Source organism: Capricornis sumatraensis, chromosome 7, assembly GCF_032405125.1.
Source record: "Capricornis sumatraensis isolate serow.1 chromosome 7, serow.2, whole genome shotgun sequence".
Lineage (NCBI taxonomy): Eukaryota > Metazoa > Chordata > Mammalia > Artiodactyla > Bovidae > Capricornis > Capricornis sumatraensis.
The window spans coordinates 104,956,067-105,027,720 of record NC_091075.1 but is presented as its reverse complement, the minus strand read 5'-3'; the positions used below and the strand labels follow the sequence as shown (position 1 = coordinate 105,027,720).

At 51.4% G+C, this 71,654-nt stretch overlaps 1 protein-coding gene across 1 annotated transcript; it reads left to right on the top strand.

Annotated features, from left to right (window-relative positions):
- The first annotated feature begins 25,403 nt into the window (after nt 1-25,403).
- On the top strand, nt 25,404-64,446 carry LOC138081875 (epididymis-specific alpha-mannosidase-like). The gene is given in 25 exon segments (XM_068974981.1): nt 25,404-25,541; nt 28,801-28,950; nt 30,949-31,092; nt 33,492-33,597; nt 38,942-38,956; nt 38,959-39,113; nt 40,781-40,869; nt 40,919-41,012; nt 43,739-43,828; nt 45,959-46,082; nt 46,085-46,159; nt 49,089-49,273; nt 50,367-50,505; nt 51,827-51,960; nt 53,758-53,950; nt 53,953-54,025; nt 55,337-55,340; nt 56,789-56,976; nt 57,320-57,572; nt 58,694-58,804; nt 58,876-59,068; nt 60,556-60,693; nt 62,297-62,409; nt 62,889-62,925; nt 64,349-64,446. Coding segments are annotated over 25 exon segments (3,039 nt in total).
- Nucleotides 64,447-71,654: the final 7,208 nt, after the last annotated feature.

The following is a 71,654-nucleotide window of genomic DNA, read 5'->3' as shown; positions in this document are numbered from 1 at the left end:
GGCTGACTGCCTTTCAGCACTCCACCCCACCTCCAATTTCCTGTCCCTCCCTTTCCAACTTTAAGCCAGATTCAAGATGCCACCTCCCTTTCAGATTCTCTCTTTCTGGCCATACTTCGCCTCTCTCCAATGTGTAAGCCTCTGCCTTGGACCTCTGGCAGCCTTTCCCACGAGGCATCCCAGCCCCTCTCTACCCCAACCCCTCTTAATTCAGACTCTGTCCTGCAAAACTCAACACTCAGTAAGGGCTGCCACCAGAATCCCGCCGATAGTTGTTGCCATTGGGGGCCTTGCAAAAGGGATTGTTACCTCCATTTTAAGGAGGAAAGCTGGGTTTCCCAAACTGTATCTGACTTACCTAAGATAGTAAATAGAGGAGGAACAAGACTGCTTAAAACTTTCAGAATTAGATCTGGATCGCCAACTGTGCCCTTGGCAGGATGCCTCATCTCTCAGGGTCTCAGCATCACACCCATAAAATGGGATGGCCATAGAGGAGCTGGGGGTCAGTGACAGAAAGCACAGGAGGTGACCACCTCAGGGACTCCTTCCTGGAGGATGGCTGATCACAATGGTGCAAACTGGAGGGGCCAGAGTGTTGCTTAGAACTGTCTCTGTACCCCTGACCCTGGGGCCGGGGACCCATGGAGTGGGCTCTTCTGCCTGAGATCCAAATGCCCGACTGACATTTTCTGTTGTGGCCAGAGATGAGACTCATTCTCCCTTCAGGCCACCTTGTCCACTCATTTAGCAAATACCACTGGTGAACGTGGTCTCCAAGCAAGTCTTCATCCTCTCTGACCCATCTCCCTTCCTTGGCCCACATCTGACATGATTTGACCTTGACTTTCCTCCTGTTGAGAACAGGGTCTAGTTTCTTTTCCCTTTGTAGCTGGTGAGCATGTGACTCACTAGTAACCAACAGAATGTGGATAAGATGTCCTGTGTGACTTGGAGGCTGTCAGAAGTGGCAAGGTGGACTTTGCCTTGGTCCCCTGTGGTCCGTTGGTTACATGTGGACCTGGGGCTGCCATGCTGTGAGGAAGCCCAAACCAGGCCACGTGGGAAGGAGACGTGGTGAAGCCCTGAGAGCCCTTCGAGAGGGAGAGGCAGGCCAGCCCCTCTGCTCCAGCCGCACGTGGCCTCACCCACATGGAGACCTCATGCTGTGTCACCCACGTGTCCGTTCTTGTCCTTTCCTCCAGGCCTGTGCATTAGCTGTTCTTGCTGCAGCTCACTCAAGGTTGGATCTGATACTCATCCCCCCGCTACCACCCATCCCTGCCTCTTACCTCCAGCGAGCACCTGGGCTGGAAATGATGGCTGACCTGGTGGGGGATACCCAGAGCCTCGTTCCCGAGGGGCCTGACCCTTGGTCAGCATGTCTTCCTGAGTCACAGCACTCACCTGTCCGGTCACCTTCCCCATCAGGAAAAGTCCCAGAGACACACACATCTGTTACCATCCGAGCCTTCTCTGCCTCCTTGTGTTCAGCCCGCCTGACCCACCTTCTGTGTTCTCCATCAGTGATCCCCGCTAGACTGCTGGCCCTTCCCCTCACCTGCTGGTCTCTTGGCACAAGCAGTCCAAAAGGACCAGGGCCACCAGTAGGTTATCACCTGGTGGATACATGCCTCCTTTGGATGCCAAACCTCTGAAACTTCAGAGTCCAGAGTCGTGCATGTGAGACTCCAATTCCCAGGTAGGTCGCTGGGAGTGATGATACATGAGGCCCCTCCTGTTTCCATCTCACATATTCTACCCACTGGGGACCCCGTGCACTGGCCACGGATTTGGGGCGTACATGCCTCCTAGAGGATGGCGCCCCAGAGTCACAGGTGCCGTCTCCAGGCTCCAGCTCACCTGAGCCTTCACCTGGCCACTCCATTCCTCACTCAAGCCTGCAGCTTCTGGAAACTGGGCTCACAGAGGGAGCAGAGACCCCGTGGTCATGAGTCCCTGTCACATCTCCTCACTAAAATGCACGCGTTGCCTGGTGTCACTATGTCCTCTCTTAGGGCCCTCACTCTGGACAAATCCAGCAGCAAAGTCACAGCACATTCAAGCAGCCTGTGGCATGGCCATGTAGGGATCCGCTGAGGTGTCCTGCCCACACACAGAACTGTGTCCCCAGCCAGGAGGGTCAGCTGCCGATCCTCCAGGACAGCTCCAGCTCCAAGATTCCCAACCAACATCTTGACCTCAACCACATGAAAGACCAGGAGCCAGAAATTCCCAGCTAAGCTGCTCCTGAATTTTTCACTCCTGAGACTCGCATGATGATAGCACTTTACTGTAGTTAAGCCACAGTCCTCTAAATATAAATCAGTATTGCCCTCTCCCAGGTGTCCAGTCCTGTGTGTGAATAAGCACCTAGGGAAAGGCTGGGAAGTCATCACCATACGCCCTTCTCAGGGTCTTACAGAGTTCTTCCTCCCAGGGACACACACAGTCTCTCTTCCAGTCAATGGATTTCGGATTTGAAAACTGGCTCTGGTCTGGTGGGCTTCCCTGTTGGCTCAGACCACCAATAGGTAAAGAATCCGCCTGCAATTCAGGAGACCTAGGTTCAATCCCTGGGTCAGGGAGATCCCCTGGAGAAGGGAATGGCAACCCACTCCAGTATTTTTGCCTGGAGAATCCCAAGAACAGAGGAACCTGGTGCACTATAGTCTATGGGGTCAGAGCTGGACACGACTAAATGACTAAGCATGCACATACATCTGCTCTGGAACCTAGAAAGCGGTTGGGATTTTCAGTAGGAGTGTGCCTTTGGCCTTCTAAACTATTGATCCTCAATTGCTCCTCAGAGGACATGCTGCCAGTCACCCATGTCATCTGTCCATCTATTTTGCCCTTAGGTATCCCTTTTCCTAGTAACCATCCCCATGGTCAGAAGTGGGTCTTGCTGTCATTTTGACCTTGAAGTTTGTCACAATAATTGCACTGACCTTGCTTCTGACAACTACATGCAGGCACCTGGCCTCTCCTTTTCGCATCATGTTACTGGGAGTGCCACCAGGAAGACCTTTCTGCAAAGGCTTGTCTGCCATTAGCCCCAGCCTACAGGGGCAGCCCCCACTCTGAGCTTGTTGATGATGTTGGTGCCTGGTAAACCGAGGGTCCCTGGGGCCTCCTGGGGAACATTGTCTGAGCTCACCTACCGCCTTCACTGCAGCCCCTTCCTATGTCTCTGCCTCTTTAATCCCTTCCCCCTCCGTCCGCCATGTAGAGCTGGCATCTCTTCTTCACTCATGTGGACCAACACTGACCAGCTTCAGAGCATCTCTGCAGCCTGTTAGCCTGCCTCCTGCTGCTAAGTCCTCTCTGGCTGGCATTTATTCTACTTTGGCTGTCACAACAGGTAACAGAGGGGCTTAAACAGCAGACATTTATTTTCTCACAGTTCTGGAGGCTGCAAGATCCTTGGGGAGGGTTAGGGTAGGGGAAGCTTTTACAACGGCCTCAGAGGCTCACTGTACTTCGCTAAGGGGGTGACATCTCCCTTTGGGAAATGTCCCCTTTGGGGACAGACTATGGCACAGGAATAGCTCTTTCTAAAACAGGCTCTGGCATGCCCAGCCCAGAAGAGACTACTTGAGGTTGCATTTTTTTTTTTTTTAGTTTTTCAAAATTAATTTATTTTTTAACTGAAGGATAATTGCTTTATAAAATTTTATTGTTTTCTGTCAAACCTCAACATTAATCAACCATAGGTATACATATATCCCCTCCCCTCCCTCCCATCCGCTTACAGGTAGTGACTGTTGTCAAGCAAAAGAGTTGATGTCACATGTTTTGGAGCATCCAATGAAATGCACCACAAAATCCACGTTGAACCCGAGGACCATGAGAAAAGCACGGGGTACTAGCATCCTCCCCACAGCAAGGCCAGCTTGTTCCCAGTGTGGCGCGTGGGTGCTGGCCTGTGACCCAGTCTTGCCCTGGGCCGTAGCTGCACATGAGTGTGTGAAGCGTGACTTGCTCTGGATGATCTAGAGAAAGAGCAGCCCGACTCGTCTTTGTGCTGCGTGGGAGTTCGTGAGATGAACACACAGGCACCATTTCCATTTCATCCTTGAGACATCAGTGTTCTCTGTTCTCTAGGGCAAGTGACCAGCCTGGGGACTCCCAGTTCCCTTGATGGGCAGACTTGCCCTGGCTGCCCCCAGTGCCAAGAATGTCCCCACAGCAGGGTGGACCCAGCATCCTCTTGCTCCCAACCCTCCATCACTCCCAGTGTCTGCCCTCCAGGTGGCTGGCCCTCAGCGTGCATCTCAGAGTCTCCAGGACTTGTCCTACTGCCCTTTTCGTCTCACTTCCCACACCCTCTTCTGCTCCATGTCACCCAGAAGCTGCTGGAAGGCCCACTGCCCACCATCATTATGAACCTTTCCCGCTGTTTTCTGTCTGTTGTGTCTGCCCCACCTGGAAGGTGATACCTGGAAGGTGACTTCTACCTTCACCTGGAAGGTGACTTCTACCTGACAGTGTGGTTGCATGGCCAATCCTCTTTACAAGGTCAAGCCCTTTGCAGCCTCTGGCCCTTTGCATGTGCTGTTCTCTATACTGGGAAGCATCTTCCTCCACTTTCTGTTGGGCAGGTTGCTATTCTTCTCTTCTCCCTGTTCTGAGGTCCCCACCTGCCATGGGCCTTCCACCACCTCCTCCATAGCGTTTACTGATGAACACAATTGTGTATTGATTTTTTGTTTAGTTAACTCTCGTCACCCACTAGACTACAGGCTCCAACAGGCTCCAACAGGCTCCAGTCTGCTCTCTTCTGTATCAGCCCCTGGGACAAAGCAGGAGCCCTTTACCTTTCGTGTGGAAAGGACGCATGGATGTCACTGTCATGGACACGGCTGTCCCCTTCTCCCCTGGATGACACGTGTGATACTCACGGTGCAGCGTATAAAGCTCGGCTCAGCTCAGCAGCTCACCCCAACTCCACTTCTCCCTGCTGTGTGAACAGGACACCGAACCCTGGAGCAGGGAGACACACAGCTCCTGGCAGTCTGACTAAGAGCCCCGGGCTTCTGATCTGTACAATGGGGATATGTAGGGTGGTTTAGGTATTAAGCTGCTGGGGCTATAAAGTGGCTTCCCAATGCCTGACCACAGAGAGCACTCCACTCACACATCGCAGATCCCTCCCCGCACCCTAGGCTGCAAGGCTGCCCTGGGTCATCTTCTCAACTTTTCATCAGTGAACAACCGCTGAACCCTGACTCTGTGCTGGAGGTGAGAGAACAGATGTGTTGCTTCCAGGATGTCCTTGCTAGGGAGTGAGGCCTTGGCCCCGATGGACTCTGCCCAGAAAAGAAGATGCTCCGATAATTTGGGGGCTCCTGGAAAATCCTGGAAGCCTTCCTGGAAGAGGGGACAGCATGCTGAGGAGTTGGCTGTCAGCCACTAGTCCCGGGCCAAGTTGTGGGTGGAGAGTCAGGGGGAGGTGGGAGCTTGCAGGCTCTTTCTCTCTCTGTGCTCCTTCTTCGCCTTTCAAAGCTCAAGCTGGCCCCTCTCCCTGGCCCTCTCGCCTCCCTCCTTTGCTGGGGCTGGGGGTGGTTCAGGGAAGGCACAGTATTCAAGTCCATCGACCCTTGCACCTTGGGAACATTAGCACCCCGAGGGGTATTTTTTGGCCCGTGTTGGGGGAGGTAGCTGGGAACAGATCACCACCAGTCCTTCAGGATCTGGTCTGGGGCACCTCTGTTCTCCTCCTTGGAACTGGCTTCAGAGCACCCCCCGCCAGCCACTGTATAGGGCATTCTTGGGGAGCAGGAGACAGCAGTCCTCCCCGCTCCCAGCAGAGCAGGGGTTAGAAAATGGGGAGACAGAAAAGGGTCTCGGGACACAGTGGAACAGTCCAGAGTTTGAGATCCCCGCCCCCAGCCTCAGTTTCTCCTCTGTAAGATGGGCTTCACAGAACAGACGAGGCTGCTGCCCAGGGTCCGCACCCTGCGTCCTGAGAGCGTAGTCCCCACTCTGAACCTGTACGCCTCACCCAAACCTGGGAGACACAGGCTGGGAGAGAGAGGGGAGGAGGAGAGAGGGGAGGACGGAGAGGCAGGAGGGAGGAGCTGGTGCCAGGCTTGACCCTTCCCCTCTGGGAACACCAGAAAGGGTCACAGCCTCCAGGAGCTGCATGTCCAGCACCTGATTAGACTTCATCCTGGCCAAGGGCCCTACCTTCAGGCCTGGATTCTTGAAGTTTTTCCTGGCTCCTGGTTCCCAGCCATGCCTGCCCCCTGTTGTCCAGGAAGCAAAGAAGCCTCTTGAAACCTACGTGCACTCCATCAGGACCTCCGACCTCAGTTTCCCAAATTCATCTTGATTCAAGGGCACTCAGAGTCTGCTGCTCCTGGCAGCAGCCTGGTGGCCCTCCTCTGTCCCCAGGCCCTGCACCCATCCAGACTCCCTGGTTGTCTGGTCCACTCCCCTATCAGAGGCCGTGTGGAGCCCAGCACTGGACCAGGTGTGGGTAAAACGGAGTTCAGTTCAGTTGCTCAGTCGTGTTTCACTCTTTGCAACCCCATGGACTGTAGCACGCCAGGCTTCCCTGTTCATCACCAACTCCCGGAGCTTGCTCAAACTCATGTCCCTCGAGTGGATGTTGCCATCCAGCCATCTCATCCTCTGTTGTCCACTTCTCCTCCTGCATTCAAACTTTCCCAGCATCAGGGTCTTTCTAATGAATCAGTTCTTTGTATCAGGTAGCCAAAGTATTGGAGCTTCAGCATCAGTCCTTCCAGTGAATTTTCAGGACTGATTTCCTTTAGGATTGACTAGTTGGATCTCCTTGCAGTCCAAGGGTCTCTTAAGAGTGTTCTTCACCACCACAGTTCAAAAGCATCAATTCTTTGGCACTCAGCTTTCTTTATGGTCCAACTCTCACATCTATACATGATTACTGGAAAAACCATGCTTTGACTAGACAGACCTTTGTGGCAAAGTAATGTCTCTGCTCTTTAGTATGCTGTCTAGGTTGGTCATAGCTTTTCTTCCAAGGAGCAAGCGTCTTTTAATTTCATGGCTACAGTAACCATCTGCAGGGATTTTGGAGCCCAAGAAAATAAAATCTCTCACTGCTTCCATTGTTTACCCATCTATTTGCCATGAAATGATGGGACCAGATGCCATGATCTTCATTTTCTGAATGTTGAGTTTTAAGCCAACTTTTTCATTCTCCTCTTTCACTTTCATCAAGAGGCTCTGTAGTTCCTCTTCGCTTTCTGCCATAAGGGTCGTGTCATCTGCATATCTGAGGTGATTGATATAAAGGATAAACAGCATCCAGTCCCATCACTTCATGGGAAATAGATGGGGGAAACAGTGGAAACTGTGGCTAACTTTATTTTTCTGGGCTCCAAAATCACTGCAGATGGTGATTGCAACCAGGAAATTAAAAGACACTTATTCCTTGGAAGGAAAGTTATGACCAACCTAGACAGCATATTAAAAAGCAGAGACATTACTTTGCCAACAAAGGTCTGTCTAGTCAAGGCTATGTTTTTTCCAGTAGTCATGTATGGATGTGAGAGTTGGACTATAAAGAAAACTGAGCGCTGAAGAATTGATGCTTTTGAACTCTGGTGTTGGAGAAGACTCTTGAGAGTCCCTTGGATTGCAAGGAGATCCAATCAGTCCATCCTAAAGGAGATCAGTCCTGGGTGTTCATTGGTAGGACTGATGTTGAAGCTGAAACTCCAGTACTTTGGCCACCTGATGCAGAGAGCTGACTCATTTGAAAAGACCCTGATGCTGGGAAAGATTGAGGGCAGGAGGAGAAGGGGATGACAGAGGATGAGATGGTTGGATGGCGTCACTGACTCAATGGATATGGGTTTGGGTAGACTCTGGGAGTTGGTGATGGACAGGGAGGCCTGCCGTGCTGCAGTCCATGGGGTTGCAGAGTCAGACACGACTGAGCAACTGAACTGAACTGAACCTCAAGTCAGTTTAGAAATACTTCCAGGCCACTTTAGAGCCCCTGTCCTCCAGATCAGGATGGGACCCTGCCAGCTGTGGAACCTGGGCACACCCTCCACCTCTCTGAGCCCCAGTGTCACTTCCTGAGAGCAGGCAGGGGAGCCCAGGTCTCAGAATGACCTCAGGTGCTGCCTAATGAGCTTAGTGAGCACAGCTGAATTCCCCATCCAGCTTATCTCCAGGGCTCACGCAGAAGCCAGCACCGTGGGGGCAGAGTCCACCCCACTGCTGATCCTGGTGGGGGAAACTTTCACTGGCAATGACAGCCTCATGGCAATGCCAGGGCCAGAGGGGCCTGGATGAGTATCCAAGGGATGTGCCCTCAGAGGCCAACAGAGCCATAATCATAGATGCTGGCCTTTCTACTCAGGATCCCCAGAGCCACAGGCCTCTGCGTGGCTGGAGCCACTGATGGATGTCTTTCCAGCTGGAATAAGAGCAACGAGTGGCCAGACCTGCCCCCTGCCCAGAGTCCTGGCTTCACTCTGACTGGCCCCTTGGCCATAGGCAAGTCGCTGGCAGGTTTCCTCTGTACAATGATGTGATGCCACTTGGCTGGCAGGTGGGGCAGAGACGGATGGAGGTGCCTGCCAGGCTCATGTTAGGTACCCAGGCCTTTGTTTCTGCTTCCCTTTCCTTCCTGTCTCTCAGCAGTCTAGTGAGGTGAGTGACCCAAAGTACAGGGGCCACTTGGACACAGCCCAGCCGGGTGGGGGGTGGCCTCTGTCACTGTAACAAACTCACCTGGCCCTGTGGGTTCCCTCTCCTTGAGTCTTCACCACCGTCGGCCAGTAAATACCAGCACTTCCTTGAGTACACAGAAGGAAACTGAGGCTCAGAGAAGTTCAGTAACGGTCTGAGGCCACACAGCTGTCAGCGGCAGAGCCCCAGAGGTCTGCGCCCTTCTCAGGCAGCCTCCAGTTCCCCTGGGTTTGCTCCGTCCAGGCAGATGGTTCTGCAGAGGCAGAGGTGGTCGGGGAACGGGCTCTCTGGGGGCTTCAGGTGGGTTCTCAGAGCCCTGATTGGCCCGGCCGCCTCTGTCTCCCCGTGGCTCCCTCCAGCCTCACGGCCCCCGCGGGCTCCTGCCCTGACCTCTCACCTGCTCACACTGAGCTGCCTCCTGGTCCCTGGACGCATCTGTCTGCGTCTCATCTCCCTGCCCCAGCCTAAGGGTTTGCTCCCACCTCGAATCCCTTCCTCTGCTTCTCCATCCCAGGAGTCCCCCTCACCCCTAGAAACCCTCCTGATCCTCCCCTCCAGGGGCAGGACTGCACCCATCATGTCTGCAGGACCAGGACAATGCTTCCAGGAGTGACCGTGCCTTCTCAGTGCAGAATTGCCGCTGAATATTGATGAGTGGGTGTGGAGTGAGTGAATCAATGAACGACACGTCGTCTTTCTCTGCTCTCCATAAAATCGGTGGGCAGGCTAGCTGTCCAACTTGCCCCATCACTCTCTGAAGCCCCTGCAGAGCCTCTGTGGGCAGGCAGGAGGTCATGGAAGGTCCTCAGCCTGGAAGTCGGACACGGGATCTGAGCCCCAGAGTGTGGGTGTGAGTGTGAGTATGAATCCAACGTGGACATATTGGAAAAACACTAAACCCCAGGATGGCAATAGTTCTAGTGTACATACAAGTCTAGGACAGGGATGTGTCCTCTCCTAGTTTCTTCCAGCCCAGCTCCAGCAACTGTGTGGAAGTGCAGGCGGTACTCTGGTTTGGGGGTGACCCAGTACAGGGGTTTTCTCCTTTTCAGGGACGTTCTCCCATGTGGAGTCTAAGTCAGCAGGTGAGAACTCAGAGGTCTTGAATTCTCTGGGAGAGAAAAGGACGCCTTTCCAATCGTGGGAAAGGCCTCTGCTTGGCTGAGCTAGGGCCATCTTCCTATCGGCGGTCATTTCTGTCCCCATGGACAGTCTCGCTGATGGGCCAGAATGTGAGGGTCAGTGATTCTGCCCCAGCCTCTGGGGGTTGTTGGCAAACTTTTTCCTTCTATAGCTGGTAGGCACATCTTCCCAGCTTTGCCCTTCGTCTTCACACAGCTTTCTGCCTAGGTCTGTGCATCCAGAAAGTGTTTGTCACTCAGTCATGCCTGACTCTTTGCAACCCTATGGACAGTAGCCCGCCAGGCTCCCCTGTTCATGGAATTCTCCAGGAGTGGGTTGCCATTCCCTTCTCCAAATTACCTGTCTTACAGGGACCCAATTCTTATAAGAGCAGGGTCCACCTGAATAATCTCATTCAGACTTTATCATCTGGCTAAGGACCCTCTTTCCAAACAAGGTTACATTCTGAGGATGAGGGGTTGTGATGTCAGCTTAGGGAACTGGGGGAACATAGTTCAATCCATAGTGCTCAACCTCATAATTACCCCCAGAAGGTTTTTGCTTCCTATCTTCTGAGCGCAGCGCACCTGCCTGATTTGGCACCAGAATTCTGGGTTGGAATCTGAAGAAGTTGGAGAGCTGGTGATGTAACTCAGTCCAAGACCAAAGGTCTAGGAATTGGTGGGTGATGGTGCAAGTTCTTATCTGAGTCCAAAAGCCCCAAAAGCAGGAACAGGGGTGTCTGAGGGCAGGAGAGTTTGGAGAGCTCCAGGGGACAGAGACTTCACCCTCCCCCACATTTGTTCTGAGCTTCCCTGATAGCTCAGTTGGTAAAGAATCCACCTGCTGTGCAGAAGACCTCAGTTTGATTCCTGGGTCGGGAAGATCTACTGAAGAAGGGATAGCCTACTTACTACAGTATTTTTGGGCTTCCCTTGTGGCTCAGCTGGTGAAGAATCTGCAGGCAGTGCAGGAGACCTGAGTTCGATCTCTGGGTTGGGAAGATCCCCTGGAGAAGGGAAAGGCTACCTACTCCAGTATTCTGGCCTGGAGAATTCCATGGACTGTATAATCCATGGGGTCGCAAAGAGTCGGACACAACTGAATGACTTTGACTTCATTTCATTTCACATTTGTTCTATTAGGCCCTCAACAGATTGCATGACGCAATCTACACTGATGTCTCTGCACTCAGATGCTAATCTCCTCGGAAACTCCAACCAGGAACGGGTGGATATACATAAATGTACAGGATCCCAGCAGAGGAAATTAGACCTCAAACTCTACAGCTGATTCCAAGGAATTGTTGCTTTGCCAGGTGTGATAACGGAATTGTGTGTGTAAGAAACACACATGATGTAGTGAAGAGGTGATTCCACTGAAAACCCTCCAGGCAAGGAATATGAGCAATGGAAAGAAGGGAGAGAGGAAACAAGTGAAGCAAAATCTTGATAATTTTTAAATGTGAGTGATGCCGTGGTTGAGTATGAGCCAGTGTTTTCATAATGCTAGTTCTGGGTCCCTCGTCCAGATTCTCAGATGAAGCGAGTCCTGGAGAACATTTGGAGTGACCGCTTTCCTATGATGGTGGGCATTGTCATTCCCTCCTGCCATCTCTTCGTTTCCCCCTTCCTATGCCAACCCACTCTTTTCTAGGAGGGGCTGACCAACTTGAGAGCCCGTCTCATGGCCTGCTGGTTTTCATAATGGCCACCAGAGGGCGCAGTGGCCTAAGGCACCTGCTGGAGTTGGCCCTGAAATTTATGGCAAGCAGGTGGAACTGCTTAAGTGTCCATGAGTCTTGGGGGGCAGAAGCCATGTCAGCTGTTCCTTTGAAAGACATGTATTTAGGTTCAGTCAACATAGCATTTTGGGCTTCCCTGGTGGCTCAGCGGTTAAGAATATGCCTGCAGTGCAGGAGATGTGGGTTGAATCCTTGGGTCTGGAAGATCCCTGGGAGAACAAAATGGCAACCCACTGCAGTATTCTTGCCTGGCAAATCTCACGGACAGAGGAGCCTGCTGGGCTACAGTCGGTGGGGTTGCAAAGAGTCAGACATGACTTAGTGGCTAAGTGACATTAAAAAAAAAACCTAAACAGGAATTTAGCTTCCTATGCTTTGGTCTTTGACCTTTGCATCTTTGAGGCTGGAAAAGGAAGGACAGTGTAAACCCACAGTGATTACCATGGCTCCCTCCACAGCTGGTCACCTGCTGTGACCCCATCTCTCACCCCGCCACCCCTGGTCCCTTACCTCACTGGATTCTGAGTCAGTGTCTGAGGCAGGTACATGGGCAGGCAGAGCCCAGGTCATGTGCCTGCACCATAGCACGGGGAGAAAGGATGTCCAGCATCCTTCTACTTCACTAGTATGGCGGTAAGAGAGCTTGGCTACATAAGGAGGAGCATTTCCCAAAGAAAGACGGTTAACTTATAGGAGGCAGAGGAGAACAGACAACTCAAAGAGGCATAGATAGTGCCCTGGGGTGGGGAGGCAAAAGGACCTTTCTCAGTTACTGACTCTGGATGGTGCTGGTCACTCCCTGGCTCCATGGAATCCTTGCAGCAATCCAGGCAGCAATGCAGGCAGGCGGGAATTATCTTCATTTCCCAGATCAGGAAGCTGAGGCAATGCATCTGCACAGTCTGAGCTGCAGGCTGGGGCACAGGCCAGGATGCATGGCTAATATTTTCTCACTAGCATCAGATTCAATCACAGTTCTCGCCAGGTAACTTCAAAAGTCTTGCAGTGCTTGTCTTTAAAGCCCCTGACTCTCTCTTTCCTGGAACACTCTTTGGAGGTTACCTGTATCTGTGTCTCCTGAATTGCTTTCTAAAGACCAAAAATAAATGCTTTTCTTATTTGCAACCACCTGCATTAACTTTTTTAGTTGATATTAGAAGGGGAGAAGAAGGAGTAAAAGGAAGATGGAGATAGCAGGAGAGGGGAGACAGGCAGGAAGGACCCCAAATTTTAGGCCCAGGATTAGCTGTTGAGCAGTGTAAGACTCGCTCTGGAACTGATGCTGTCAGACTGAAGTGGGCCTGCTATATCTGGACACAGAGACCACCAGCCTGATCCCTGAGAATGGTGGGGCTGGGTGTTTAAAGAGTACAGAGTTTCTGTTTGAAAGTGAAAATTGCTCAAGTCGTGTCTGACTCTTTGCGACCCCATGGACTATACAGTCCATGGAATTCTCCAGGCCAGTTCTGGAGTGGGTTGCCATGCCCTCCTCCAGGGGATCTTCCCAACCCAGGGATCAAACCCAGATCTTCTGCATTGAGGAGGGATTCTTTACCAACTGAGCCACCAGGGAAAACCAAGAATCTCTCCAGTGGATCTTCCCAACCCAGGAATTGAACTGGAGTCTCCTGAATTGCAGGTGGATTCTTTACCATCTGAGCTACCAGGGAGCTTCTGTTCGGGAAGATAACATTTCCAGAAATGGGTACAGGGGATGGTTACACAACATTTTGAATGCACTAAATTCCACTGAACTGTTCACTTAAAAAGGTTAAAATGATGTTTCATGTCATATATGTTTTACCCCAGTTGAAAAAAGGACATCTTCACATCCAGGGACCCAGGGAGTGGGCAGCCATGACCACACTTTACTCAGAGAACGCTAAAGCAGACACAGGTGAATCGGGTTGTCCTGAGTTCCACAGCAGGGACGTCAAATTCAGGGATCCATCCTGGATATTCCTGCTACCAAAAGGAGGGTGACTATCAGTCAGAGGCATACACCAGTCACCTACCCTCATTGTCAGACTTGCTTTAATTGTTGCCTGAAAAGACTTGCACATCCTCCAAGTGTTTCTTAGACTAAACAGTAAGATGCTTGCCCAAGTTTCTTTTCAGGAACTTGGAGTCCGTTGTGTCTAATGCATACTCCAGCCAATTAAGACGGCCCCTCTGAATATGCCCTGCAGAAGGTGGGTGAAGTCAATTGTTCAAGATTAAAAGTGAGAAAGCCATTGACTATCACATTAAAGAATCTGGAGCCCCAGGTTTAGTGTGAATAGTCTGTGTTATGAAAACTTTCTCTCTTTTAGATAGCTTTTCCTGGGGCCTGGAAAAGCATTTAAGAATTAGTAGACATATTATAAGAAGGATACTGATAAAATGCACCCTTGTGGTACTCCTTAAAAGAGTCCTTTTATACCAGATATAGTCTGAAGAGTAAGTTTTTGCATGGGTCCTCTTTAGGTACATTCTTTAACTAAGCAGCCTTTTAAAATTACACTATTTACTTTAATTTCAACTTCTGTATTGATCCATTAGGATCAGCTCCGGTTTATATAACTGGAGCTATGGGCTTCCCAGCTGAAAGAATCTAATGCCTTTTCAGTTCTGTTCAGCTCAGTCACTCAGTCGTGTCCAACTCTTTGCGACCCCATGAACTGCAAGCATGCCAGGCCTCCCTGTCCATCACCAACTCCCAGAGTCTACCCAAACTCATGTCCATTGAGTCGGTGATGCCATCCAACCATCTCACCGTCTGTCGTCCCCTTCTCCTCCTGCCCTCAATCTTTCCCAGCATCAGGGTCTTTTCAAATGAGTCAGCTCTCCGCATCAGGTGGCCAAAGTATTGGAGTTTCAGCTTCAACATCAGTCCTTCCAGTGAACACTCAGGACTGATCTCCTTTAGGACGGACTGGTTGGATCCCCTTGCAGTCCAAAGGACTCTCAAGAGTCTTCTCCAACACCACAGTTTAAAAGCATCAATTCTTCGGCGCTCAGCTTTCTTTATAGTCCAACTCTCACATCCATACATGACCACTGGAAAAACCATAGCCTTGACTAGATGGACCTTTGTTGGCAAAGTAATGTCTCTGCATTTTAATATGCTATCTAGGTTGGTCATAACTTTTCTTCCAAGGAGTAAGCGTCTTTTAATTTCATGGCTGCAGTCACCATCTGCAAGGTTTTGGAGCCCCCCCAAAATAAAGTCAGCCACTGTTTCCACTATTTCCCTGTCTATTTGCCATGAAGTGATGGGACTGGCTGCCATGATCTTAGTTTTCTGAATGTTGAGCTTTAAGCCAACTTTTTCACTCTCCTTTTTTCAATTTTTCACTTTCATCACAAGGCTCTTTAGTTCCTCTTCACTTTCTGCCATAAGGGTGGTGTTATCTGCATATCTGAGGTTATTGATATTTCTCCTGGCAGTCTTGATTCCAGCTAGTGCTTCATCCAGCCCAGCGTTTCTCATGATGTACTCTGCATATAAGTTAAATAAGCAGAGTCCCTTTTACTGGCAGGCTATGACTTGAGTTGTCTTATCTGTCGCTACAATTCCTAAAGTAAGAGAAAGTTTACAAGAGGAGATCTTGGGGCCATACGTTTAAAGATGGCAGCTTGGAGAAGATGTTTTGAGAGTGGCTGGTGATGCCCTTGAGTCTGATCTAGTTCAGAAAATTCAGGTTCTCAGTAATACAGGAACATATCTGAATCCACATGCATAATGGACACTGGGCTCCCTTTGGATGACTGAACCACAGTTACTCCAATTTGAATTTTTAAAATACACTCTTTTCTTTAATGATTAATACAGATGTACAATGCATGTTTACTGGGCCTTCGATAGATGTTTTTGGTTCATTTAAAATTGAAGTTAAATCATGGATAAACTACCATGCCTTCCTCATACCACAATATGCGAACATTTCCTCCATCATTTTCTCCTATTGTTTGCAAATCTGTTGAGAGTAAGCATTGATGATCAGAGTATTTCTCCCCCGATGCTTGGGTGGTTGCCACCTGCCCTGGGTCCTTCATGTCTCTCAGTTCTAGGCCTCCTTTTTGCTTATGTACACAACTTCCTGCTATTCACATCGTGGGGGGAAAAATCAGACATAGTGGTAGAGACTGTTTCTCTTTCACGTGGCCAGTATTACCTGAAACAGACACACAGGCAGAACCAGGCAAGTCAGTGCACTGGGCTCTCTCAAGGTCACAGTGCCCTAGTGTGAAAATGGGAGACTGTCTACATGCTGTTCCAGATGGGAGGACTGATGAGCCTTAATCTAACAGGGAGTCTCCTGATTACTGTTCAGTTGGTGCTGAGGCATTCCTTGACCCAGAAGCAGCCAGGACTCAGGCCCCAGCCCTGCAAAGGGAAAAGGAGGAGACGGCTGGGTAGAAGCAGGAGACCCTCTTGGGTGAGGGGCTGCATTTCGGATGGGAGGGTCTGGGGGGGGGGGATCCGGGGGGGGGGAAGAGCTGGCAGACTGGGTGAGGACTCGAGGGGCGGGGGCTGCAGGGAAGGAGGCCTGAGCCAGGGCTGGGCCGGCTGCCTGGCCCACTGCCCGGACGGAGACTGATCTGGTGAGAGGTGGGCCTGAGTCCAGGGTGGACCTGTCACAGCAGTCCTTGGGAAGAGTTGGGGAACCAGGGCCTGGGGCCCCGACTTACTCAGGGCCAGAGGACGTGTGGTGTCTGGAACCAGGTGGCACGCTCTTTCACATTCTTTAACACACTGTTGGCATAGAATTTGATGTTTGTCTGGGTAACAGGTGTGTCCATGTTGGAATACATGCCATCACTGGGTAGAGCTGGGAAGATGTGCTCTCCATCCCAGTAAAACCCGAGGCTGAGACAGAGAGGAGTGCTAGGGGCCCCCATCTGGGAAGGGAGGCAGCCTGTGGTCCAGGAGCTTGCAAGTGGGGCTCAGCGAGGCCACAGAACATCTGAGCCTGCAGACTTTGCTCGGGGCCTCTGTCTCCCATCAGTTGGAAGGACAGGCTAGTGGCGAGCAGTGAGAGCCTTGTGGCCAGAAGGTGCCATATCTCAGCCCTGTGGGATCTCGGGTACGTCACCCGGCAGGGCGCCCAGGGCATGATGGTAAGTCCCCACCGGGTCTCTTCTCCCAGCTGCCCCTTCATCCCGCTGACAATCTCCCCTCTCCAAAGAGGGGCACACCCCTGCCTGTGACCTCACAGGCATAAAGGGACAGAAGGGGACTGAACCCAGGTCTTCCAGACAGCCCACAGGAGGGCTGTTCCCATGACTTGGAGGTCTTGGAGCAGCCTCCTGAGCCCAGTGTTGCTGCCCCACAGCTGCTGCCACAAGATCTTGGCTGGGTGTCTAGACCTCAGTTATTCTTTCTGTAAGATGGGTGCTCAGTGGGTCCCCTCAGGGGTGGCCATGAGGGTGGGGGCTGACGTGCTTCAGGGAGAGGGCTGGGAACAGGGTCTGGCCCAAGGCAAGAGCTCACAAGCAGTAGCCGTTCTCATCCAGGACGTGCGTGAAGATTTCCTGCTGCGCCAACGGGGACCTGGATCCTCTCCACACCAACTGCATCTCCTGCAAACCCAGAGGGAACAGTGAGGGCTCAGGAGCAACAGGGCTGCCGGGCTCCCCTCCCCAGAGCCCGCCTGAGTCTCATGGCTGCCTGCACCCTGCTCCCCTCTCAGTGGCTTATGGCCAACGTCTCCCTCCGCTGCCTCCTCCTCAAGATTACTCCTGACCTCCCAAAGCCACAGGGGGTGGAGGAATTTGCCCTTCAGAAGGCCCCCGCCTGCATGTTCATCCCACCCCTCCTCAGGGCAAGAGCTGCTACCAGGGCCTTCCAGCCATATTCTAACTCTACTTGAATGCCCCCAGACATGGGGAGCTCATCACCTCTCACTAACGGTACAGTCCATTTTGAAGTTCTGATAGAAAGTTCTCAGGGCTACAAAGCAAAAACATCATCCTGCTCCTAGAAGCTCTAGCTCTGGCTACAGTGTTCCTGACTCCTCTGTGATGTGGTCTCTGCACATGAATCTGGGAAGCACACCCAGACTTACATGCAGGAGAATCGAGCTGCCATAGGAAATGCATGCAGGTCTCAGTGTGGTGTTTAGTAAGCTTAAAAAGCTTACTTCTCTTGCCCACGGAGAGCCCAAAATCTTTCTTATAAATCCTGCTAGCCATGTTACCACTGTTCTCCAGAACTTTATTATCAGAGTCATCCTGCACAGAATCCTTGCATTGGTGGCTTTATTTCAGTTCGCTTCAGTGGCTCAGTCGTGTCTGACCCTTTGTGACCCCATGAATTGCAGCACGCCAGGCCTCCCTGTCCATCACCAACTCCCGGAGTTCACTCAGACTCACGTCCATCGAGTCAGTGATGCCATCCAGCCATCTCATCCTCTGTCGGCCCCTTCTTCTCCTGGCCCCAATCCCTCCCAGCATCAGAGTCTTTTCCAATGAGTCAACTCTTCACATGAGATGGCCAAAGTACTGGAGTTTCAGCTTTAGCATCATTCCTTCCAAAGAAATCCCAGGGCTTTGTTATCAGAGTCACCCTGCACAGAATCCTTACATTGGTGGCTTTATTTACCCATCTGTAAAAGTGGATAATTTTAGTACTATCTGTTATGGGTTGAATGGCTTCCCCCAGAAAATATATGCTGAATTCTTAACATAATTAGCTCATGAGGCCTTATTTGGAAATAAAGCCTTTACAGAAATGATTGAAGAAAAAGGAGATCTTGAGGGTGAACCCAATATGACTAGGGTCCTTAAAAAGGGGCAATTTGATCCAGACATGCCCAGAGGGAGATGACATGAAAACACAGGGGGAAGTCAGCTGTCTTCAGGCCAAGGATGCCTGAGGCCACCAGAAGCAGAGAGAGGCCTGAAACGGACCCGCCTGAACACTCTCAGAAGGTACATGGCCATGTCCAGGGTTAACATCAGCCTTCTGACCTCCAGGCCTGTTAACACATTTCTGTTGCTGGAAGTTCCCAGTTTCTGATACTTTCTTCAGACAGCCCCAGGAAATAAACTACATCATAGGCTGCTGTGAGGATTAAAGGAAACCCAGAGGGCAGTGGCTCCAACCAGGCCTGGCACTTCGTAGATGGCAAAGGCAGTGTCTGTGTGGTTGTTGAGTGTTACATTCACTCATGCTCGCTGCCCAGCCATCAGATGAGTTATTATGTCCCAGGTACCCTGAACCCCCCACAGCCTCCTCTCTGCATCTAGCATGGTTTACTGAGTTCAGGTCTGTGACAGTCCTTTTGGAGACTCAAAGAAGAAGGCCGCGCCAGCCCAGCTGAAGGGGGAAGGGGACTCAGAGCCACAGGCATCTGAGCTGGGCCTGCAGCTCAGCCAGGAGCTAGACCTGCGGGGGGAGAGAACCATTCATGCCGGAGGGCACAGCAGGGCAAAGATGGGGCTGGGACATCCCATGGCCCGTGTAGCCGCCAGCATCCCAAATGCTCGGGAGAATAGCAGGGGCTCTGAGATGCAGGAAGGAATAGAGGGGGAGAAGCAGAGGCGGGTTGGCAGCAGTGGATGCAGCTCACTGCTCACCTGGTCCTTCTGCATGGCCTCTTTCAGGTCATAGTTGATCCGGGAGATGATGTGGCCACTGAAGCCCGCCAGGGCAAACAGGGTGGGGGTCGTGGCAGAGGCGCCAAGTGAGTCCACCTGCCAGGAGAACTGTGGCTGGATCCCAAATGTTTTGTAGAGAAATCCGTGTTCTTCTGCAAAGAGATCAGCCTCCTCAGTGACTGAAGGGTGGCCCCTCAGCCCCTGACTCCCTCAAGGCCCCCTACCCTTCTCTGGGACTGGAGTACCATCTACCAGGCCAAGCAGGGTCTTGCTGCTCTAGACACTAATACAGAGAGCTCCATCCCAGAATCATCTAAATATTCTTATCTTTATTGATAATTTACAAGCTGCCACAATGACCTGAGGTCAGGGTGACTGAAGAAAGTTCCAGATTTGATAAACAATTGATTTAAAGGCCCTAAGGGCTCCATCAAATATATCTTCTGAACACCAAGAGAGCTGGAGGCTAATGTCTGTATTTTAAGATGAGAGAACTAAGACTCAGAGAACTCCAATCACTGGTGTTAAGTCAAACTGCCCTTCATTGATGAGTTGCCAGGAGTCACCAGGAGGAAGGTGATTGCTGGGAGGCTAGAGTGGACCAGAGGAAGATTCGGGGTCTGGTACACAAAAGAGGTGATGAGGGTCAGCCAGGCTGTTGGACTTGGGGTGGGGCTCTGAGCCCTCAGGGACCGCTGGGAGCAGCAGAGAGGGAGCAGGAAATAGAGGAGACCAAGGAGATGCTGGAGAGAAAGGGGAAGGCTGGGGGGTGGAGGGTCCAGGTCGAGGGAGGGTGGGTCAATATCACCACACTGGGGGGCAGTAAACTGTGGAGGGCACACCCTCTCCCCAGAGGGGCAGCCTCAGGAGGGCAGGCTGATGACTGCTGACTCCGTGGCCCAGAATTCATCACTCACAGGATTCTCTCTTTGCTCACTGGACACCAGCTCAGTCCCAAGGGGTGACCTTTCACTGGTCTAATCAGTCATGGCAAGATCATTCTGCTCTGCTGGATATCGTTTTCCCAGCCTGTTAGAAGCTGGAGCTGGGCTTGTACTATGGTTATAGTTTCAAAGATATGTGGGTTAAGCCTGTTTGGGTTTCAGAGCAAGGTTTCTCACTTTTTCTTAAAAATGAGAGCTAGGAAGGTAACACCCCTTGCATATCTTTCCTTCCTTGAATGTCGATGTATGGTGACAAGATGACTGGAGCTGTAGCAGCCATTCTGTGATCGAGGGATGTGAGAATATGAAAAACCTTAATGGGCTGCAGAATCAGACCCTAAATCATCCCTCTTCTTTGTAAGTAAATAGTAGGTATCCTAACGATTCAAGTCACTGTTATTCAGTTTCTCTGGACTCAAGGAGAAAGAATTCCTGAGACCTAAATGAACAGGTGATTAATGAATAAAATAGCTAATTGCCCCCCATGACACATCAGTCCCCTTCCTTTTAGTAACAAAACCACAAGAGTCCCTCTTAGGACAGGATAATAGACTTGGCTGGAGACTGTGTTTCCAAGTCTCATGTAGAAAATAGACCATGTGACTAAGTGATAGCCAATGGGACATGGATCTATATAAGTAACGCATTCCCCAGCCTCCCATGGAAGATAGACCATGTGACTAGGCTCTGAACAATGGATATGAGCAGAAATGATGAAAGTTCTGGGTCACCTGGACAAAGATGCACCTGCCCTCTCCCCACCATTTTCTTTCCCTCTTCCCTGCTGAGATGGCATTTCAGCGGGGTGAGCCACCTGCAGCCATATAGGGAAGGCAGAGACACCCTGGGGATGCAGAGCAAGAGAGACAGCAGTTCATGCCTGGATTACTCTGTGATGCTGCGCTGCGTGCTGTGCTTAGTCGTTCAGTCGTGTCCGACTCCTTGTGACCACATGGACCGTATCCCACCAGGCTCCTCTGTCCATGGGGATTCTCCAGCGAGAATACTGGAGAGGGTTGCCACACCCTCCCCCAGGGAATCTTCCTGACCCAGCAATCAAACTAGGGTCTCCTCCTTTGCAGGAGAATTCTTTACCAGCTGAGCCACCAGGGAAGCCTGTGACACAGCGCCCCACCAGTAGCCCAGAACAGCCTGCCATTGTAGACTTCTCCCCACCAGAGAAGTGACCTTCGCTCTTGCTTGAACCACTGTCACTCAGTCATGTTTAAGCAGCTGCACATGCGTCCTAATGAGCACAGTGATCAGGTCAAGACCTTCCTGACCAGTGCACAGTGGGCAGATCCAGAGTGCAGGGACCAAGGTGATGGAGAGGACAAGGGGACATAGGGATGAGACTGTTGCCCCAGATGGAGAGCTGCTTCCTTCCTTTTCAGGAGACTGTTAAACATGCTTTAGTCCTCTGCGGAGGAGTCAGAGAGAAGGAGGGAGGTGGAACAGAGGAGGAAATCCAGGAGACAGGAGATTACTAGTATTGGGAGGGCTGTTGGGGGCAGGCCCAGAGCTGGGGCTGGGGAACCAGGACAGCAGGGCCCTCGCAGGACTGTCCCAGGACCGTTCCAAGAGTGTCTTTCCTTCTCCAGGACATTTCACTTCTGTTTCTGCAGCTGGAGGAGCCCTGGCACCTCTGAGGCCCGATGGGGTGAGTGGAGAGCCCTCTCTCCGCGCCACTCTCCCAGGCCTCCGCTGAGAATTCCAGCTGGGGAGCTGTCACCTCCAGGAGGGGACGAGCTCACATCCTCAGGGGCTGCTGTCCACACTCAGCTTTTCCTGTTCACTGAGTTGCTGGGAAAAAACATGTTCCAGGGGTTCCCTAGTGGCTCAGTAGTAACAAATCTGCCTACCGATGCAGAAGACGTGGGTTTGATCCCTGATCCTGGAATATTCCATGTGCCAATGAGCTACTAAGCTTGTGCACCACAACAATTGAGCCCGTGCTTTAGCGTCCAGGAGACACGACTACTGTGACCACGTCCTGTGACTACCGAAGTTTGCATGTGCTAAAGCCCGTGCTCCACAAGAGAGACCACAGCAACGAGAAGCTCTCGCACCATAACTAGAGGGTAGGCCCCACTTGCCGCAACTAGAGAAAAGCCAGCGTAGCAGCAAAGACCGAGCACAGCCAGAAATTATTTAGTTAATTCAAAAAAGAAAGACCATGTTCCCCCATAGAGGTGTCTTGTCTACTACTAAGGTGGGTGGGTGCTGGCGTGATGCAAAGAGCAGGACATGGAGGATGGAGAGGTGAGAAAGCAAGCTCCCTGGCAGGCAGCCAGAGTGGTCTTGGTTAACGAGACACCTCAGAAGCCCAGCTACAGCAGCAGAAGGTCAGAGGCCTTGACATGCTTGGCCCGTAAGAACTCATCCATCCTGAGGTCTACCTGGGAAAACATTTTGACCTGAGTCCTGAGCCCACAGGGACCTTCCAGCTTCTTCCTTCCTATCCAGGGCCTGACTCTCAGCAGGGGTCTACAAAGGTGAGAAGGAGGACAGGGATCTGGGAGCAAGGAGGGTTGGTCCAGCATGTCCCACCTGATGCATCTGAGGAACACTGCCATGGTGGGCACAACCTACAGTCCCTGGAACTTCAGGGATGAGTGGTCTGAAAAGGGGCACCTGAGAATCTGATGCACACCCGCCCTCCCCTTGCACACCCTCCTGCACCTGGGCTGCAAGTTAGAGGCTGAGCAGGGCCAAGATGGACCTGGTTGGAGTCCAACTTGCCTACTGGGTGCAGGCAAACCCTTGAGCTCTCTGTGCCTCAGTTTCCTCATCTGGAAAATGGGACTGTGAACAATATCACCTGCCACCAGGCTGTCCTGAGGCTACCAGGAGAGGATAGACGGGAAAGTACTTGGTTCAGGCACTAGGGAGAGGGGCTGAGCTAATAAGCCCCTCACTGACTGGGCCGGGCTCGGGTCAGATCTGTGACCCTTACCTGCTGGCAATGTGACTTGGGTAAGTTTCAGCAGCATTTGAGTCTCAAATTCAAGCTCTGTGAGTGATATTTTGTAAGACTCCCCGTCTCCTGGACTGTCCCCAGATCTGAAAGAAATAAGTGTACATCTTGTTCTTAGAACTGGGAGGTTATTTTGAGAGGAAATCGGTGTCCTTACTCTGCGGATCCTGGGAGATTGGCTGGTCTTGCAGATGGAGCCTCATAGAGTCCCCCTGTGGAGGAACCACACTGTAAGCTTCCACAGCCCTTCCTGGCACAGCTATGAGAAGCCACCTTTGCCAAGATTCTGGGTGCTGTGCTCTAGCGCAGCCCTGCAGGGTCAGCTCTGGGGCATTCAGTGTGGTGGGCATGGTGAGACCAGAAGTGAGGGATGTCCCTGTGTGGTCACCCGCAAGGAGGGCGAACCAGCACCCACTGCCTCCCTCTGCGCCCACCAGGGCTTGTCAGACCAGACCCTGGGCTGAGCCCTGGGGACCCAGAGGAGAATCAGATTATCAAGTGAGGGTGCAATTTCCTCGGTTCTGTCTCGTTGCAACAAAAATTTGAAGTGATGGGTGGACCAGCGTTACAGCTCTTGGATGGGCTGGTGTTGCAGCTCCATGCAACAGCTCAGTTTTATTTAGAAAGTAAAGGAAAATACATTCTCGAGGCATAAGGGAATGACAACCCAAAAGATGTGAAAAGAAGAGAGGCCCCCCAGCCCAATTTTGGCTCCTCTTTTTATTTGTTTTTTTCTCCTTTTCCCGGGCCTGCCCTGTGTAAATCAGGCTAGCCAGGAGTGCTGTTTGTTTTTACCTGAGGTTCTCACTCACTCGGACCTTCCTCTCTTCTATTTTCGTGGGATTTTCCCTCCCTTATCTTTTAGCCACCACCATTCTGGACTCCTGTTTCCTATTCTAACTACCTAACAAGATGGCAGTCCCTGCCAGAAGAAACTCGTAGTCTCAGGATGAAGAGGGGAGGTGATAAGGTGCTGTGGCCCCAGTGGAGACTCCTGGACCATGAGACCCTTCAGCTGAGTCTGAGATGAGCTATTCCAATGGAAACAATAGGAAACCTTGTGACTGAAGGCACGGCAGGCTCTATGGTGGGAACAGGTCAAGAATGGCAGGAAGTAGAGAGAAGAGGACGAGGCCAGGAGGTGACGCCTGAGGCTGCATTAAGGAGATTCAGAAGTTTGTGTGAAGGTAACTACAAGATGGCCACCACATTCCCACTTCCTTGCTATGGCTTCAAACTGAAAGGCCTCGCTCAGATTTTAACAGGAGAAATGAAAAAGTTTCAGATTTTTGGAGTCAGGGAACCAGGTTCAATAATGGCCCTGCAGACCTGCCTGGTGGGAGAGGCTCACTCTCTCAGCTTCAGCACCTTCACAGGCACAGGGGGTGACAGCCCTCCTCCTAGGTGTGAGCATGCACAAGGGCACAGGAGCAGCTCCTGGCACGCAGGAGGACTCTGTGGCAGGCATCGTGACCAAACATAAAGAGAGTAGCACGCAAATATACACTATCATATGTAAAATAGGTAGCTAGTGGGAGTTTGCTATAAGAAAGGGAGGTTCAAGAGGGAGGGGACGTATGTAAGCCTATGGCTGATTCATGTTGATGTATGCCGGAAACCAACACCATACTGTAAAGCAATTACCCTTCAATTAGATATAAATAAATTTTTTAAAAAAGAAAGAGATGCAAGGGTCTAATCAAAAAGGGTTTTGTCAGCAGCACCACCTTCTGAGTGGAAGCGGCAAATCTCAGAACTGAATCAGGTCTAGAAATCAGGACAGTAGTAACAGGAAATTAAATCAGGACGGTAGAAACTCAGATGAGGGAGGGGAGCCAGGAAGGCCTCCTGGGTCCTCCAGGAGCCCCCAAACCACCACAGTAGCTTCTCATGTGGGCAGAGCCCACCGTGGCCAAGGCCCTTCTCCCCAGCAAGGGCATCCTGAAAGCAGCACATTTCCTGTTGCCTCACCTCCCAGCACAGAGCCTGAGATAGAGTAGGGTGGAGGGGTTGTGTATTGATGAAAACGTGAGAAGAGGACCCAGGGCAGCCTTGCAGCCTGCAGTGGGGTGGACCTGCTGTGTATAAGCAGTTGTTCTCTGTGGCCAGGCATCGGGTGATCACTTTACATCCCCAACAGCTTAACATCGAAATCACCCTAAGGGCAGACCTACATATCCCCATTGCACAGATCAGAAGCCTGAGGCTCTGAGTTAGGCTGCAGGAGTTGTATGTCACCCTGCTCCAGGCTTAAGCAATTTGCCCATGAATCAGGATGAAGTGGAATTGTAGTGAGTGGCTGAGTTGAGCTTGATACACTGCACCCTGGGAATCACCCATGTCGACCAGGGTAGAAGCGAACAGGATTGTTCGTAATGATTACATCCATGTGTCCACACAAGAGATAAAGAGCTCCTGCTTTGTCCCAGGTGCTGATACAGTAGAGAACAGAATGAAGCCTCATGACGCCTGTCTAGTGAGTGAGGAGGATGTTACCGAAACACACAGATTAAGATAGAGTTATATTTATCAGTAAATGCTATGGAGGAGTGGGTGGGAGGTCCATGGAAGATCTCTCGTAGAGGGAAAAGACGTACAGGGGAACTAACAACCTGCCCATCAGAAAGTGGAGGAAGATGCTTCCCAGTGGAGGCAACAGCACCTGCAAAGAGCCTGAGGTCGCAAAGGGCTCGACCTTGTAGGGAGGATTTGGTCATGCTGAGGTGGTGCTGGGAGGAAGTGTGAATCCTTGCAGGTGGAGGGGACACAAGAGGCCAGGAAAGAGCAGAGGAAAGGGGTTGTGGGGATGGTGGGCAGTGGGCCTTCCAGTAGCTTCTGGAATGGAGCAGAAGAGGGTGTGGGAGGTGAGGCCAGAGGGGCAGGTGAGACAAGTCCTAAGGGTTTGAGATGCAAGCTGAGGGCCAACCGCTTGGAGGGCAGACACTGGGAGCGATGGAGGGTTGGAAGCAAGAGGATGCTGGGTCCAAGCTGCTGAGGGGACCTTCCTGGTACACGTGCAGCCCCAGGCAATCTGCCCATCAAGGCAAGCCTGAGCCCAGAGGCCAGTCCACTCGCCCTAGAGGACAGAGAGCACTGATTTGTTCTTAGAAAGAACAAATGGAAATGGTGCCGACATGTCCATCCTACAAGCTCCCACGCACCATAACGTGGGGTTGGGCTGTCCTTTCGCTAGATCTCCCAGAACAAGTCACGCTTCACACTCTCGTGTGCAGCTATGACCTGGATCAAAAAGAGGTCAGAGGCCACACGCCCACATGTGACGATGGGAACAAGTTGGCATTGCTGCGGGGAAAGCTGGCAGCACCCTGCGTTCTCCTCACGGTGCCTGGATCCAATGTGGCGCATCTCATGGGACCGGCCAAAACATGTGGCACTGGCCCTTTTGCTTGACAACAATTTGCTGTTGGTCACAGAACCCAACACCTCAAATAGCCCCTTCAGGCTGGACATGCAGAACCTATCCTAGAAAAGCTGCTCCTGTGCCGTAGCCTGTCCCTGTAGCGACGTGCCAACCCCCGAGGGAAGGACAGTGAGCCCTTGAGGCTGTCACAGAAACGTCGCCCGCCGCCACTCTGCCCGGGGTCTTGCAGCCTTCAGAACTGTGAGAAAATACATGTCTGCTGTTTAAGCCCCTCCGTGTTACCTGTTGTGACAGCTGAAGTAGAATAAATGCCAGCCAGAGAGGACTTAGCAGCAGGAGGCAGGCTGACAGGCTGCAGAGATGCTCTGAAGCTGGTCAGTGTTGGTCCACATGCGTGAAGAAGAGATGCCAGCTCTACATGGCGGACGGAGGGGGAAGGGATTAAAGAGGCAGAGATGTAGGAAGGGGCTGCAGTGAAGGCGGTAGGTGAGCTCCGTGTTTCTCCAGGAGGCCCAGAGGATACTCGGTTTACAAAGCACAGGCATCACCAAGCTCAGAGTTGGGGCTGCCCCTGTAGGCTGGGGAAGATGAGAGCTATGCCATTATAGAAGGGGCTCCCTGGTGGCACTGGAAGTAATATGAGGAGGAAAGGAGAGGCCAGGTACCTGCATGTGGCAGGCAAGTTAATGCTGGCTGTGGGGAGGATGCCATCATTTCCAGCCCAGGTGCTCACTGGAAGTGAGAGGCATGGATGGGTGGTAGGTGGGGGTATGAGTATCAGATCCAACCTTGAGAGAGCTGCAGCAAGAACAGCTAATGCACAGGCCTGGAGGAAAGGACAAGAACACACACGTGTGTGACACGTGTGGTCACGTGGGGCTGGAGCAGCGGGGCTGGCCTGCCTCTCCCTCTCGAAGGGCTCTCAGGGCTTCGCCATGTCTCCTTCCCACGTGGCCTGGTTTGGGCTTCCTCACAGCATGGCGGCCCCACCTCCACACGTGAATGCCCCGGGGACCAAGGCAAAGTCTGCCTTGCCATTTCTGACAGCCTCCAAGTCACACAGGGCACCTTATCCACATTCTGTTGGTTGCTAGTGAGTCACGTGCCCGCCAGCAACAAAGGGAGAAGAAACTAGACCCTGTTCTCAACAGGAGGAAAGTCAAGGTCAAATCATGTCAGATGTGGGCCAAGGAAGGGAGATGGGACAGAGAGGATGAAGACTTGCTTGGAGACCATATTCTCCAGTTGTATTTGATGAATGGGTGGGCAAGTTGGCCAGAAGGGAGAATGAGTCTCAGCTCTGGTCATGATAGAAAATGCCAAGAAGACATTTGGATCTCAGGCAGAAGAGCCCACCCCATGGATCCCCTGCTCCTCGGTCAAGGGGCACAGAGACAATGCCAGGCAGCACTCAGCTGCACCACGTGACCAGCCTTCCCCCAGCAAGGAGACCCTGAGGTTGTTATCTCTCTTGTGCATTTTGTCCCTGATCCCCGGCTCCTCTATGGCCATCCCATTTTACAGATGGGAGGCTGAGGCCCAGAGAGATCAGGCATCTCGTCAAGGTCACTATCGATTACCCAGATCCTGTTTAGAAAGTTTCAGGTAGTCTTGCTCCTCTACTAGCTATGTGATCTCGGGTAAGTCAGGTACTATTTGTGAAAGCCTGTTTTCCTCCTTAAAATGGAGATTACACTCCTTACGGAGAAGGGAATGGCAACCCACTCCAGTATTCTTGCCTGGAGAATCCCATGGACAGAGGAGCCTGGCGGGCTACAGTCCACAAGGTCGCAAAGAGTCAGACACAACTGAGTGACTAACACTATACTATACAGGTGGAGATATACTGCAATCCTTATTGCAAGGCCCCGATTGGGGGTTCCATGTGACAGAGAGTTTATCAAGGCAGGCTTCCAGGTGGTGGCACTCCCCGGATGGAGTGTTGAGTTTTTAGGGCAGCTTCTGAGTCAATCAGCCAGTCAGAGGGCTGCAAGTAGAGATGGGCAGGGAAGCCCAGCAGGAAAAGCTTGGAGAGGCACAAAGGAGGGGCACGGGCATTGGAGTGAGGAGTAGCATTCCTGGCAGGAGTGAAGTCTGGAAGGCTTCCCTGGGGAGGTGGCATTCAGTATTTGGCCTGAAAGTGAACAGAGTTTGCCAGGAAACTGCAGATGGGAGTGGACGTCAGAAGGGCAATGAGCAAGTGTCTCCAGCCTGTACTGCTCAGGTGACGGCATCTATGTGGGAGTCTCTCCTCTTTTTCTTCCTCCGTCCTCCCCTGAGGGGTGGTAGCCCAATCAGCTCCAAAGAAGCCGGGCCCTGTAGGCAGAGTAAAGTCCTCCACTCCTGCCTGCAGGCCAGTGGGATGGAGTCACCCAGCTGGCTGCCCGTGTTCATGCAACAGGTGCTGCTGAGGCCCCAGGAGGCCCTGGTCCCATCACAAATCAGGGTCTTCGTGGTGCCCCACTACCACGTGGACATAGGCTGGCTCCACACCTCCAGCTGGGTGTCCTCAGTGATCCCTGCTCATCTCTTGGAGCTGCAGTTCCTTTTTTTTCCCCCACTGGAATCCAGTGTGGGTTTGTGCCCTGGGTCTGCACCACTGGGAGAGTCAGCCTGGGCTCTGGTTATGCCTCGGTTATGGACAGTCTGTGAGGCAGAGCTTGGGCCGGTCGCTTCCTGTCTCTGTGATTTAGTTTCCTGGCCTGTACTGGGGAAAATTACAGGCAGCAGAGGTCAGATGAAGTGTGCACCGGCCTGAGGAAGGGCATGGTCACAGGCCCAGTCTGGGGACCCACTCTGCACCCTGAGGTTCACTTCTGTAGGGAGCAGGGGCCTAGGGGCATTTGCACTGTCTGTTTCCTCTGCCCCGAAGTCTTTCATCCAGATGCCTGAGGGGTTCAGTCCCGCTCTCTCTCCTGGTTGTTCCTGAAAAGGGCTTTCATCGTGAGGCCTTCCTGGCACCCCTGCCCGCTCTCCTGTATGTGCTGTGCTCAGTCACTTTAGTCGGGTCTGACTCTTTGTGATCCTGGGTCTGACCCTTTGTGATCCTGGGTCTGACTGTTTGTGATCCTGTGGACTGTAGCCTGCTGGGCTCCTCTGTCCATGGGATTCTCCAGGCAAGAATACTGGGGTGAATTGCCATTTTCTTCTCCAGGGGATCTTCCCGACCCAGGGACCCTGCATCTCCTGCATTGCAGACAGATTCTTTACTGCTGGGCCACTGGAAAGCCCTTACTCCCCTGTATATGATCCCCCTACTCCCTTCCTTACATGTTACTTACCAGCTTGTGAATCTCTGGTTTCCAAACTAGAACATCAGCTGCCTGGGTAGGGGCTTCATCCACTGTGTCTATGAACATATTCTCAACCCACCTGATGAATGGAGGAGAGGCTCCATGAGTAGAGGGTGAATGAATGAATGATGCCAGGAAGGAGAAGAGGGAAAGACTCTGATTTCTTTAGGTTTCCGGGCAGGTGACTTTAAATTGTTAGACATGCCTCCTTGAGCTGTCTTCTGGAAGAAGGAAGGAAATAAAACACACAACCCCGCTCTGTGATGATGGATATAATTCATTACATGAGATGTTAACAAGTGAGGAGCTCATTTTAAAGAGACAGGGGCAGCAAGAGCCTTGAGGCTGAGTGTTAAGTCTGGTCCTGGGCCCACTGGGTAGCGTCTGTGGGGGGCCACCCTCCTGTGTGTGCAGCTGCTGACCTGTCACCCCCAGTTTACAGAAGGGGAAACTGAGGCCCAGGGAGGATCAGGGCTGCTCAAGGTCACCAGAAATAGCCACCATGCCTGTTGACTCCCTGCCCAGTGCTCTTTGCATTCCTTTACCAGCATCTCCGGGCTCCGTGGTGAGCCAGGATGACCCGGATGTGAAGCAGCTGTGGCTCCATCCTGGGGGCTCCCTGCCTGGGGGGAGGCAGGTAGATCCACAGGGGGTCAGCTCCTCTCAGCTCCATCTCCCAGCACCCGCACCCCCATCATTCCAGCCCAAGGAAGCCCCTCTGAGTCCCTGGACCTCTGCCCTGGGGCCCCTGGGTTTGACTGGTGTGTCCCCCCATGGCAGCCTCGGGGCCACCCAGCATGTCCCTCTGGGAGGCTGCCCCTGTGCCTGGGCCTGGCCGGCGTGTCCCTCTGGGAGGCTGCCCCTGACCCTGGGCCTGGCCGGCGTGTCCCTCTGTCACATACAGTGCCATGATCTGTTTCACAGGCATCTCCCCAGGGGAGCACCTTCCTTCCCATCAAGGAGTGTCTGCCCATGACCTTCCCCCTGTGCACCGTTTATCATGCATCTGGCACAGAGTGGGTACAGAGTGGGCACAGAGGCTCCCTTGTTGGGACAGCAGTGAGAGCAGAGGGCAGGTCCAGGGCAGATGGTGTGAGTGCCAGGGCTCCCCCGACCCTGTGGGTCCCTGGATTTTACTCCTTGGCCTCCGGGATTCCCGATGGAGCTGGTGTGATGGTGTCCCCCTTCCCCGCCCCCCGGTCTAGGAGAGCATGCAGGCTTATGTCACCAAAGTCCACACCTCGGTGGTGGAGGAGCTGACCCGTAATAAGCAGCACAGGTTCATCATCGTGGACCAGGAGTTCTCCCGGCTGTGGTGGGATGGCGTCACATCAGCCAAGCAGAAACTCCAGGTAACGCTGCCCTCCAGGGTGGTCCTCGCTGGGGAGCTGAGAGAGGAGTGGCCTGGGGGTCCCAGTGATGACCCTTCAGGAAGCTCCTGGGGCAGTGCTCTCTGTGGCCAGAGCTTTGCTGTGTAAACCAGGAGGCCCTAAACTCTCTGGGGCTGCTCTCAGAGTTTAGGTGAGAGTTGTGGTCAGCCCCATGCCCGGGAGATAGGTTTGTGTTTAATCCCGCCTTTCTGGCTACTCATTGCAGCTGTGGCAACCCCGCTGGCACTCAGCTGGTGTGAATGGGGTCACCTCTGACACTGGGCACTCCAGGGGGGCCCTATGTCCACACTCTCGTCCTTCATTTACACATCTGTATGGCCCCCGTGGGGACGGGAGCTAGTGACCCAGCCAGGGGTGCCCCAGTCCCTGTGGTTTCAGGGCTGGCTGCGGATTGTCTTCACTCATCATGGGGAGTGAGAGGCCCTGCTCCACGGAGGGCAGCCTGGGACCAGGGCCTGCTCCCCTCCTCCCTGGGTGATCACAGGTGGCCAGTGGCCTCTGTCAGCCGCATCTACAGTGGGAGTGACCTCCCTCCTCAGAGAGGCTGTACTTGGAGTAACCACATGATGGAAGCACCTGGGATGCCTCTCTGGATCTTGGCCCCTCCAGGCTTCCCTTTCCCTCAGAACAGTCCCTGGTGGTGAGACTCAGAGGCCCAGCGACCTGGTCAGGGTAGCAAAACTCAGATGGTGAAGCAGGGTGTCCACAAGTTCCTCCCAGAGGGGATGGGAACCTGTAACCTTAGAGCTTAGAGGACCAGCCTCCCGTTTGATGGGCTCTGTGGCATTCCAGGTGCTGGCCTACGACTTTCTATACATTATTTCATTGACTCCTTCCAACAGCCTCACTGTACAGAGAAGGTTCAGGTTCAGAGAGGGCAGGTAACTGGCTGCCCACCAGCCAGGTGGGATTCTGGGTCAGATATCCTGACTCAAAGCATAACTCTCCAAGGTCTTCAGTAGAAAGTCCCCATTTCTTTACACGGATGCCCCCAAACACAACTATATGTCTCCTCCCCCAGAGAGAGGTGTGGCCTGGCTGCTGATGCTGCTAAGTCACTTCAGTTGTGTCCGACTCTGTGCGACCCCAGAGATGGCAGCCCACCAGGCTCCCCCGTCTCTGGGATTCTCCAGGCAAGAACACTGGAGTGGGTTGCCATTTCCTCCTCCAATGCATGAAAGTGAGAAGTGAAAGTGAAGTCGCTTAGTCGTGTCCAACTCTTGGTGACCCCATGGACTGCAGTCTACCAGGCTCCTCTGTCCATGGGATTTGCCAGGCTAAGGTAACTCCAAGGCACAGCCCATAAAGAGAGAGTTCTTCTCTGCTTTATTTTGGCTGAATCCTCAGTACCTGGACGATGCCCAGAATGTAGTCAGTGTTTTTTGAAACAGTACATGTAGGTGTCATTCAGTATATTTTCAGTGAATGAGCTTCAAATACTGTACCTTCAGAAATCAAATCAAACTACAGTCTGTCCAGTGCATGGCACCTTACTGCCGTAGCCTTTGCCCTTATATGTCCAGGGACATCCCCAGCGGTCAGCTCCTCTCAGCTTCATCTCCCATCTTCCATCCTCCCCTTCTTTCATGTATATTAAAATTTGTCATCTACATGTGACAAACCCAATTTGAAGGACAGTCTACAAATAACTACCCTGAAATCTTTGAAATTATCAGTCACATGGAGGAAAAAGAAAGGCTCGTGAAGTGTCGTGATTTATTAAAGGACAATAAAGAGAAATGACATAAAACCAATTCACGATCCTAGATTGAATCTTGCACCAGAGGAAGGACATTAGTGGAGAAAGTGGCAAAGTTTGTGACTAAAGTTCCTTAATTCCATAGTAGCGTTTTTAACATTAAATTTCTTGATTTTGATAAGTATACAAAAGTTACAATAATCTTGTTCTTGCCAAACTTATACTGAAGTATTCTAAAGGCTAACTTGTGCTTTCAAATGGTTTTGAAGAAACAAAATATGTGTGTAAGGATACGGGAGAGTATTCAAGGAAACAGGCAAAAATAATGATGAGATAATCTGGGGGAAGTACTTATGGGAGCTCTTGATACAATTCTAGTAAGTGTTCTTTAAGTTTGAAATTATTCCAAAAGCAAAATTTCAAAATATATACTTATATATTATATATGTGTTTGATGAAGCTGCAGTCATGGACCAGGTGCTGGTCTAGGTACTGGACACAGTGCTGACCAGGACAGACAGGGCCCTGCTTTTGCAGAATAAATGAGGTAAGGAGTTAGGAGGAAGGACCATGAGACTCTGTAGGCATGTCCCCAACAAACACAACCAGGATCAGCTTGGGGGCTGTAACCTGGCTATTTCTCTCTGCCTCCAATGCCAAGGTCCATGAGATTGTGGCCCAAAGACTCCTGGAGTTTGTCCTTGGAGGCCAGGTCATGCATGATGAGGTCGTGACCCACGTCGATGACCAGATCTTCCAGCTCACAGGTTTGATTACCCGTTCCCAGCCCCAGGGTCCCTTGGGTCTCCTGTTAGGCTGGGACTGGGTATCTGAGCCCTGGTCTGGCCTCCATGTTCACCTCTCAGCAGGAGACTGTGATCTGCAAAAACTGATTGGCTGATGCCACACCCTTCCCTGTGCCCTTGAGTGCAGCGCTTGAGTGTGGATTTTAGACCAGATGGGCTGGCTATATCCTGGCTCTCAACCCTCTGAACAGGGGGCAAGTGATGTAACCCCATTAAGTCTCAACTTCCTCCTCTATAAAAAGGTTTGATAATGAGGTACCTCAAAGCATTGTTATTGAGATTAAATTGGGATAATTCAAATAGAGCACATTGAATGTAGTGTGTGGATCTCCAGTGAATGGTCAGTAAAGGTTAGATCCCATCTTTGTTATCACCCCACCCACCACATACTCCACCATTATTCACATCATTACCATCATCGTCACCATCTGCATCACCTCCAACACCCCCACCACCTCCAATAACAGCACATACTCTACCATCACCACCACCATAATTACTAACACCACCACTATCTTGATCATTACAGCTACACCACCACCACCACCACCACAATTACTAACACCACCACCACCTCGATCATTAAATTGACATCGTCACCACCACCACAATCACTAACACCATGACCACCTCGATCATTACATCTACACCACCACCATCACCACCATAATCACTGACACCACCACCTCAGTCGTTACATATACACCACCACCACCACCACCATAATCACTACCACCACCACCACCTCGATCATTACATCTACACCACCACCACCACCACCATTATTACTAATACCACCACCACCTCGATCATTACCTCCAACACCCCCACCACCTCCAATAACAGCACATACTCTACCGTCACCACCACCATAATTACTAACACCACCACTATCTTGATCATTACATCTACACCACCACCACCACCACCATTATTACTAATACCACCACCACCTCGATCATTACCTCCAACACCCCCACCACCTCCAATAACAGCACATACTCTACCATCACCACCACCATAATTACTAACACCACCACTATCTTGATCATTACATCTACACCACCACCACCACCACCACATTACTAACACAACCATCTCGATCATTAAATTGACATCGTCACCACCACCACAATCACTAACACCATGACCACCTCGATCATTACATCTACACCACCACCATCACCACCATAATCACTGACACCACCACCTCAGTCGTTACATATACACCAGCACCACCACCACCACAATTACTAACAGCACGACCACCTCAATCATTACATCTACACCACCACCACCACCACCATAATCACTACCACCACCACCACCTCGATCATCACCTCCAACACCCCCACCACCTCCAATAACAGCACATACTCTACCATCACCACCACCATAATTACTAACACCACCACTATCTTGATCATTACAGCTACACCACCACCACCACCACCACAATTACTAACACAACCATCTCGATCATTAAATTGACATCGTCACCACCACCACAATCACTAACACCATGACCACCTCGATCATTACATCTACACCACCACCACCACCACCATAATCACTACCACCACCTCAGTTGTTACATCTACACCACCACCACCACCACCATAATCACTACCACCACCACCACCTCGATCATTACATCTACACCACCACCACCACCACCATTATTACTAATAGCACCACCACCTCGATCATCACCTCCAACACCCCCACCACCTCCAATAACAGCACATACTCTACCATCACCACCACCATAATTACTAACACCACCACTATCTTGATCATTACAGCTACACCACCACCACCACCACAATTACTAACACAACCATCTCGATCATTACATATACACCATCACCACCACCACCACCATTACTAACACCACCACCACCGTAATCACAACCACCACTGCCACCTCGATCATTATATCTATGCCACCACCACCACCACAATTACTAACACAACCATCTCGATCATTAAATCGACACCATCACCACCACCACCATAATTACTAACACCACCAACCACCTCTATCATCACATCTACACCACCACCACCACCACAATTACTAACATCACCACCTCAGTCGTTACATATACACCATCACCACCACCACCACCATTACTAACACCACCACCACCGTAATCACTACCACCACTGCCACCTCGATCATTATATCTACGCCACCACCACCACCACTAACACCACCACCTCAGTTGTTACATATACACCATCACCACCACCATAATTACTAACACCACCACCTCGATCATTACATCTACACCACCACCACCACCACCACCATTACTAACACCACCACCACAATTACCACCACCACTGCCACCTCGATCATTATATCTACACCGCCACCACCACCATTACTAACACCACCTCAGTCGTTACATATACACCATCACCACCACCATAATTACTAACACCACCACCTCGATCATCACATCTACACCATCACCACCACCACCACTATTGCTAACACCACCACCGCAATCATTACGTCCACCATCAACCACCACATCTCCATCGGCAGCAGCAGCAGCTCTGGCACCGTCATCAGGGCCCACACCACCTTGAGGACCACCAGCAGCACCACTGGCATCACACCCACATCAGCTCAAACACCGCAGCCACGCCACACGCCGCCACTACTCCATCGCCACCACCACCGTCTCATCAGACACCGCCTGTACAGCTACCTAGACCCCATTGCTCATGAAGACCTCTAGTACCACCAGTTTCTGCATCATCTTCACCCCCAACAAAACCTCCACCACCATCATCACCAGCTCCACTAGCATTGTCACAACTGCCACTACAAACAGAAGGGCCACCTGCACCAGCACATCACCTCCCCATCCCAACGGCCTCTGACGCCATGACCACCAGTGCCACAAACAACAAAAACATCTCCAATGCCAACTCTACCACCACCACCAAAACCACCACCGCTGATGCTAACACCATCATGAGCAGTTCAAAAACTCCATCACCACCTCTACCATCCTCACCCCCAGCACCACCTCCATCATCATCATCTCGGCCATGGCCGTTACTACCGCAGCCACTGCCTCACCCACCATCACCTCCACCACCATCATCACCTCCATCCCCTCTATCACCACTATTCTCCATCCCCCTGCACAGTTTGCACCGAACACCCATTTCTAGCTATGTAACAAATGTTTCTTCACAAGAAATAGCTTCACCCACCCCTAAAGGCAGGGTGACATTACTTTGTCAACAAAGGTCCGTCTAGTCAAGGCTATGGTTTTTCCAGTAGTCATGTATGGATGTGAGAGCTGGACTATAAAGAAAGCTGAGCGCAGAAGAATTTGATGCTTTTGAACTGTGGTGTTGGAGAAGACTCTTGAGAGTCCCTTGGTCTGCTAAAGGGGACCAGTCCATGCTAAAGGAAACCAGTCCCGGGTGTTCATTGGAAGGACTGATGTTGAAGCTGAAACTCCAATATTTTGGCCACCTGATGCAAAGAGCTGACTCATTTGAAAAGACCCTGATGTTGGGAAAGATTGAAGGCAGGAGGAGAAGGGGACAACAGAGGATGAGATGGTTAGATGGTATCACTGACTCAATGGACATGAGTTTGGGTAAACTCTGGGAGTTGGTGATGGTCAGGGAGGCCTGGTGTGCTGTGGTTCATGGAGTTGCAAAGAGTCGGACACGACTGAACTGAAAGGCAGGGTGCTAAGGGAGCATTATCGTTCTAAGTTTCATTTTGTGGAACAGACACATAGGCTGAGGCCAAGGGAAGGTCAAAGAGGCAGTGGATGAGCCAGAATTGACTACAGCTCTAGCCCATTTTCACCCCGCTAAGAGTGATCCCAGTTATACCAAGTGTCGAACATCAAGACGGCACTGGATTTTTTTCTGAGAATTTTCTTTACAGTGTCTCTCCTTTCACCCTTTTAATCTGTGGTTCCTTCCTTCTGAGTTTCTACTGGTTTATTTCTAGGTGTAAAGAGGAATGTGATGGGAATGTTTAAGTTTTGTTAAATAAACTCCTAGTCTGCAAAGTGCAGTCACAGACCTCACCTCCTGGCCTCCACCTCATCCTTCTGCCTCCTGCTGCTCTTAAGCTGCTCCTACAACAGGGTCTCCTGTGCTTTCAATCACAAGCTTTCCTGTTGTCTCCACCCGAACAGCTCATCTCAGACTCAGCTGAGGGGTCTCATGGTCCAGGAACCTCCGTTAAACCCACAGGACCTTATCATCTCCCCTCTCCACCTGGAAGCTACAGGTTGTCTGTGGCAGTGACTGGTGTCTGATCCTTCTCTGGGTCCCCAGAGCTCAGCCCAGAATCTGGTCAGACAAGTGCTGCTGAGCTTGGAAAGAGGGGATAGGTGCGGACCCCTTCCCCTCCTTGGGGGTGGCCACGGCGGGGACAGCCCTCACCTCTGGTCTCAGCCCACCATGCACACTGTCCTGAATGGCCCAGAGATGACCCTACAGGCCTGGCCTAGACCATGGCAGCCAGAATCCCAGCACACTTGTGTTCCCATCACCCTGGGGTAGGAAAGGACATGGACCTCCGGACACTGGTTCCTCCCCAGGGGATTTCATGGGGCTCCATTTCCAAGACCAGCCAAGCTCCCCGGAGGATGGACATTGATTTTCCTCTCCCAGTAAACTTCATGTTCTAAGTACAAGACATACACTTGGTCCCTTCAGTCCTTGAGGCAGTCCTGGATATGGGGAGTCTTATAAGACTCCACTAGTAGGCATAAAGGTCGAGGCTCAAATGCTACTAAAACTTACCCGAGTCACACTGCCACCAGGTGAGAGTCATGGATCCGATCTGAGCCCGGCCCGGTCAGTGAGGGGCTTCTTAGCCCCTCTCCCTGGAGGCTGGACCAAGTGCTTTTCCATCTCTTCTCTCTGATGGCCTCAGAACTGCCTGGCTCAATATCAGCTCAGTTCAGTTCAGTTCAGTTGCTTAGTCGTGTCCAACTCTTCACAATCCCGTGGACTGCAGCACGCCAGGCCTCCCTGTCCATCACCAACTCCTGGAGCTTGCTCAAACCCAAGTCCATCAAATCGGTAATGCTGATGTGGCTCAATATAGCAGCTTGTAAATCAGAATTGAGTAAGTGAGTGGTTGGATGATTCTGAGATGGAGCCCTCTGTATTAGTGTCTAGAGCAGCAAGACCCTGCTTGGCCTGGTAGATGGTACTCCAGTCCCAGAGAAGGGTAGGGGGCCTTGAGGGAGTCAGGGGCTGAGGGGCCACCCTTCAGTCACTGAGGAGGCTGATCTCTTTGCAGAAGGACACGGATTTCTCTCCAAAAATTTGGGATCCGGCCACAGATCTCCTGGCAGGTGGACTCACTTGGCGCCTCTGCCACGACCCCCACCCTGTTTGCCCTGGCGGGCTTCAGTGGCCACATCATCTCCCGGATTGACTATGACTTGAAAGAGGCCATGCAGAAGGACCAGGTGAGCAGTGAGCTGCATCCACTGCTGCCAACCCGCCTCTGCTTCTCCCCCTCTATTCCTTCCTGCATCTCGGAGCCCCTGCTATTCTCCCGAGCATTTGGGATGCTGGCTGCTACACGGGCCATGGGATGTCCCAGCCCCATCTTTGCCCTGCTGTGCCCTCCGGCATGAGTGGTTCTCTGCCCCCGCAGGTCTAGCTCCTGGCTGAGCTGCAGGCCCAGCTCAGATGCCTGTGGCTCTGAGTCCCCTTCCCCCTTCAGCTGGGCTGGTGCTGCCTTCTTCTTTGAGTCTCCAAAGGGACAGGCACAGACCTGCACTCAGTAAACCATGCTCGATGCAGAGAGGAGGCGGTGGGGGGTTCAGGGTACCCGGGACATAATAACTCATCTGATGGCTGGGCAGCAAGCATGAGTGAATGTAACACTCAACAACCACACAGACAGTGCCTTTGCCATCTACAAAGTGCCAGGCCTGGTGGGAGCCACTGCCCTCTGGGTTTCTTTTAATCCTCACAGCAGCCTATGATGTAGTTTCTCTATTTCCTGGGGCTGTCTGAAGAAAGTATCAGAAACTGGGAAATTCCAGCAACAGAAATGTGTTGTTAACAGGCCTGGAGGTCAGAAGGCTGAGGTCAATCCTGGACAGGGCATTGCGTCTTCTGAGAGTGTTCAGATGGGTCAGCTCTGGGCCTCTCTCTACTTCTGGGGGCCTCAGGCATCCTTAGCCTACAGACTGCTGACTTCTCCCTATCATCCTCCTTTGTTCATGTTTGGGTCCAACTCCTCCTTTTATGAGGACTCTAGTCATATGGGATCAGGGCCTACCCTTGTTACTCAGTTACTGGTATAGAGAACCAACGTTTGAGGCACTGGGGTTAAGATTTCAATTTGTATTTTCTAGGACATTATCCACACAGTTACAGATAGGAGTCGTATAATTTACTCCATTTCATAAATGGGAAAATTAGGCCAAAATGCAAGGATTCTGTGCAGGATGACTCAGGTAATGAAGCTTTGGAGAGCAGTGGTAGCATGGCCAGCAGGAGTTATCAAAGAGGATTTGGGCTCTCGGTGGGCAAGAAAAATAAACTTTACAATGACCCCACTGAGTGCCGCAGTTAACACTGCACACACTTTCCATAGCAGCTCGATTCTCCTGCAGATAAGTCTGTGAGCTGGGTGTGATTCCCAGAGATTCATGTTCAGAGACCAAATCACATAGGAGTTGGTGAACTGTGTATGAATCGGAGGGAGTACTCACAAAAACAGGATTTTATCCTTGCTTTGTAGCTCTGAGCTCTTTCTAGGCATCTGATCTTGAAAAATGAACTGCACCCTCAGTGAGAGGTGATGAGCCCCCCGTGTCTGGGGGCATTAAGCAGAGTTAGTGAGCAAATGACTGGCAGGTTCTGACAGCATGTCCTGCCCTGAGGAGGGGTGGGATGAACATGCAGGCAGGGGCCTTCTGAAGGGCAAATTCCTCCACCCCCTGTGGCTTTGGGAGGTCAGGAGGAATCTTGAGGAGGAGGCAGTGGAGGGAGACGTTGGCCATGAGCCATTGAGAGAGGAGTGGGGTGCAGGCAACCATGAGACTCAGGCGGGCTCTGGGGAGGGGAGCCCGGCAGCCCTGTTGCTCCTGAGCCCTCACTGTTCCCTCTGGGTTTGCAGGAGATGCAGTTCATGTGGAGAGGATCCAGGTCCCTGCTGGCGCAGCAGGAAATCTTCACGCACGTCCTGGATGAGAACGGCTACTGCTCGTGAGCTCTTGCCTTGGGCCAGACCCTGTTCCCTGCCCTCTCCCTGAAGCACGTCAGCCCTGACCCTCACGGCCACCCCTGAGGGGACTCACCAAGCACCCATCTTACAGAAAGAACAACTGAGGTCTAGACACCCAGTCAAGGTCTCGTGGCAGCAGCCGTGGGGCAGCAGCCGTGGGGCAGCAATACTGGGCTCAGGAGGCGGCTCCAAGGTTCCAGGTCATGGGAACAGCCCTCTTGTGGGCTGTCTGGTTGGAAGACCTGGGTTCAGTCCCCTTCTGTCCCTTTGAGCCTGTGAGGCCACAGGCAGGGGGTGAGCCCCTCTTTGAAGAGGGGATATTGTCCGCAGGATGAATGGGGCAGCTGGGAGAAGAGGGTGGGTAGGCGCTCACTACCAGTGATGTCAGCCTCCATTCTGTGCCTAGCATTGTTTCTTGGTGTTTTCCGTCAACTATTGTCTTTTAATTATCATCACAATCTTTAGTATACCTTAACCCCACTCCACTACTCTTGCCTGGAAAATCCGATGGATGGAGGAGCCTGGTGGGCTGCAGTCCATGGGGTCGTTAAGAGTCGGACACGACTAAGCGACTTCACTTTCACTTTTCACTTTCATGCATTGGAGAAGGAAATGGCAACCCACTCCAGTGTTCTTGCCTGGAGAATCCCAGGGACGGGGGAGCCTGGTGGGCTGCCATCTATGGGGTCGCACAGAGTTGGACGTGACTGAAGTGACTTAGCAGCAGCAGCAGCAGTGATCAGCAAACTGAGATTCGCAGAGATTCAGAGTGGTCATTCCTGGAGCCTGGTTGAGATGTCACCTCTATGCTGCCTGCCATGAGTGGCAAAGAGGCAAGTGGCTCCCTTGCTGTGGGCTATTCAGACCCCAGAAGGTCACTTTTGGTGCCTCCCAAACCATATTAGTGCCTGTGGATGCCAGCATGTTGGCCTGTCTTTATACAGAATTTTGAGATTCTGCTCATCGAGAAGGTTTCAGATTCGTTTTTACTTTAAAAATATTGTTCAGTTCAGTTCAGTCGCTCAGTCGTGTCCAACTTTTTGTGACCCCATGAATCACAGCACGCCAGGCCTCCCTGTCCATCACCAACTCCTGGAGTTCACTCAAACTCATGTCCATCAAGTCGGTGATGCCATCCAGCCATCTCATCCTCTGTTGTCCCCTTCTCCTCCTGCCCCCAATCCCTCCCAGCATCAGAGTCTTTTCTAATGAGTCAACTCTTCACATGAGGTGGCCAAAATACTGGAGTTTTAGCTTTAGCATCATTCCTTCCAAAGAAATCCCAGGGTTGATCTCCTTCAGAATGGACTGGTTGGATCTCCTTGCAGTCTGAGGGACTCACAAGAGTCTTCTCCAACACCACAGTTCAAAAGCATCAATTCTTCAGCGTTCAGCTTTCTTCACAGTCCAATTCTCACAGCCATACATGACCACTGGAAAAACCATAGCCTTGACTAGACAGAGCTTTGTGGGCAAAGTAATGACTCTGCTTTTGAATATGCTATTGAGGTTGGTCATAACTTTCCTTCCAAGAAGTAAGCGTCTTTTAATTTCATGGCTGCAGTCACCATCTGCAGTGATTTGGGAGCCAAAAAATAAAGTCTGACACTGTTTCCACTGTTTCCCCATCTATTTCCCATGAAGTGATGGGACCAGATGCCATGATCTTCGTTTTCTGAATGTTGAGTTTAAGCCAACTTTTACTCTCCTTTTTCACTTTTATCAAGAAGCTTTTTAGTTCCTCTTCACTTTCTGCCATAAGGGTGGTGTCATCTGCATATGTGAGGTTATTGATCTTTCTCCTGGCAATCTTGATTCCAGCTTGTGCTTCTTCCACCCCAGCGTTTCTCATGATGTACTCTGCATATAAGTTAAATAAGCAGGGTGACAATATACAGCCTTGACGTACTCCTTTTCCTATTTGAAACCAGTCTGTTGTTCCATGTCCAGTTCTAACTGTTGCTTCCTGACCTGCATACAGATTTCTCAAGAGGCAGGTGAGGTGGTCTGGTATTCCCATCTCTTTCAGAATTTTCCACAGTTTATTGTGATCCACACAGTCAAAGGCTTTGGCATAGTCAATAAAGCAGAAATAGATGTTTTTCTGGAACTCTCTTGCTTTTTCAGTGATCCAGCGGATGTTGGCAATTTGATTTCTGGTTCCTCTGCCTTTTCTAAAACCAGCTTGAATGTCAGGGAGTTCACGGTTCACATTTTGCTGAAGCCTGGCTTGGAGAATTTTGAGCATTACTTTACTAGCATGTGAGATGAGTGCAATTGTGTGGTAGTTTGAGTGTTCTTTGGCATTGCCTTTCTTTAAAATACCATAATTTAGGTATCAAGATTTTTATACCCCCGAAGTCTGGTGCCCACGGTGCCTGCCTTCCTTGCTTACCCTTGGCCCCAGCCCTCTTTGCATCCTTGGGAGTGGATCTGATGAGCATGGAGCTGACGTAAGGAAGGAGGAATCAAGACGGTCCTCACCTAATCCGTATGGTGGAAGTGGGGCCCAGAGGTTGTGGGCTTCACTTGGCGGCAGAAGGAAGAGAGGAGCTATAAGGAGATGTGCTTGAGGTCCCCCACGGGGCTGGAATGTGGCCCTCTGTCCACAAAGCTCTCATCTGCCCACCACTGACCTGCCTGTCTGACTGATGGATGATGGAGGCCAGCAGAGGGGTCTGCTGGCCCACATGCACTCTGGCCTCATGGAGTTCTTCCAGTCCACCTGGACCCCAGGCTGCCTTCCTTTTCAGGGTGCAGCCCCCTAACACTCCTGTCTCTCAGTGAAGGGTTTTTCTTCCAAGATCAATGCACGGATGAGATGTTCACCCCCAGTGACATGCCTTTAAGGACAACATTCAAATGTATACCAAGAAACTGTTGAACAATGCGCGGGAACGATTCATCTGGTTCCAGACAGGACATGTTCTCTGGCCATGGGTAAGGGGGTCCATCCCTGGCCCTGATTCCTCAACCACACCCAGAGATTGCCATGATGGGTCTGGCCTCTGTACCTGCTAATACCCTCAACCTGTTTGCAGCTCTAACCAAGCTGGTCTTCATCCAGGCAGTTTTACTGCCTTGGGAGTTCAGAATGTGATGTTTGCCAAAGGAAAATAGAAACGCCTGCCTAAAGTAACTTGGGTCCGGGTCACAAAAGTTTATAAAAATCTACCTGTAACCTCCTACTTCTTACTCGTTATGATGACTGTCAAAGTGGGGTGCTGGAGGATATATAAATCTAGGCTTGCTTCATCAACATATTATTGCTCTGGCATTTCTTTCTGGAGATGGTTCTGAACACACTCGGAGGCCCCCGTGAGATCCAATCATGACCTCCTTTCCCCTCTGATCAAAGATGGGAAAAGAAGGGGAAGTTAAGCTGTTTGTTGTGCTATACACTGTCGTGAGTTTTTGTGTTGAGCTCATCACAGAATTCATGAGAGAGAGAAGATGAGATAGATTTTATGAAATATCTCTTTGGCCAGCCTGAGAGCAATAAATTCTGAAGGTTTCATCACTCTGGCCACTCACAGGACTAATTTTGCCTGGACTCACCTGTCAAAACCTAAAGAGAACTTTCTTTGTCCTGACCTTGTTGTGCCCACTAGAGTCTTCCCAGGTGGTTCAGTGGTAAAGAATGTGCCTCCCAACACCACGAGACTTGGGAGATGGGAGTTCGATCCCTGGGCCAGGAAGATCCCCTGGAGGAGGAAATGGCAATCCATTCCTGTATTCTTGCCTGAAAAATCCCATGAACAGAGGATCCTGGTGGGCTGCAGTCCAAGGGCAGCAAAAGAGTCGAATGAGCATGCACACACCCACGAGAGCCAGATAATCTCCTCTGCAAGATTTCTGTGAGCCAGGAATTGCAGATTTTAGTAAAGATGCATTCAGAGGTGGCTGGACATTCAATTGAGTCCAACATTTGAGATACACGTGAAATGCCTCTGAACAACTTTATCCATTATATGATTTCATCTCAGTCAAAGGAAGACTTTCACTCTTGTGAGCCCTGCTTCTTACATATATTCTCACTATAATTCTATTTTATGTACTTTTCCCAAAGCCAAATTTCAACAAGGAAAACATAGAATACTGTGACTATTGGGGGGGGGTACTTTTTTTTAGAACTGTAGCTCTCTCCTTCTTTAATGCATATGACGTTATATTAGTCACATGAATACAACATGATGACCCCATATATGAATATATTGCAAAATGATCACCACAATAGATCTAGTTAGTATCTGTCACCACAGAGAGTTACAAAATTTTTTCTTGCGATGTGAGCTTTTAAGATCTACTCTTTTAGCAGCTTTCAAATACATGATAGAGTACCATTAGCCATAGTTACCATGATGTTCTCTGCATCCCCAAGACTTCTGTGTTTTGGCGAAGGAAATTTGTACCTTTTGACTTCCATCAGTCATTTAAGCAATCACCAATCTGTTCTCTCCAGGCATAAGCTTATTTTTTATATTACCTCCATTAAAAAAATTCACATGTGAGATCATATGGCATTCATGTTTCCCTGTCTGACTTACTTCACTTAGCATAATGACTTCAAGTCCCATCCATGTTGCTGCAAATGGCAAGATTTCCTGTTTTTTATTGATGATGTTATTGGTGAATAACTATATATATATTTATATATATATACACACATTTATAAATATTCATATAACATTTTCTTTATCTGTTCATCCACTGATGCACACATAGGCTGACTCCATATATTGTTTTAAATAATGCAACAGTGAATCTGGGAGGGAGGTGGGAGGGGGGTTCAGGATTGGGAACACGTGTACGCCCGTGGCGGATTCATGTTGATGTATGGCAAAACCAATACAATATTGTAAAGTAAAAAAATAAAATAAAATCTGAAAAAAAAAAAAAAGGAGAGAGAAAGAGAGAGGGGCAGAGAGAAACATCTAGAGCACAGGGCCTGGGAACTGGTTTGGGAACTTGTGGCCCACCAAGGAGAATGGGAGAGAGTTGAAGAGGAACTCACTCTGTTTAGTTTGGGCTCTGCTTCCAGAAGTGCAGGATGTTGCTTCTGGCCCACAGCGATGCAGCAGGCAGTTCTTCAATGCCTCAGTGCAATTTGCCAACATGGACCGTCTGATGAACTACATCAACAGCCTCACACCCAAGACTGGTATCTTCTTGGAGTATGCCACGCTGAGCGACTATTCCAAGCCATACACTCTAAACATATGTCAGGGCCTGTCTGAAACCACTGCGACTTCCTGCCCTATGCCTGGGGACTGCGGTGGTGATTTGGTGCCTGGTAGGTACAAGACTCCCCCAACTCAGTGTCTGTTCAGCACAGTGCTGGGAACCTGCTAGAGGCACTGGGGCAGAGACAGTCCCTGCCCCACCTACCTGGCTCATAGAGACACACAGCCTGCTTCCCACCACATTGAGCCTCTCACCATTGTCCACACACAGCGGGTTCCTGCCTCTATGCCTTTAACTACAGTGATGCCTGAAGGAGTGCCCTATTGGCACCTTCTCTTCCTGCAAATCCTAATTGTCTTGCAGCGTCACCTCCTCCAGGAAGCCTTTCCTGACTTTAAGGCTAGATCACTTGGCCCCTCCTTGCCCCAGAGCCCCAGTTTTCTTCTATTACCACCTACTCATTTTTGGGGGACCCTGTCTCCCTCCAGCCTGTGTCCCAGAGGCCAGGACTGTTCTGGCTGCAGACAGCATGGTCTAAGTCATTTCAAGGTTGTGGGGTGAGCCTTCTGCCTGGGTACATGCATGACATGGCACTGTCCCGTGTCAGTAAGACAGGAGGGACATTAATCTTGCTTAGTCCATCACGTGTCAAAACAAAGTGGAACGATAAGAGGTTTCAGCCTAGTAAGTGGTCTAGAAGAAGTGCCCAGCAGATGTAGCTTCTGGCATCAACTCTGTCTTGTGTTGCTGGGTCAAAACCTAGACGTGATCCAGGCAGTGCCTGCTGAGGAAGCCAGTTCAGGGCCTTAGGTGGCCCCTGGGAAGCCCATTAACACCCCTCCCAGGACAAGCCACACTCACACCACTTGCTGACCCACCCCCGCTGCTGACCCAGCTCATCTGTCTGTAAGCCAGGCGGGAATTATCCACACACAGCGTCACACTGAGCTGGGGAGGCAGAAATACCCTCCACACCCTAGCTCAGGCCCTGCTCAGGGCATCAGTGGGGAATGGGGCTGTCCAAATTGTTGATCCATCTAATACCTTCACTACATAAAATATGAGAGCCCTTGAAGAATCCTGTTGCCTTGCTCCCCATTTGCCCAGAAGGAGAAGCTGAGGTCTGGGGAGTGAGAGAGGAAAGGACCCAGGTCAGCTTTAGCCAGGACATCCCAGGGACACGAAATCAGGCCCTGCCTCCAGCCAGTTTTGCCCAGCCGCGGGTCCATGCTGGGTCACTCAGCTGGAGAGGCCCTTGCGGAAGGGAGAGAGGAGATGTGAGGCTATCCACATGGGACAGGTTAGGTAAGCTCACAGGGGCATCCTCTAGCTGAACATTCACCATGGGGCCAGGGTCCCTGGAGCTAGGTCTGTCCCGGGCCTGTCCCCTGCCCGCCCTCACCATTCGGCAGGCACAGAGCCTCAGGAGGGCTGGCCCCACACGGTGACTCGGATGCTCACCTGGGTTTAGATCACAGCTCCTCGCCTCGCAAGCTGAGTTGCTTCCAGTAAGTGACGTCACCTCTCTAAGCCCCTACTTCGTTATCTGTGAAGTGGGTTCCAGGAGGACTGGAGGGACACCCACATGGCAGTTCAACCGTAAATACTTCTCTTCTCATTTCCTTCCCTTGCAAAGAGACACCAGGATGGGCCCCCACTGGCAGGGTTGGTTCCGGGCTGGCCGCTGCCCTGACTCCCCCAGACCTGGGTTGGTTGTGCCTCTCGAGCCTTGGCCTCTCATCTGAGTGGCGAGAAGGGGAAGCTGTTTAGCTCTCAGGACACTTCCCGGGAACCTCAGATTAGGGGAGGACTGGCTTCTGGTGTGGCTTCCCTGGTAGCTCATCTGGTAAAGAATTTACACACAGCAATGTGTGACTTGAACACACACACACACACACACACACATACACACACACACACCTGCGATGCAGGAGACCCTGGTTCAATTCCTGGGTTGGACAGATCCCCTGGAGAAGGGATAGGCTACCCACTCCAGTATTCCTGGGCTTCCCTGGTGGTTCAGACAGTAAAGAATGAGCCTGCAGTGCAGGAGACCTGGGTTCGATTCCCGGGTCAGGAAGATCTCCTGGAGGAGGAAATGGCAACCCACTCCAGTATTCTTGCCTGGAGAATTCCATGGGTACAGAGGAGCCTAGTAGGCTCCATGGGGCTGCAAGAGTCAGACATGACTTAGCAACTAAACCACCAAACCACCCCCAGCCTGGGGAGGAGGCAGGAAGCAGAAATAGTAGGGAACACTGAGCCACCTGCTGAGACAGCCTGTCCCTAAGGAGCTCAGCCTCCGTCCTCCCACCCCCAACTTGTCCTCTCAGGCGGAGTCAGGACAGTGTCTACTGGGCTCTCTCAGCTGCCACCGCCTCTCCTGGCCCTCCCTGCAGGCAGCCAGAGGGACCCCCCTGATATGCAGGCCTGTCCAGGCTTCTATTCACCCTAGAAGTGACACACACAGGGGGGCTGCCAGCACTCCAGGCCCCTCCCCTCTGGGTCTTGTCCTCTTGGCCCTCATCCCACTCCCTCCTCCCCTGATGTCCTCCAAGACCTTTGCTCACAGACTTTCCCAGGGTCCTCACACTGAGGAGGGCAGGACAACCCACTCCAGTATCCTTGCCTGGAGAATCCCATGGACAGAGGAGCCTGGCGGGCTGCAGTCCATAGGGTCACATAGGGCTGGACACGACTGAAATGGCTTAGCACCCGCAGGCTCACAGTGGGATTCATGGCTCCATCGTTCCTGTCACCTCAGTATCCAGGCCTCTCCAGGCCTGGCCCAGACCAGCCAGACCTTCCCATCTACCCGGGCCTTTCAGGGATCTTGGGCTTTTGCTGGCCTAGTTGGGGAAGGAGCCCTGAGATCAATGCCTACCCTAGGTTGTCTCCCGGGTTATCCAGGCAGTCCTTTCACTGGCCAAATCTTCCTCAGCCCTTCCCAGACTAGGGCTCAGGGGCCTCCATGGGCAGGACCTCACACCCACTACTGGCCTTTTTCTCCTAGATACGTTTCATTCCTGGACCGGGTTCTACGCCTCCCGCAGTGGGCTCAAGGGGCTGGCGCGGCGAGCCAGCGCTCTGCTCTACGCCAGGGAGTCCATGTTCACACGATTCACGTTGGCTCCACACCGGTTCCTGGACCGGGCCTGGGCCCTGCAGCAGTTCCAGAAGCTCCGCTGGGCGGTCTCCGAGGTAACGCCACACCTCTCAGTGGCAGGACCAGGATCAGACCCTCCTGGGAGTGTGCGTCCCCCTCCCTAGGCCACCAGATCCTCCCGGTCCCCGGTCACTACAGGTCCCCTTGACAGATGAGAACACTGAGGTCACCTTGGGTCCCAGGACCCACACATGATGAAGCTGCATCAAGGCTACGTCCCCAGATTTCCACCTGTGGCTTCACTGAGCTTTAGAACCAGATTCACCCAGAGGGTAAAGGGCAAAGTGGAGCAGTATTGGTGTCCCACAGTCCTGTCCAGGTTCAAATCTCAGTTGAGCTGTGTGGCCTCGGGCAAGTGACTTTCCCTCTCTGAGCCCAATTCACTCCCTGGACAATGAGAACCACATGTCTGCCTAGGTAGGAAGGCAGCCAGTTGAATGGGATAATATCCCTAACACATAACCCTGTGGGCTTTGTGGCTGCTACAGAGGAAGTTGTTCACTAATTTCCATCTCACTTGTCTCCCCCTGTACAGACAGAGAAACTGAGGTCTAAGACATTCTGTAACTTGTGTCCTCACCCAATCAGAAATGGGCCTCACTGATCACGACTTTCATTGTCACCCAAAGGGAATTAACGGCTGGAAGGACTAGTCACTGTGTGGAGGGGGGTGAAGCAGATTGACTTACGCCTCCACTGGAGTAGCCAGAAATGTCACTTCACCCCATGGTGACTCAGTTTCACTTCAGGGAAAAAGAGGTAATCCCACCCCTACTCAGTGCAGACAAGTTCAAGGTCATATATGAAGTGTGTCTGAGCAGGTTAGCGGCACTTATGGGATGACTAGGCCTGGGAGGTGAAGCTGGGGATGGTAGTGGATGGGGGTTGCTTCCAGAAGTCTGTTTTTGTCCCAGGTCAGAGGTTCAGATCAAGGTAAACAAAAGTTGGGCAAGTCCATCAGCCTATCTGACCTGTTTCCTCTTCTGTAAAGTGGGAGGGACCCCCCACCTTCTCCATTAGCACCTGCTGAAAAGGAAGGAGAACCAGTGCCCAGTGGGCGCCAGGAGAGCAGGTGCTGAGCAGGGGCAGGTCCTGACCCCACTCCTTCCAGCTCTGGGGGGGCCCCAGGTCCAGCACCATTATGCCATCACAGGGATTCACACCCCCAACGTGAGAGACATGTTTGTGGAGCACCTGAGCACCGGGATGCAGGGGGTATGCAAGCTGATGGCCTCCATCATCCAGGACAGGTCCCCGGCCCTCTCTGGTAAGCCTGCCCCCAGTGGTGGATCCTGAGGCCTGGCAGGGTCCCCATCCCTTTCTAAGAAGAGAACCTCGAGGTCTGTGGAGACGCCTGTTCCACTGGGCTTGAAACGCCGAGTCCCAATCCCAGATGCGGTTCTTACTTTCAGCAGGAAGTTGGCAAGGGGCAGTCACTTCTCTGAGCCTCTGTTTCTTCTCTGTGAACAAAGAAGGGGTGATGTGGCAGCTGGAGGGAGCAGTAAATGCTAACGTGGCCCCTCCCGAGCTCAGCTTGGGGCCACAGCCTGTCAGGCCCACTGCGTGACCAGCCTGGGTGACTACGACAGTTTCACATGGGAAATGTGACTGATCAGGCCATTTGCCTGAAGCTGACGGGCTTCATCCCTGCAAATCCTGGGCAAAGACAAGTTGGTCTCCCTGGGCAGGTGCCAGGCCTGCTGCACCTTCTGCAGGGGTCCACACTCAGCCTGCTGTCTGTCACCATGCCCTTCCCCCTCTGACTTCACTGTTCACCTAACCTGCTCCGCCCTCCCCTCTGTGTCTGTGTACAATCCCATCCTACCTTCACACCTGGGAAAGGTCCTGGGGACCAGGGGTGCAGCAGACGGGCCTCTGCCCACAGAGACTGGGATTGGAAGGGGAAGACAGTCTCAGAAAGAGAGCTAGATTCAGTGCCGATTCAGTGCTGGTGGGACCTTCCATTGCCATGGGCTCAGGAGGGCAGCTCCCCAGGCAAGGGGTAGGTGGGGACCCCAGAAAGGCATCCTGCCATGGGAGCTGCCTGGGCAGAGGCCAGGGGCTGGAAAGTGTGGGTGTTCAGGGATCAGGGAGTCATTGGAAAGGACAGATGGTGCGGGGGCAGGGCATGGTGTATGGAGTGGATGGAATATCCAGGTCAGTATTGCAGGGGCCTCCAGTGCTGAACTAGGTGATTGAACTTGACCCCCCAAGCTCCAGAGAGTTCTCCACCCCTCCTTTGCCAAGTGCTTTGGAGCCAGGCCTTGGGAGATGGGTCATCTTGTGCAGGTGATGCTACCTCTCATGGCCTCACCGTCCTCACCAGGAAAGTGGGCTGACAGGGAGAGATGCGTGAGGAGGGCTCAGCTTCTGGAGGGCTGCTCCCCCTACCCCCGTGCTTGGGAATCAGGACGATAGTATGAACAGTGTAGAGGGGGCTGCATGTCTGATCCCAAGTTTCAGCCTGTCCCACTCACCTAGGATCTGCAGGGCCGGGCTCACTGGCCTCAGTTTCCTTTGTTCCAAGGGGCATCCAGATGTGTGGAGTATGTCAGGTGTCAGCAGTAAAACCTCTTGTCCGTGTGCAGGCCCAGAGCCTGGGGGGCATTTTGCCATGGTCTATAATCCCCTGGCCTGGACAGTCACCACCATCGTCACCCTGACTGTGAACTTCCCTGAGGTCAACCTCACAGATGAGACAGGCAACCCCGTGCCTGCACAGGTACAGGTGGGAATCCTGCCTCAGCCGCACTTGTGGTTGCTGTCTCTGATCCAGGCAGGGACCCCTAGAAGTGGGAGACTTTGACGTGATCATGAAATAACTGCTATCACCATAATGAGGCACTTGACAATTAGGGTCAGTGAGATCCACCCAGGGGATTGACCTCGGGCTTTGGGCATCTAACGACCAAAAGTCCCTTCTGTCGCCTCCTTGGAATGTCTGAGGGTGATATAAGCTGCATGGGAAGCTTCACCTCCTGCCTCTCTTTTGGGAATATATATATTCTCATATAAATTTCTGGGCTTCCCAGGTGCCTCAGCAGTAAAAAATCTGCCTGCAGTGCATGAGCCTCAGAAGACGTGGGTTCGATCCCTGGGTTGGGAAGATCCCCTGGAGGAGGGCATGACAACCTATTCCAGTATTCTTGCCTGGAGAATCCTATGGACAGTGGAGCCTGGCTGGCTACAGTCCATAGGGTTGCAAAAAGATGGACATAATTGAAATGAATTAGCACACAGGCTCGTAAATTTCCACCTTGTGTGGAAAGGCACAAAGGATCTTTAAGGTGGATCATTATGGATGTGCCATGTTAGGGGCTGGGCCCAAGCTGCCTCTTTCTGCAACACCCACATCCAGTGTGAGCATGTGATCCCTCCCCATCCCTGTCCACAACCAGGACCTGAAAGTGATTTCAGAGGGTGCCCTACTTACCCCCAGCCGATCCTTTCTTGCGGAGACGATAGAGGTACTGCCATCACTCAGTAAACACTTCCAAACGCCTATCTGGGATGTGGCCTCAAGTTGAGTCACTTGGGGTTCAGGGAGCAGACACAGAAATGGACAGTTAAGATACGGAGTGATGACCAGGAACCAGCACTTAGCTGAGACACAGGAGGAAGATCCTCTCATGTTGATGGAGGAGGGAAGGATATTGTTTGAGAAGACCCAACACACAACATCCCCTCTCCCCACCCAAAGGCAATACCCACTAAGAATAAATGTATTTAATATTATTGAACACTTACTGCATGTCAGCGTTATGCTAGGTGCTGGAGAAACTTTAATAAGGAAGCAGACAAAAGTCCCTGCCCTCAGGGGGCTAGTATTCTAGCAGGGGGATCCAAGCAGGCAACAAAATTAGAAAGTAAAGAATGTGACAGATGATAACTGCAGTGGAGGTAAGCCTTCAGGACAATTTGAGGGGTATGCATGGGACATTGTGTCTGCTTTCGTTCAGAGAACAACCAGGCTGGAGGTGGTGAGAAGCAACATGAGCTCGTTAATTGGCCCCCTCCACAAAACCCTCAACAGCCCAGAGATGGGACCCATTCTCTGGAGAATGAGGGGTTCCCTACATGGAACCAGAGTCCTCATCCCATCCCTAAATCAGATAACTTGGAGATGGGGAGAATCCTGAAAACCTCTCTCCTCTGGGAAATTGGAGGATGAAGAGATAAGAGAGCTCCCTCCAAAGAGGAGGCCCTCCAGGTCGAGGGAAGAGTGTGAGCAAAAGTTCAGAGGCAGGAAACAGCAGGGAGAGTTGGAAAGGAGGGACGTTGGTTTTTCAGCCCCAAAGGGGAAAGGAAGGAGGAGGGGGTAGGGCCTGGGCTAGGACCCTGTTGAGCAGAGAGGATACAGGAAGGGAGCCCAGCTCAGCCCCATGATGGATGACCCTGCTGCCCCTGTGGGGAGGGAGCACTCCATCCAGGAGGTGTGTAAGCCCAGGGTTGCTAAGGAGACTGAGATGTCTTCCCCCTGTGACATCCATCATGTGATCCTGTCCCTCTGGACTCGCAGGTCCAGAACTCAAAGAAGACGCCATCTGCCTATGACCTGCTTGTGCTGACCACAATCCCAGGACTCTGCTACCAGTATTACTTCATCAGGCCCATGAGGAGGGCCCAGAAGGACACTCAGCACACTGGGGCCTCCGTGGACAGCACCAACGAGTTTGGCCGCAGACCCAGGACAAATCGTAGGCAAGTGGGCAGATGCATGTGGGGAATGACTGCTACACCATGTTCCTGGGCAAGGACACCAACCTGAGGCACAGCATCTGGGAGAGGTGGGGTGCAGCCATTGCTGCCTCTGAGGCCAGGAGTGTCCTAGGACTTGTGCAGGTAATGCCTCACCTGGGTCTCCATTTCCTCATTTGTATGTCAAGGATGTGATGGTGGTGAAGCCTCTTGCTGTGTAACCAGCTCTATTTCTAGGCGTGTGAGTCTTGTTGTTGTTCAACTGCTTAGTCATGTCCAGCTCTTTATGACCCCGTGGACTACAACACACCAGGCCTCCCTTCACTGTCTCCCAGAGTTTGCTCAAATTCATGTCCGTTGAGTAAATGATGCCATCCAACCATCTCTTCCTCTGCCATCCCCTTCTCTTCCTGCCTTGAATCTTTCCCAGCATCAGGGTCTTTTCTAATGAGTCAGCTCTTTGCATCAGGTGGCTGAAGTACTGGAGCTTCAACTTCAGCATCCAGTGAATATTCAGGGCTGATTTCCTTTAGGATTGACTGGTTTGATCTCTGACAAACCTAGACAGCCTATTAAACAGCAGAGACACCATTTGGCCAACAAAGGTCTGTAGAGTCAAAGCTATGTTTTTTCTAGTAACCATGTATGGATGTAAGAGTTGGACTATAAAGAAGGCTGAGTGCTGAAGAATTGATGCTTTTGAACTGTGGTGCTGGAGAAGTGTGTGAGACTGGGCCAGGTCAAGAAAACCTTTTGTGAACTTGTTCATGCCAAAGATGTTGTTCCACAGGAAAAGAAGTGGGGGGTGGGGCGGGGGGGCGCTGAAAAGCTCACCATGGAAAAAGTGTAGCCATTGTAAATTTTTTTTAAATTGAGAGACACAAAAAATCCATCCGTCCACCAACCCTCCCATCCATCCATCCACTCACCATACATTCACCCTTGCACCCACCCCTCCACATCTCCATCCATCCTTCCATCTATCTATCCATTCACTCATGCAGTCACTTATCGGGGGAAAGTTGGCTCCCAGAGTCTGGAGCCACCCTTGTCCAGCCTCAGTTCCCATCCCAGGCAGTTTTCACTGCTCCTCCGCTGCCTCTTCCAATACACCCACTTCCGTTTTCTCCTGTGCCCTCCTCGTAGGAAGAAGACTCAGGAGAACAGGTAGCTTGGGAGGAGCACCGGCTAGAAAGTGAGGTGAAGGAAAGAGAGGAAAGGGGGCAGACTGCAGGGGAGGGAGACGGGATGTTGATGTGAGGAAGACGAGTGTCACCTGGAGCTCAGCCCCATCGGTTGCCAGGAGCTCTGTAAACTCAGACCAGGACTGGCCCTCAGTGGGGCTCATGGGAAGTTCTGTCCTTCAGTCAGTCCACAGGGACGTCTTGGGAGAGCATGAGGCAGGTAGGGAGGGCCGACTGCAGCCCACATGAGAGGTCAGCAGCGGGTGTGGGGGAGCCGGAGAAGTGGGGTACAACCCCAGCACATGTGAGCCTCCCTGGTCAGGCAGGGAAAGGTGAAGCCTGCAGGCCGGCGTTGGGCTCCGTCATCACTCAGGCCCCATGCCCCTTCTGGGACGCCCCTGAAGGGCCGGCTCCAGCTCGCCATCCCTTTCTGCCCACCCACAGGTGCCCCACACCCAAGCCACCTCCCTGCCCAGCCCTTCCCAGGAGTGTCCTGCCGTCCATCTGCCTGGCCCCTGTGTGTCTTCAGGTGCTTTGGGCTCAGGTGAGAGAATGTGTGCTTCTTACCGGGCTCCCTCACCTCCCAGTAGGGGTACAACCAGCACCTGCCACACAGTCAGAGAGGGAAGCCTGTTGGAATAGAGAGAGGGTGGCTCAGAGGAGGCTTGGCAAGGACGAGACACCCAGAGCCAGGCCTGAGGCCTTGCAGTCTGGAGGGAGTCCGTGGGAGAGACGAGCGGACAGTGGTTCCTTAGAAGGACCTGCCTGTGCAGAGAGCTGAGGGGGGCAGCCACCTTGTGCGCAGACCACCCCAGGGCGTTTGCTGGAGGAGGGCCTTTGTTCCTTCATATATGACAAGCATGTTGATATATTTCACATACCATACAAGTCACCACGTTACACGCTGTCCATGTATATGCTATTTTGTGTGCCCACAGAGTTGTGCCATAAGGGTGGTGTCATCTGCATATCTGAGGTTATTGATCTTTCTCCCGGCAATCTTGATTCCAGCTTGTGCTTCTTCCACCCCAGCGTTTCTCATGATGTACTCTGCATAGAAGTTAAATAAGCAGGGTGACAATATACAGCCTTGACGTACTCCTTTTCCTATTTGGAACCAGTCTGTTGTTCCATGTCCAGTTCTAACTGTTGCTTCCTGACCTGCATACAGGTTTCTCAAGAGGCAGGTGAGGTGGTCTGGTATTCCCATCTCTTTCAGAATTTTCCACAGTTTATTGTGATCCCCACAGTCAAAGGCTTTGGTGCAGTCCATAAGGCAGAAATAGATAAATAAATATTTAACTCAATAAAGCAGTGGGAGCAGAGCCTCTGAAACCGTGGTACACCCTCTGCTTACGCTCTCGGGAGCGTGTTTTGCAGCGTCTCTCCCCTCCTCCTGTGGGATTCTTTCCTGGATAGGGAGCAAACCTACCTCCTGGGCTCTTGGTGAGTCCACGGAGCTTTTGTCCAAGCTGAGTGCATGAGCATCATTGAGTCCTCTTGACCATCACATAGGCTCTGAGGAAGTTATTTTTGTTCACTCCTGGTTCCGTGTTGGTGTCTTAATATTAAATAGAGGCCTTCTGAGCCTGGATCCCATCACAAGGAGAATTCCTGGAAGAAACTGTCTATAACAATCATACTCTTTTCTCTTTTCCACCTCTGCAGAGTAACCAAACCATCCAGGTGACCCAGGAGTTCATGGAATACCACGATAACAGTGATGAGGGTCAGGTATCCATTTCCGATAACTACGTGTTTGCTCCTAATGGTACAGCGAAGCCAGCCTGGGTGGCTGTGAAAATGGAGATGCTGGAGGGGCAGCTCTTGACCGAGATCCGGCAGTGCTTCTACAGGTGAAGTCGGCCCTCTGCGTGTGCGCAGCACACAGTAGGTGGTCACGGGCAGGTGGGGGACTTACCCACTGAGCCACCTGGGAAACCAGCAATGATATACACACAAGAGCTGTTCCTGTGTTTTCATTAATGCAGAGAAATAAGCCACCCAGAAACCGGCCAGGTGCTCAGTGCCTCTGGTGAAGTGGGCTCCTCCTGTTCTTTTGCCCCAAAGGCCCCTCTGCCTGCCCTGCCTGGCAGGAAGGAGGCAGGGAGGGAAACAGGAAGAGAGGAAGGAAAGAAGCAGGGACAGGTGTCCGGAAGTCTCCCCCAGCTTGACATATCTCTTCTGCTCCTCCTCCAGGACGGTGAATGACAGGGACCCCGCGTACACTATCTACTCCCGGCTGGCCCGCGGGCCCCCGGGCACTGACGGGGAGCTGCTGGGTCATCGCATAGAGCAGGAGTACAGGGTGGGCCCCTTGGAGCTGAACCGCGAGGCCATCTTGAGGACCAGCACCAATCTCATCACCGGGTGGGTCCTCTACTCCGACAACAACGGGTACCAGACGCAGCGCAGAGCCTACAAGCAGTACATGGCGAACACTATAGCTCGGGTACATCCTATGGTGCCCCGTGGGGACAGTGGCCACAGAGCAGAAAAGAGAGGAAGCCTCTCGAAAGAGGCTGGAGACACCCCTTAAGCTCCAGCGGCAGAGGCCTCCAGAGCATCTCCCAGAACCTCTGTCGCCCATGTGTGCCGTTAAGGGCTGAGACCCGGGCTTGTTCAGCCCTGGGGTTGGAGCTCTGGTGCCCCCACATATGAGGAAAGTCCCTGAGGTCCACTGTGGGCACCGCGTGTCCTCCTCTGTCAGATGACTGGCCCGCTGGGACTGCTCTGAGGATGAAGCAGATGGCGCCTGTCCAGGCCTGAGCGGGTGTGACCCTTCTTTGCTGCTCTTACTCGAGCCACTGCCTGGTTGCCTGGGAAACAGCACAGGCTGATTTCTGAAATCAGTTCAGCTCTGATATGCTTTGCCCCCAGCAGCGTGACCTGGGGCAAGTCCCTTGGCTTCCCTGGGCCTCAGTGCTCTCCTGGGAAAGGGGGTAACCTCCCCCCAGCGCCGTGCGATCAGCTGGGATGATCCGGGAGCAGTGCCAGGCTGGGAACCTCCTGAGCCTCAATCCATGTTAGTTCTCTCTCCTTCCAGTGGGGAATGCAGCCCCTCCCTGCTCTGTCTTCCTTGAGTTTCTGGTCCCTCTCATTCCTGTTGACTGGTTCTCACCCCCTGTAGCCTGGGCTCCAGAGAGTCCAAGGCGCTCAGCCCAGGACATCTTGCTCCAACAGAGCAAAGAGTGTGGACTGTGTGACCGCTTTCCAGCCCAGACTTGAGCCCTTTACTATCGGGCAACTATTAGCCTATCTCAGACTGAACTGACACACAAGCCTTTGTTCCCTTCCTGCGACAGTTTTTCAGGGATGGTTTGGGAGCCCCTTTTACAGGTCGGGAAACTGAGGCTTGGGCAGCCTGAGTCCCCCAGCTCGTAAGGTCAGGAAGCAGTGGAGCTGGATTTGAATCCCAGGGCGTCCATCTCACAAGTGAGAGCACCTCCCTGCTGCTACCAGTGCCGCCCTGAGCTGCTGCTGTGCCTGTGGGGGCCCGAGGGAGATGCCTGATCAGGTGGCCCACTTGGCCCATGACCATCACCACCAGTCTGGCAATATTTCTGCCCACAGAATTACTACCCCACGACTCAGTCGGCCTTCATCCAGGACAGACAGAGCAGGCTGGTGCTGCTGTCGGAGCAGGCGCACGGCGTCTCCAGCCAAGGGAGCGGGCAGATGGAGGTAGGAGGAGGCCCCTCTGGTCACCACGGGCCAGCCAGGGACCAGGCAACTCAGATGACTCTTCCCTGCAGGTCATGCTCCATCAGCAGCTGTTGATCAAACAGCAGTGGGCCCTGTCTGTCAACGTCACGCTGAACGACACCTCGGTTGTCCACTCGGTGCTCTGGCTCCTGCTGGGACCCTCGACCCTCACCAGGGACCTCGGCCAGAGGAGCGGGGTGGCGCTGCAGCACAGACCCGTAGTGCTGCTTTGAGAGCTGAGCGGTAAGAGGGCCTCCTCTCAGAGCAGCTGTCATCCCTGACCCAAGGTGAGCCGGCCTGTATGGGTGAGATGAGCTCAGGCAGAAACCGATTCAGCAGGAGAGGGATTGATGCCGAAGAGAGGGCCTGGTGCCCTGTAAGTCTGGTGGAGATGGGATCCTGAACCAGGGGGAGTTCAGCAATCAACATCAAGGGCTATCAGTTGATGTTCTCTTGTTTGGAAGAAAAGAATCCCAAGGGGGCAACCAGGCCCAGAGATTCTCGTGGAACAGAAGGAGGAGCTGGAGAAGAGGCCAGGGCAGGAGGGAGACACAGAAGCTCAGGGCCTCCCAGGAGTGGGTGTTCATGTCCATCTCTCTCAGGACTGTCAACAGCTGCCTTCCCGGCCACCTCCTGGTCCAGGGGCAGATTCCCAGGAGAGGGGATATGATGGACCAGCAGGGTCGGGTCTGCTCCTGGGTCAGTCAGTGGTTCCTTCCTAGCACCTGGGAGCCCTTCCTGCAGAACAGATGTTGCCATGGTGAGCAAGTTCCGTGGCTGTGGTCAGCTCCATCCACGGGTCCCACCCTCGGCGCCTCTGGTGGCACATGAGAGAAACTGAAGCTGATCCAACTGAGCCACAAGAAGACTTTATTCAGAGGCCAACGCACCCCAGAGAAGGGCTGGGGTGTAATTGTGCCTTGGGCACTGGATGCTTCACGAGGCCACTTCTCTCCTTCTTTCTGTCACCTGAGCTTTGCTCTGACTGCAGACCTTCTTTCTCCTCCTACCTGAGACGTAGCTGTGAACAGCTCTGGGACTCTGTGTCTCCGCACCCAAATGGAACTGAGACTCGCTCAGGTCTTAAGAGCCGAGATCCCAGGAAAAGAATCCGATTGGCCTGATCAAATCACATGACCCGAGCCTGACCAATCACTGTCAGTTCAGTTCAGTTCAGCCGCTCAGTTGTGTCCGACTTTTTACGACTCCATGGACTGCAGCACACCAGGCCTCCCTGTCCATCACCAACTCCCGGAGTTTACCCAAACTCATGTCCGTTGAGTCAGTGATGCCATCCAACCATCTCATCCTCTGTTGTCCCCGCCTTCAATCTTTCTCAGCATCAGGGTCTTTTCAAATGAGTCAGTTATTCGCATCAGGTGGCCAAAGTATTGGAGTTTCAGCTTCAGCATCTGTCCTTCCAAGGAATATTCAGGACTGATTTCCTTTGGGATGGACTGGTTGGATCTCCTTGCTGTCTAAGGGACTCTCAAGAGTCTTCTCCAACACCACAGTTCAAAAGCGTCAGTCACTGTAGCCCCAGGTATTGTGAGGAGATGGCATTTGCACCAGCAGATGCTTCGGGCTGCCTGTGGTGTGGGCCACAGGTTGGAGGGGGTGTGAGATTGGATGAAATGTGTGTGGAAAGCTCCACTTAATGTGGAGGGCTCTGAATGCCAGGAGGAGAAGCTTGGCCCAGACTCTCTCCTTGTTGTCCATCTGCCTTGCAGAGACTACCCGGGTTCACCCAGACTCCCAGCAGCAGGAAGCAGTGACGCTGCCTCCAAGTCTCCACCTGCAGATCCTCAGCATCCCAGGTTGGATGTACAACTCAAACCACACAAAGCACCTGCAGAATCTTCAGAAAGGTGAGGCAGGAGTTCAGGCGTCCAGACTTGCTCTTGCCTCTTTGTTGTCAACTAGATCCTCAAACCCATCACCAGACAGAGGTGCTCTCTCAGAGTCATCCAGGCTCTGTGAAGTCATCTGGTTTCCTTATCTGCCAAATGAGGAGATGAAGGCCCACTGAGAGGCAGGTCACTCAGCAAGCCAGGGGCAGGTGGGGCCCAGGTGCCATCTAGACTGCAGTGACTGTGTACAGAGGGGAGCCCCCAGCAGGGCATCCGGGAGGACCTCCTGGTGGAGGAAACAACTGTCAGGAAACAGCTTATCATATTGCCAAAGCACCTGGGAGCCCAGGTACACCTTATGTGTCCCTTTACACTCAGAGCATCTCAAACGCAGGGCTGACCCTGCCTCAGCCACCGCCCTGTTCCTGGAGACCCTCCAAGAGCTGGCGCACTCCAGTGTGAGGTCTGCAGGATGAGGATCAAGAGGGAAAGGAAGAGGCAGAGGCCAAATACCACCTTTGTGGCTAATAAAGTGGGTGTTGGAGGCCGTGGCTTAGTCCTGTAGCCACACGGCTTCTTCACGCTGACCTCTTGCACCTCGCTCCACGTGTCACAGAAGAGGAGGTGGGGATCATCTCTTACAGCAGCAGTCATGCTTACCTGTGTTGGAGGCAAAGTCCACTGAGAACCCACCTCCTGGAGGCAACCCGTACCAAAGATGAGGAGAGATGAGCCTGGGCTAAGCAAGCAAGTCCCTCCTCCTAGAGAAAAGTAAGTGACTGAGCGAGGGGAGCAGCAGCAGATGGCTAGAGGGCCCCCTGCTCTCCCACACTCTTACAACCACCATGTTATCATCACCGCCATCATCGCCAGGGTCCTCATTATCACCAGCATCACCATCATCACTGTCTCCACCATCACCATCACCATCATCATTGTCATGTTCTGGACCCAGAGGTCTTTGCATGTTTCTGTTGCTCCTGTCCTTAACCACAGCATTAGGAAGGGGGGAAAGAGAGTCTATGAACTCTTCTGCTGAAATAACAAAGATCCCAAACTCTCAGGGCCCTAACACAGCATAAGGTTGTTTCACCCCTATGCCATGTGTCTAGTGGGATCCAGCAGGAAGGCCCTACACCTTTGTTCACGAGGGACCAGCAAGAGACTCTTTTCTAACACAGGCTTCCTCAATTAGAGGGACAGGATAAAGCATCTGTGTGACATGACACATCACTTTTGTGTTGGCCTCAGAGTCAAGAAGCCACACCACTCTTCACTGGGGCAGAGGCAGAAAGACTATACCCGAGAACTGGCAGGTTGGAGGGCAGGCCCAGTGAAGCCCACAACAGTGAATGAGGCCAAGACTTTCTAGGCATCTGCATTGGCCCCTGTGTGCATGGTGGGGAGCGTTAACATCAGCTGGACCTGGTTGGAATCCTCACTCCTTCTTTTGTTGCAGACCAAGCACCTTCCCCTCTCTGAGCCTTGGTTTTCTTGTCTGTGAAGTAGGGGCTGTGTTAGCTGCTTCTGCGGGAGGTTGAAGATGGGAAAGGGAGGTGTGTGTCAAGTACCAGGCACAGACCAGGGGGGTCCTCACTGCCACCTTCCTTCTGTCCCTAAGGCCATCAAGGACAGACCAAAGTGGACTTCTGCCGAGTCCTGCTGCGGCTTCACCACCTGTATGAGAAGGGACAGCACCCTGTCCTGTCTCAGCCTGTGATGGTGAATCTGCAGGTAACCTGCCCCACCCCATGTCCCACTCCCAGATGGCTGAGCCAGGAACCCCCACTCCATGTCCCACTCCTGGATCACTGAGTCAGGACACACAAGCAGATGCTCATTTGTGTGACCCCAAGTCAAACGCCAAGTGTGACCATCCTGACTCAGATGCCACCTTGGCTAAAAGATGCATTATGGCAGTCTTGAAAAAAAAACCATGAGATTTGATCTCTGGGGTGCATAAGGGCACCCCAACCCCTCCTACTCATGTTCTTCTAGACTTCTTGATTCTTACCACATGCCTGTATTCCGTGTGTTTATTGTTTTATTCTTGTGGTAAATCTTTTTACACAACACAGATGTTATTTGTGGGATCAGAAAACAAAAGATTCTCACACGGATTATGGAGTAGGTGATCAAAGTCACTCAGTCCCAGGTGTGAGTCTGGGCATTTCTGCCTGGTATTCTGCTCCCCGCCCCCCACCCCACCCCAGGTTCTGGGCCTTCATGTCCTCACCTATAAATGGAGAGGCAAGGATCTTTCCCCACAAGGATGTTGATGCTTTCAGCTGATAAGGCACACACGGCGCCTGACACCCTGATGGATGTCAGCGCCCCCAGATTCCTGCCTGTGTCCTCCCTCCCCTCCTGACCCCTGGATCACCCTCTGACCCCCACTACAAGTGAGGCTGCTGCTGCACCAGCCCAACCACATCCTCCCCGCCACACCACCGTGATGTATGGAGACCTCTCCTTTATCCCCAGTCTGCCCTCTTCATGGGGGATCTGAGCTCTTTACCTGTCTCCTGCTTATGGAGAATTTCTCTAAATCTCTCTTGTTGCTTTGGCTTCAGGGATACTTGCAATCTGAGAGAATCCCAGCAACTCAACCCGGAGCCCTCCCTGTGGTGTCTTCCCGATGCCCTCCTTTCACAGCCATGAATATAGGGGTGGGGAGTGGTCTCTTTCCTCACTGACTCCCAGCCCACTGTCATCAGAGACACTGTCAGCTTCACCTTCCCGCCTGGCTTCAGCAGCGCACTGGCTTCATTACTTCCTCCTTGTCACCTCTTGCTCACAAGCTGACACCAGTCTTGGGAGCAGACGTAAATGCAGAAGGGGGCATGGTGGCAGCACAGAGCGCCTCACCCTCTGTGCCTCCTCCTTCCACCCCCTCAGGGAAGCTCCTGCATAAGAGCCCCAGCCTACCAATCAGCACTGTCCTTCCTGCTCAGGGATGGAGCTACCCCCTGCCTCCCCTCCCCTCTCTGCACGGTCTGAACATTATGGGGAGAGAGGGTGGGTAACATGACTGATGTCATCTTGCAGCAAGGCAGGGCTCCACCTGAGCAGCACGGGGAGGAGGGGACTCACAGCTGGGAGCAGCTCCATGTGCCTACCCCCTGCTGGTGTGCTCCTCCACCTCGGCACCTGGGGAGACCAGCTCCTCCTCGGCCTCAGTTCCCTCATCTGTAAAATGGGGCTGCCCATCCTGTCTATCCTGTCCATCCCTGGTGGCTCAGCTGGTAAAGAATCTGCCTGCAATGTGGGAGACCTGGGTTCAATCCCTGGGTTGGGAAGATCCCCTGGAGAAGGGAAAGGCTGCCCACTCCAGTATTCTGGCCTGGAGAATTCCATGGACTGTATAGTCCATGAGGTCACAAAGAGTCGGAGAGGACTGAGCAGCTTTCACTTTCATCCTGTCCATGGGGATTTGCTCTGGCAATGAAATGTACGGGGATGCTGTCCCCTGAGCTGTCAGGGGATGCCATAAATGAAAGAGGCCCATGGGCAGTGACATCCGGTCAGGAAGGGGACAACTGAAGACCATTACCACAGAGTGAGGCCCAAGAATGCAGACAGAAGGAGTGTTCTGAGGGGGCTGCAGGGATGTGGTGACCTGGGGCAGCAGGCAGCTCCAAAGGGGAGTGACAGACCGCCTCTGCTCCCCCAGGTGGCGCACACCGTCCCTTGCCACCCCACAGAGGCCCCAACATCACCATCCACCCAAAGGAGATCCAGACGTTCTTCATTCACTTTCAAGAGCAGTGAGCCCTTGGCAGATTCTGTGGGCCCCAGTCATGGAAAAGCAGCCTGGAGAGATGAGGGGAACAGCTGCCCATCTGGTGGGCTAAGGGCAGGAAATGGACGGAATTGGGGTGTTCTGATTTCTTAAATAAAAATTGTGTAAGGACCTGTTTCTTGCCCTGCCCACTGGAACCTGCCCTCCCTCTCCTCTCCTGCCATGGATGGTAGCTTCACACAAGCTCATACTTCCTCCTTCATTTGCAAAAGTCAAAGACAGAAGATTCTCTTAAAGACAGAGGGGATACCCACATTGATACCAAAATGCATCTGCCTGCAGGTCCTGCCGGATCTCTCCAGGCTCCAGGCTTAACAGTGGCCCTTCTGTGTGCCGGGCACCTTCACAGGCTCATCTCAGACCACTGACAGCCCTGCAGCAGGGAGGATGTACACACCATTCAGGGCAGGGAGCTGCAGCCCAGAACCTGTGTTTGAAGCCAAACTGTGAGTCTAACTCCAGACTCCCCCTGTGCCCCAGGGGCACACCTGCCGAGCAAGAGGGCCTCCCACTGCAAGGCACTGAGTGATGAAAGGAAAAACCCACAGCAGGTGAAACAGGGGACATCCAATATAAGAACTATTAACAACAAGGAAAGGGTAACTTCTACTCCGAGGTGTGCCTGAAGGATTGAAACCTTCACCCACGAGGAACTATTTCATGCGTATTCACAGTGATCAAAAGTGGACACAACCCAAGTGTCCACACCTGGGTACCTGGATGCACAAAGCATGCCGTATCCTCAGAATGGACTATTACTCTGCCATAGAAAAGGGTGTAGAACATCCCAAAGATTATACTTAGTCAAGGAAGGCAGCGCTTCCCCGGTGGTCAGTGGTAGAGAATCTACCTGCCAATGCAGGAGATGCAGGTTCGATCCCTGGGCCAGGAAGATCCCCTGCAGAAGGGAATGGCAACCCACTCCAGTATTTTTGCCTGGAGAATCCCATGGATAGTGTTGCAAAGAGTCAGACACGACGTCACAACTAAACAACAACAAACAAAGGCAGATACAGATGCCACATACTGTACTTTCCCATTCACGTAAAATGTCTAGAATAGACAAATCCACACAGATTGAAGATAGATTTGTACTTGCCAGGGGCTGTGGGAGGAGAGAATGGTGTGACTGCTCACTGTCCCGTCACCACTCCATGCACCCCAGCCTGAGACACACATCTGCTGTACAGGCAGGGAATGGGTGCTGAAGCTTGGGGGTTTAGAAGAGAAGGAGAGGGCTGGGGTTGGCTGAGTGGAAACAGCCTCAAGGGGCTGGAGTGTGTTATTGTCACAATTAAGGTTGTTCATGGAAAAAGCCTAAGCCTGCCCTAGTAGATAAGCGCCATTGTTAAATGCTGCATAAAGGGAGGAGAGGGCCCACCATAGCAGCCTCTTTCTCCCCACACTCACAGATACTCTCAGTGAACAGGGCACCACCTCAGTGGACTCTCAGAGTGTAAACACCAGCCGCTGCCTAGGCAGGCTCTGGGCACAGGCTTTGGTGGGTTGTCTACATGCAGAAGCAGGGTTGAAACCATAGCTGAGCCCCAGGGGCCCCAGTTCTTAAGAAACTGGGTTGAAATCTCTCCCTGTGGCTAGGGATGTACACCACTGCCGCTGGCTTTGTAAACTCAGGGTGTGTGAGAGATCTGAGTAGACATGGGTGCTACTGTGTCTGGGATGGATCCAGTCTTGGTATCCGTGGGCTTTTGGGTGCGTGTACATGGAGGCAAGGCTGGGCTGCCTCCATAGCTCCCATGGCCGGTCCAGGTGCGCAACAACTGTGGACCTGGGACCTGAATTCTGTGGGTCTGCACTGGTGCTTTTGCAAAAACAATGCTTGAGGGACACCAGGGCTGACTGCCGACATTCTCTTGGCTGAGGCAGGGCCAAGGGCAATGCCAACAGTACATTTTGTGATCCTGCACACCGTGTGACAGGTAACACCACAAAGTGTGTTCCCCAGTGGACAGCTCTGAATATTCAGTGGCTCCTCTCCTAAGTCATGTCCAACTCTGCAACCCCATGGACTGCAGCACATCAGGCTTCCCTGTCCATCACCATCTCCCAGAGCTTGCTCAAACTCATGTCCATTGCATTGATGATGCCATCCAATCATCTCATCCTCTGGTGTCCCCTTCTCCTCCTGCCCTCAATCTTTCCCAGCATCAGGGTCTTTTCCAATGAGTCAGCTCTTTGCATCAGGTGGCCCACATTTTGGAACTTCAGCATCAGTCCTTCCAACAAATACTCAGGGTTGATTTCCTTTAGGGTTGACTAGTTTGATCTCCTTGCAGTCCAAGGGACTCTCAAAAGCCTTTTCCAGCACCACAGTTAGAAAGCATCAATTCTTTGGTGCTCAGTCTTCTTTATGGTCCAACTCTCACATCCAGGAGCACTCCAGTTCTGTCTGCCTCATGCCACAACCCAGAAACGGATCTGGGAACCTCTACTCCATCAGCTAGGAAGGAGATCCTGCCCTTGGCAGGACTGTGACAACCACAGAGCAAAGAGGAGCCGCCACTCAACATCCAGCGCAGACTCTGGTCATCACAACACCAGTCACACCTTCTATCACGGGGATAACGGCTAGGACACACTGAGGAAAGAGGCAGCAGGCATCCACACTAGAAACAGCCCTCACACCAAAAACATTAAACCCACACAGGCTACACAGGGGCACTCCTACATAAAAAACAGCCTTTCAGGACCACAGGAGACAATTGTTTCTCTTAAATTCCCAGAGTAAGAGAAACACAAGTAAAATGAAGAAGCAGAGGGACTATTTCCAGTTAAAAGACCAAGAGAACCCCCCTCACCAAAAGAATAATAAAACAGACTGCTTCTGTTTGATAGACACCAAGTTCAAAAAGGAGATAATGAAAATTCATTACTGAAGGAATTCAGATAGGCTATCAGTAGAAATGAAGATTACTATAAAAAGGAATTAGAAACTTTAAGAGGAGCCAAGAAAACTTAGAAAGCTCATTTACCAAGATGAAAACTGTGCTAAAGGCAATGATTAGCAGATTGAATAATGCCAAAGAGCAAATAAGTGATCTAGAAGATAAAACAATGGAAATCACCCAATCAGAACAGTGAACAGAAAGTAAAAAAAAAAAAAAAAAAAAGAAAGCAATATAAGAAACCTATGGGATACTACAAAGCGTGCCAATCTGCACATAATAGGGATTCCAGAGAGAGAGAAGGAAAAGTGGGTCAAAAATATATTTGAAGAAATTATGGCTGAAAGCTTTCCAAACCTAAAGAAGAAAACAGATATCCAGGCACAGGAAGCACGTGTGTGTACCCAGTTTCTCAGTGGTGTCCGACTCTTTGTGACCCCGTGGACTGTGGCCCAGCAGGCTCCTCTGTCCATGGAATTTTCTAGGCAAGAATATTGCAATGGGTTGCCATTTCCTACTCCAGGGGATCTTCCCAACCCAGGGATCGAATCTGTGTGTCCTGCACTGCAGGCAGGTTCTTTACCACTGTGCCACCTGCGAAGCCTCCACACTACATTTGATCCTAGCCAAAAGGCCAGGAAATCATATACTTGTCAACACACGTGCACCCAATACAGGAGCACCCAAATACATAAAGCAAATATTAACAGACATAAACGGAGCAATTGATGGGACTACAATAATAGTAGGAGACTTTTATACCCCACCCACATCAATGGACGGGTCTTTTAGACAGAAAATCAGTAAGGCAACACAGATCCTAAATGATACAACAGAACAGTTAAACCTAAATATTTTCCAGACATTACATTTTAAAATCCCCAGAATACACTTTCTTTTGAAGTGCGCATGCTCTAGGATTGACCATGATATCCAATAAGATAACTGTATTTTTATTTAGTTTAGCCCTGTCTTGTTAGTATAAAAAGAATTTTCAAAAACTTACAAAAATACACAAATGGGAAAAAGCTAAATAGATATATAAATCTGAGTGAAGGGGAAATAAGGATAGGAAAATAAAACAAAGCTAACTGAAAGGTTAGTACATAAAAATAATCCAACTCATAAATTATGCATTTTTGAAAGTTGAACCACAGGTATGTCTCTAAACTTTCTGGTAGCTGAAAAGGAGGAAAACATTATTGGTTACAGGATCCACAGAGAAGATGAGTTTAAAATAAATCAGCTGCCCAAGAGATACTGTATTTCCTAGTAATAACAACTTAGAGAAATTTCTTTTTTTAATATAAATTTATTTATTTTAATTGGAGGCTAATTACAATATTGTAGTGGTTTTGCCATAAATCAACATGAATCCTCCATGAGTGTACATGTGTTCCCCATCCTGAACCCCCCTCCCTCTTCCCTCCCCATACTATCCCTCTGGGTCATCCCAGTGCACCAGCCCCAAGCATCCTGTATCCTACATCGAACCTGGACTGGTGATTCGTTTCTTATATGATATTATACATGTTTCAATGCCATTCTCCCAAATCATCCCACCCTCTCCCTCTCCCACAGAGTCCAAAAGACTGTTCTATACATCTGTGTCTCTTTTGCTGTCTCGCATACAGGGTTATCATTACCATCTTTCTAAATTCCATATATATGTATTAGTATACTGTATTGGTGTTTTTCTTTCCAGCTTACTTCACTCTGTATAATAGGCTCCAGTTTCATCCACCTCATTAGAACTGATTCAAATGTATTCTTTTTAATGGCTGAGTAATACTCCATTGTGTATATATATACCATGGCTTTCTTATCCATTCATCTGCTGATGGACATCTAGGTTGCTTCCATGTCCTGGCTATTATAAACAGTGCTGCGATGAACATTGGAGTACACGTGTCTCTTTCAATTCTGGTTTCCTTGGTGTGTGTGCCCAGCAGTGGGATTGCTGGGTCATAAGGCAGCTCTATTTCCAGTTTTTTAAGGAATCTCCACACTGTTCTCCATAGTGGCTGTACTAGTTTGCATTCCCACCAACAGTGTAATAGGGTTCCCTTTTCTCCACACCCTCTCCAGCATTTATTGCTTGTAGACTTTTGGATATTGGCATGAAATGGTACCTCATTGTGGTTTTGATTTGCATTTCTTTATGGAGCAACATAAGGGAAACCGCAGGAGATTATGTCCGTCACAGTATTATCTATTAATACAATTAATATAATAGTGAGTGTTATCTCAGATAACTATTCCATGTAACTTAAATGTATTCAGTAAAAGTTATTCTATGAAAGTCAAATGGTCCAGTTAAAGTTCGTAAGATATATATGGTCTTATTTGGAAGGAGAGTAAAAGTAGAACACTTGGGGGGGTAGAAATGAACTATTTACCCACTGCTAAGACTTAGCAGAGAATTCAAGTTGATATTCTTAAATCAAATCTAACAACTTGAAGAGATTTGGTGTTACTAAAGACAGATCCATATGCCTTGATCATCAATTAAATGGTAGAACATAGATTTACCCCCATTGAAGAAAGTTAAGAGCCCAACTAAGTCCATAGCTGATCACCTGACCATCCTACCTTTATAAGAGGTAGACTGAGGATTTACAGGGAAAAACAATGATTTAACATAAGAAATCTTGTAATTGAATAATTGGCTTTCCTGATGGCTCATTGGTAAAGAATCTGCCTGCCAGTGCTGGAAAAGTGGTTTCAATCCCTGGGTCAGGAAGATCCCCTGGAGAAGGAAATGGCAACCCCCTCCAGTATTCTTGCCTGGGAAATCGCATGGACAGAGGAGCCTAGTCCATGGTGTTGAAAAAGAATAGAACATGACTTAGCAACTAAACAATAAATATTCTGTTGCTCTTCTCCATTTATGTCCAGTTTGTACTCTTTAAGAAGCCTTTTGATTAGAGGCTGAACTGAAACAGTACGTTTCCAAAGTATGAGGTGTTTCCTTTCTTCTTTCTTTACTCTGACATTGATTGCTCTCCTGTTACAGGTCAAGCACGTATAGCGGGAACACAGTGTTGAGGACGTCGTTATTTGCAATAAAAGCCCTGACGGACAGACATATGTAAAAGGCAGTTCCAGCAGACTTCCCCATACTGTAGGAGTAAACCAAAAGATTGGCTAGTTTTGGTTGAGTAGTTAGATTGACTAGTTTTCTGTGAGTATGGTTGACTCACAGAAAACTAGTCAATCTAATCACACTAGGACCACAGCCTTGGTGGTCCTCAATGAAACCAAGCCATGCCTGTGGGGAAACCCAAGACGGGCGGGTCATGGTGGAGAGGTCTGACAGAATGTGGTCCACTGGAGAAGGAATGGCAAGCCACTTCAGTATTCTTGCCTTGAGAACCCCATGAACAGTAGGAAAAAGCAAAATGATAGGATACCAAAAGAGGAACTCCCCAGGTCATTAGGTGCCCAATATGCTACTGGAGATCAGTGGAGAAATAACTCCAGAAAGAATGAAGGGATGGAGCCAAAGCAAAAACAATACCCAGTTGTGCATGTGACTGGTGATAGAAGCAAGATCTGATGCTGTAAAGAGCAATATTGCATAGGAACCTGGAATGTCAGGTCCATGAATCAAGGCAAATTAGAAGTGGTCAAACAAGAGATGGCAAGGGTGAACGTTGACATTCTAGGAATCAGAGAACTAAAATGGACTGGAATGGGTGAATTTAACTCAGATAACCATTATATCTACTACTCAGGCATTATATCTACTACTTCTTCCCTCAGAAGAAATGAAGTAGCCATCATGGTCAATGAAAGAATCTGAAATGCAGTACTTGGATGCAATCTCAAAAACGACAGAATGATCTCTGTTTGTCTCCAATGCAAACCATTCAATATCACAGTGATCCAAGTCTATGCCCCAACCAGTAATGCTGAAGAAACTGAAATTGAACGGTTTTATGAAGACCTACAAGACCTTTTAGAACTACCACCCAAAAAAGGTGTCCTTTTCATTATAGGGGACTGGAATGCAAAAGTTGGAAGTCAAGAAACACCTGGAGTAACAGGCAAATTTGGCCTTGGAATGCGGAATGAAGCAGGGCAAAAACTAATAGAGTTTTGCCAAGAAAATGCACTGGTCATAGCAAACCCCCTCTTCCAACAACACAAGAGAAGACTCTACACATGGACATCACCAGATGGTCAACACCAAAATCAGATTGATTATATTCTTTGCAGCCAAAGATGGAGAAGCTCTATACAGTCAACAAAAACAACTCCAGGAGCTG